The sequence below is a fragment of the Lissotriton helveticus genome, chromosome 9 (assembly GCF_964261635.1).
Source record: "Lissotriton helveticus chromosome 9, aLisHel1.1, whole genome shotgun sequence".
NCBI classification, from domain to species: domain Eukaryota; kingdom Metazoa; phylum Chordata; class Amphibia; order Caudata; family Salamandridae; genus Lissotriton; species Lissotriton helveticus.
This window is the reverse complement of record NC_136070.1, coordinates 273,530,744-273,602,832: the sequence shown is the minus strand read 5'-3', so window position 1 is coordinate 273,602,832 and position 72,089 is coordinate 273,530,744. Positions and strand designations below refer to the sequence as shown.

At 46.6% G+C, this 72,089-nt stretch overlaps 1 long non-coding RNA gene across 1 annotated transcript; it reads left to right on the top strand.

Annotated features, from left to right (window-relative positions):
• Window positions 1-28,952: 28,952 nt before the first annotated feature.
• Window positions 28,953-43,359, top strand: LOC144782719 (uncharacterized). The gene is made up of 3 exons (XR_013601220.1): window positions 28,953-29,043; window positions 39,861-40,131; window positions 40,895-43,359. It is a non-coding gene; the product is annotated as an uncharacterized LOC144782719 (long non-coding RNA).
• Window positions 43,360-72,089: the final 28,730 nt, after the last annotated feature.

The following is a 72,089-nucleotide window of genomic DNA, read 5'->3' as shown; positions in this document are numbered from 1 at the left end:
GTGATGTCCAACTAGTCCAACAGACGTGTGGCAATGGTTGGCATTGTGGGACAGGATAGTTTTCAGGGTGAATGGCAGGCTCAGACAAGGGTGAAGTCATTTGCGCCCCCTCTTAGAGCGGGTAGATGGAGCAACACCACTGCTCTCACCTGCATCCAGCCTCGGACGGCCCCTCCGTCTTGGAGCCAGAGCGGAGACAGCTGTGGGGGCAGGTTGGTCAGGGGCCACCTCCCTGTCCGTGGGCTCAGGTGTGGGTGGCGGTGGTGTTGGGGAGCGGTCCCGCTGGGCACTAGGGGTAGGGGGTGGTGGTGTGGCGTGGGATAGCCAGTCCCTCCACAGAGCAGTTGCTTGGCCCATGATGTCCACAATTTGCCCTATGCGGGTCTAAATGGACTGCAACAGATTGCTGTTCTCTTGTGAGTCTTGGTGGGCCCGATCAGACTGTTCCTGCGCCCGCTGATAGGAGGCATTGACTCTTGTGATGGCTTCCAGGGTTTTGGCGCCAGGATGGGGTGGATGTCCTTCCCCACCTCGACGGACAACTGCACTCCTGGTTGTGTGCTGTGCCCTCACCTGTGTCCTCTCACGTCCACTCTCCCTGCTTGCCTGGGATGTTGATGGTCTATCATCGGCTGATGGATCAGGCAGGGTGGCACAGGCAGGAGTGGTGGTGGTGGTGGAGGTGGTGGTGGTGGTGGTGGCTTCACAGCTCACTATGGCAGGTGATGGTGTGGTGACACAGGCCGAGGTGGTGGAGGCAGTGATGTCCTAGGAGCCTGATGGCCCTGGAAGTCTGCTTGGTCCCGCTTCGTCCTCTGCGTCTGAGCTGGCAATGGGCTCGTCCCCAGAGAGTCCGTGCTGTGAGGGGGGCGACTGGTGCTGCCGGTTGCTGGTTTCGCCAGTCAAGTTGCGATCACCTGAGGGACAAGATTATCATGATCAATGCTGTGGACATGACATGTTTTTGGTAACAACATTACAAATCATTTACCTCTCTCACACACCCCACACACCGCCATCCCTTCCTGTGGACATGGGGGCCTTTTGGGAGTCGTAGTTCTGGTCTCTCACATACCCCACACACCTCTCGCACTCCCCCCCACCGCCATCCCTCCCTGTGGACATGGGGGCCTGTTGGGAGTCGTAGTGCTGGTCTCTCACACCCCCCCGCCACCCTCCCTGTGGACATGGGGGCCTGTTGGGAGTTGTAGTGCTGGTCTCTCACACACCCCACACACCTCTCGCACTCCCCCCCACCGCAATCCCTCCCTGTGGACATGGGGGCCTGTTGGGAGTTGTAGTGCTGGTCTCTCACACACCCCACACACCTCTCGCACTCCTCCCACCGCCATCCCTCCCTGTGGACATGGGGGCCTGTTGGGAGTTGTAGTTCTGGTCTCTCACACACCCCACAAACCTCTCGCACTCCCCCCCCACCGCCATCCCTCCCTGTGGACATGGGGGCCTGTTGGGAGTCGTAGTGCTGGTCTCTCACACACCCCACACACCGCCATCCCTTCTTGTGGACATGGGGGCCTGTTGGGAGTCATAGTGCTGGTCTCTCACACATCCCACACACCGCCATCCCTCCCTGTGGACATGGGGGCCTGTTGGGAGTCGTAGTGCTAGTCTCTCACACACACCCCCCACCGCCATCCCTCCCTGTGGACATGGGGGCCTGTTGGGGGTTGTAGTGCTGGTCTCTCACACACCCCACACACCGCCATCCCTTCCTGAGGACATGGGGGCCTGTTGGGAGTCGTAGTGCTGGTCTCTCACACACACCCCCACCGCCATCCCTCCCTGTAGACATGAGGGCCTGTTGGGGGTTGTAGTGCTGGTCTCTCACACACCCCACACACCGCCATCCCTTCCTGAGGACATGGGGGCCTGTTGGGAGTTGTAGTGCTGGTCTCTCACACACCCCACACACCGCCATCCCTCCCTGTGGACATGGGGGCCAGTTGGGAGTCGTAGTGCTGGTCTCTCACACACACCCCCCTCCGCCATCCCTCCCTGTGGACATGGGGGCCTGTTGGGAGTTGTAGTGCTGGTCTCTCACACACCCCACACACCTCTCCACTCCCCCCCACCGCCATCCCTCCCTGTGGACATGGGGGCCTGTTGGGAGTTGTTGTACTGGCTGCTTTGACAACATGCAAGCCTGGGAACGTAGGAGGCAACATATGTGTTTGGTCATGGTGGGTGCATTTGTGGCCAGGACTTCACATTTGGGTGACTGTGTGGTCCACATGCATGGATTGGGGCCAGGGAGATGTGTGTTGGCAGTTGTGCATGGCAGACCATGGCAGTGTGATCGTGGTCATTTGTTTGTACTTACCAGCCTCTTCTTCCTCCTCGATTCCTTCCAGGCTCTCAGGGTGCAGTATGCCCAGCACCTTCTCCTCCCATTCAGCAAATGGTAAGGGCTTTGGGGGAGTGCCGCCGCCAGTGTTGTGTGCCCGCAGGTGGTTCTTCGCCCTGATGCCTTTCACCCTTGCCTTGAGGTCATGCCACCGCCTCTGGATGTCGTGTTTGGTGCGTGGCACGGTCCCTGACGCATTCACTCTGGTCACTATCCTGTCCCACATGTGGTTTTTGGTTGCCAAGGTTGTCTGCTGGACTAGGTTGCCGAAGAGCTGTTTTCTTTGGTGCCATGGTGTGTGATGTGCAAGGTGTTGGTGTGGTGGGGTGGGATGTGCAGGTGTGTGGTGTGTTGGGATGGTGTTGTTTTGGTTTGTGTGGTGTGTGTGTTTGTGAGCAGGTTGTATGTGTGTTTGTGTGTGTCTGCTGTTCGTGGTAATGTGGCTCTTGCTTGCAGCTATGCTGTGATGCAAAGGACTGTGGTAGTGGGAGGGATTCATTTTATACTCTGTGTGGTGGTGGTGTCCCAATGGTTTTTGGCAATCAGGTGTTCTGTGGGTGTGGTGATTTAGGTGCATTTTTCGGTGCTTGGGGGTGTCATTGGGGTGTGTAGTTTCTGGGGGTGGGTGTTTCAGGTGGTTGGGTGTTCTGTTTAATGTATTTTCTATTTACTTCAGTCGGCCATTTTGTAATCGGTTTGACGGCAGGGATGGTGTTTGTGTGGTCCTTCCGCAGTCATGGTCCGTTCTTGGAGGTTTTGTTTCCGCGGTGGTGGAGGACGGCGGTGAGTTCCGTTGGAATGGCGGCATTATCCTAATCGCGTGGACGGACCCTCCGCAGGTATGGCGGCGGTTGGGCCTATTCCCGCGGTCATGTCCGTCCGCGGCGGTGGGTGTTCTTTTGGTTCCGTCCGCCGCGGACGGTGTTAGATGTGTTCTGTCCGCCGCGGACGGTGTTTGATGTGATCCGTCCGCCGCGGTCGGAGTTTTTTTACATGAATATCCTAATCGTAACCGCGGATTCTCCGCAGTGCGGGCGGGAGTGATTTTGCCGTGACCATGGCGGGCGGTACCCGTTTCCGTCCGCCATCCTAATGAGCCCCTAAGTCCGTCATCTGCGGGGCCTCCAGTGTGCTTGACAGCCTGGAGGAGCGTATCTCCAACTGTTTCTAATGTGTGAATGGATCAGGAAGACCCTGTGAATACCCCAATTCCAATGTAGAATTCCCATGTCCTTACTCCTTCCCTCAAGAGGACATTTTGCGACCTGACCAGGCCACTGCAGTCTCCTGTTGCAGCCGTGGGTCTCAGCCTTAGGTCTGCAGACTGGTACGGGCCAGGGTCTGAGGTTAGTTTGTGTGTAAATAAAGAGTGATGTGATTAACCTTAGTAATTTATTTTTCCGGCAATTAAAATGCGCTCGGGCCCCCGCGGTCCTGTTTAGGTACCTTTGGGCATTATTCTGAATGCGCTGGGAGTTGGAGGAGAATCAGAAGTTGCTCATGCCGAACCTATACATTCCCTTTTAATTTTGACACTCCAGTGTGTGCATGTGTGAGCAATGTGAGCTACTTTCACTTTAGCTGATCTGGGGACGTGACCTGTGGTGGCTTGCTGCAATTCAGATGTAGTTAAATCCATGCTCGTGTTTTTAATCAGCAGATGCCCGCTCAATGAGGGCTTCTGCTGTTCTTGGCTTCCCGTTCCACGGGTGGAAGTGTCAGTTTCAGGATACAGAACACACTCTACTTTCTCAGTGTGCTTCAGTGCGCAGGCCAGATCATGAGGCAGCCTTACACTTTTTTTGTCCCACAGACTAGCTTCTGATTGCATGCACTGCAGCCCTTTGGAATCACTTCTCCTTGTGTTCATCATCTCCTCTTTTGCTAACTCAAGTTTTCATGTTTTAAAAGGCAACATTCTGTTCATGCCCTAATTAACGTTTCTGAATTCATTCAATGCTCAATGAAACCAAGCGGAATATTGGTTTTTGATCCACATAATCTATGTATGGATTTTTAAGTGACATGTTTTTCTTATGGAGAAAAATGTGACCTTTAATTGCAGGTGCCTTTTATAAAAGCTATAGTTAAAAGACCACACCAATTACATTCTTCATTTCTTTGAGACCACCTTTATTGCAAAAGCCCATCTCTAGAGGCAATATGAGTGTACTGTGGTAATATGATAGATTCTGAGTAACAAAATACCTCTCTGCGGGGTTTATTGCAGTGTAATAGAAATTTTACGTTATATCCAGGGCCACTGGAATTATGCGATTGTGCAGCTGCAGCGATTTTAGCATAATTATTGATTTGCCGCGTTTGCCACATAATCTATCATCTGCCCACATAATCTGCAGATTTTAACAAAAACATTTTTTATTTCTAGCTGAAACGGTTAAAAAAGTGCTAAAATGCAGCATCATGCGTTGCTGCGCAGTGGAAGGCCCTTTGCAAAACTGATTATATCTGAATACTGCTATATTTGGGTGTTAAAATGGTACTAATGAGATGCAATCAAAGACCATACAGTGTTATCAAGTTTAAAATTATGAAATAATGAAGTAATACTATTACAAAATGTGCCACATTATGCCACATAATTTGGCCCTCTCCTGTCGCATAATTCCAGTGGCCCTGATTATATCCCTAGTCACTTTTTCATAGCTTCTCATAATAAATGGATTAGGCCTATTGCTTAAAGTAAAACTGATTTGAATCATTTTAGAGAGCTAGCAGGTCAGCTAAAGTCTTTTGAAAACAGTACAGCCTATGTGCCTCAGCCTCTCACTTTCCTGAGGCTTGCCTGGTACTGAGACGAGCTGGACAGCGCTCAGAGTCCGCAAGTCAACTGACTGTAGTGACTGAGTAATTATGGTAATTTATTATCAGGCATCTGAGATTATCAGTGCTGGGCCCTCTCACATCCTGTTTGGGACAGTTGGGGCCCACAGTGCCCTTCTATTTGTGGTGCTTTGCAACAGTTTTAAGATCCTCTCAGAGTTTCTTGTTGCTCAAAAGGATGTTATTTCTGATATTTATATGTTTCCCACGTCTTCATTGCTTGATTTTGCTCTCGAGAAAGTGTCACTCATAGCCTTTGAATGTCACTCATAATTACACTAATATTATGAATATGTCACACATAAGCAATCTGAAACCTTGGCAGCTATGCACTTACACACAAGGAAACTGTGAATGAATCCCTTTATGAGTGCAAAAATTACTTGAATAGGAAACATATTTCTACACTTGTAAAAAGCTATTTACATTAAATGTATGCAAAAAGGGTTGGGTAATCAAACCCTGTATCGGTGTACAGAGCATTTTTCCACATATTGCTTCTCAATCACATTATATAGACTTCCCTGTGTTTTGGACTGCTAACGTGATATTTTTGTCACATGTTGTAGTAGAATGTATTTTCACCTTTTTGGACATTTTTTGAAATGGGGATGCAAGGCTCTTATGAATCTTGATAACATGTTTTTTATTTGATTCATCTTTAGCCAGATGACCTTCATAAGAACTGGAGTGGTATGAGCAAATTTAGAGCTCCTAGTGGTATTCGGAATGATTATTATTTTTTTTTGTTTGGCATGCCATGTAAAGAATGTTTTCACGTTTTATCATTTGCCAAATGATTACCCACAGAAGTTTGGCATACGCTATCTTTATTCTAAAGCTTGCAGTTTCCAGTGGAGATGGTTTGTGGTTGTGTTGGGTATACTGTTGTATTATGCTTCCTCTTGTTTGGCTTCTTTTTGGAAAGGATTTTGAGAGTTCCCATGGCATTATCGGGACCACAGTTGGTGCTGCTGGGTAAGGTTATGTGGGACTACACTTTTGTGAGTTTTGTAAGGGTGGTCTGGTAACAATGTTAGTCACCACTGAGACTATACCAATCGGCACCCATTAAATGTTTGGGGATCAAAAGATCACCATCAAGAGTGTCTGATTCTTTTGTTGGGTCTCTTACTATTTACACGTGTGGAACCCAATATTGTGATTTAAAAGTAGATTAAATTGAGGCTCTGGGTATATATTAAATTATATTTTTGGGGGTGCTGATCCCTTGGGTGGTTTAGGTTGTTATTGTCTTGGTTGTGCTGAACTCACCCATGAACATGTATTCATTTCAGACATCCAGTGAAGGGGAGAACTAAAGGAAAACGTTTGTATTTTGCCAACAGGCACAAACCAAACTTCTCTTATTCTGACAAAGGTCAAGCCAGACATATTTAGGCAAACTGTTGATTCCGATAAATGGAGTAACCTATTTCCAGACATTCGTACTTGACACAAATAGACTGACCAGGCAGAAAGGAAACACTATCTAAGGTGTAAAGGACTACCATGATTTATTGCTGGTCAGATTAACAATATCCAGTGCTCCAAGTCCTGACAAATTCCTTTTACCCTTTTTGGTTGGAGACAATGCAGAAACCTATCAACATATATATGTGGGGAGCCCAAGCTCTAGTCGGCTCTGTGCACAGGCAGCAGGTCTCTGGCTTGAGAGCTCCTGACTGGGTCTGGACCTAGGGGGGGCCCCTTTTATATTTTCTGGAGGGGGGCCCCCTCAAGTTTCGTTACGCCTGTGCATAGAATTGTTGTTCTGTTGTGGTGCCTGGCCAGACAGCCTTGGGTACCAACATCACAGGACTGTACCAGGGACCGGTAAAGTGCTCAATCACGCCTAAGGGCAAGATCTTGGAGACTTTCTCCTTAATGCTGGTTCTCACCCTAACAACCTATACATGTTGTTCTGTACAGGGGAGCAGCCCAAGTGTCAATATCGTGGACCCACAGATGTGTGAGTCCTGGGGTGAGAGAGAACAGGGAGGCAAACTGTCCTAGCAAGTGGTAGCAGTCCTTCTACTGTTCTTGTGTCAGAGTGGAAGAGAGGTTGACACTCTCCACTAACCCATCATCTTCCTGTGCAGAGAGGAGGTCAGGGAGATGTTCACTCTCCTCCTCCCCCTAATCTGTCACAAGAAGCATGCTCACTTTGGACGTATCAAAGTGAGGCTTTAACCAGTTGACATGGAGCATCCTTATGGGTTTTCTAGGGATCTGGAGATCCACCAAGAAGGTGGCCACCACCTTACGCTCCTTGACTTTGTATGGGCCAGTCCATTCAGTCCCTGAGAGCTCTGGGCTCTACTGGTTCCATGACCCACGCCTTCTGGCCAGGTTGAAACTCTCTAGCAGAGTGGTCTTCTGGTTGTACCAGCATTTTATTACTTCCTGTCTGGCCTCGAGATTCCTCCTGGCCTTCTTCCAGAAGCAGTACATCTGTTTGCAGAGGGTCAGCATGTAGCTGACCATGTCCGGGGGGCTGCCTTGGAGCTTTCTCCCACCCCTCCTTTACAATGCTCAGAGGTCACCTAACAGGGTGGCAATAGAGGACTGATTCCTACTCCTTTCTGTGGCACCTCCCTGTAGGTAAAAGAAGGCATAGCAAGAGTACGTGCCACTTACTCCTCATGGGCACAGGTAGGCCCATAATCATGCCCTTCAGAGCCTTGTTGAATCTTTCAACCATGCCATTAGTTTGGGGTGATAGGTTGTGGTCGCACCACACTCATCTCACAAAGACTTTATGTATGCAGACATGACGTTAGTGCCTCTGTCAGACACTATCTCTTTGGGGAACCTAACACAGGTAAATACCCCCATCAGAGCTCTAGTCACCACTTGTGCAGTCACTGTCCGCAGAGGGTTTGCCCCTGGGCAGTGTCTGGCATGGTCCACCAAGACCAGGATAAATCTGTTGCCTAAGGCTGTCTTAGGTTCCAAGGGTCCATTGGTGTCGATGTCCACCCTTTCAAAGTGGGTGCTAATGATGGGAAGTGGGGAGCTTTCTGCCTTTTCCCTGATTTCCCACTGGCCTGGCAGGTGGGACAGGTCCTGCAGAATGTATTTTAGGCTATCTTCATTCTGGACCAATAAAAGTGTGAGAAAAGCCTGGCAATGGTCTTGTCTTGCCCTATATGTCCTATCAGGGGTATTTGATATGCCAAACCCAGTGGGCATGGCAAGTAACACTGGCGGACCGCCAGCACACAGGCTTCCCCAGTACCAGAAACCTTAGGCTCACTCTAAAGGAGATTATTCTCCCAGTAGATTAGTTGATCCCCAAAGAGTTCACCTGCTGCATGGGCTGAGGTCTGTCACCTCAAGCCCTCAAGAGTGCGACACACTCTCTGCACTTTGCAGAACTCCTCCCTGGTGGGCCCACCCTCAACTTGCATGCCAGCAAGCTCAGATAGGTCTCCAAGTGTCGCAATGTTATCCTGGGTCGGCTCAGCAGCCTCCTCTTCAGCGTTCTTATCAACCTCCATTGTGCGAACTTCGGGGGCTGGTTTCTCACACCACCTACCCCTCTCCTTGACAGTTGTCTGGGCCATTGTTCCAGGTTCCATACACCTTTGACTCCCTTCCTGGGCACCCATGGACCATGTGGTCATACAGACTCACTGAGGAAATCCCTAACCTGAGCTCTACCTCCTTTTAGGCAGCGTGCTCTATGTCGATGCTCAACAGACAATCAACAGGCATTGAAGGGCTCATAGCAACATTCAAGGAACATGAAACCCCCCTACACTCAAAAGGAACCAGAGCCACCGGTAGATGGCCCTCTCGATTGTCAGCGATTATGACTTGGTGGAATATGTTTGGTAGGACCTACTCTGCAGACACCAGCTGACACTTGACAGTGGCCATGCTGGATCCTGCGTCTCGCAGAGCCTCTACCCATTGCCCATTAATGATGGCCCACTGCCTATACTTGGAAGTATTTTTAGGCATGTGGGCTTTTGGCGCCATATCTCTATCTCCCAGGAACCTAGGGTCACTGGGACCACCTCCTCCACGAGAGCTACACTCACCAACCCAGTTGTCTGCCCACTGGTGGGAAGCAGTGCCCTCTTGGGACATTTGGAGTCACCCTTGCAGAGGCAGTCTTTTCAGCAGCACAGCAGTTCTTTTTCCTGGCAGAATAGTCATGGGTCCAGAAGTTCACCTAGTTGGTGGTGTCAAGGGTCCAGCACTTGTCCACACTTGTGTCAGGAACCTAGGTTCACGAGTGGCAGTAATTTTACATCAGGTTGACAATAGGCCAAGACGTTTTGCAAAAGGAAAAACGTGGTCGCAAAGAATACGAACATGGAACTCCCAAAAGGCCGCTAGGCTGGAACGGGGGTTCGCAGTCTAGTGTTTCAGGCTGACGTCATCAGCCGAGTTCTGGTGGAGCGCGCGCTGAAGGAGTCCTGCGCACTTCACCTGATAACGTACCGAGATAGGAGTGAGTTTTAGGTTCTCTGAGGAAATAGTGTGAGGAGTCCATAGTTCAGAATTTCTCGTTCGCATTGTATTAAAGAAAGAACTAACGAGTCCGGAGTGTTTTAGGAACGAGTTTGAGTGTAAATACTCGCTCGTCATTTTCTGTCACGCAGTTCTTAAAGACGACCGCGAAGTAAGAAATCGGTTGTCATTGCAGTCCTCAGTTCACATGTGAGATTTCAAACCAGAGAGAGAATGGACTGCACCTCGTAGCTTACCTGAGTCCCTTTCTTAGATACCCCGGTCCTTCCCCGTAGCTTGAAAACAGAAGCGCCAACGTCAAGAGAGAAGGAGTCGTCGTGCAGACGGAGTCCGTCGAGTCTGGAGTCCTAGGAAAGAAGAATGCGATAAGTGAAAAAATAAAAACACATGTTTATGAATTTAGATTAAGTGTTATCCTGAAAAGATACTTACCTTGAAAAGTTGACATAAGAACTTGAACTTGTGAATATATTGGAACAGGAGAGAAGCTGGAAAGTGTGCACCTAAGAGAAAGCAAGATATAAAGATTAAGAACTCAAAGAAAGACCAGTCATATAAGGCAGTAGGCAGCAAATACAGTATGCATTAAAACTAGACAGCTAAGAAGACAAGGAAAACAGAATAAGGAGGAGGAGGAGGAGAGCAGGGCATAAGTGAGTAAGAGAATAGAAGAATTAGCAGTTATAGTCGAGCCTAGTATAGGAACATATTAATAAGGAAAGCACCCCTTTCTATATTTCAGAAGGAAACAATAGAAGTTCTGCCAACTCAGTTATTTAAGAAGCTAAGAAGAGAAGGCAAGGTTCTTGGCAATAAATGGTAGGTGGGAGTTAAGGAGGGAGATTTAGATAGGGTAGAGTAGAAAATAGCGTAAGACATAATTGTGCTTTTCCTTCCAGGGTCCTGGTGAAAGACGGTCTGCAGGTCGGACTACACGAGAGGCCACCCAAGAAAATCTCTTCTCTTGTTGTTTGTTATTTTATCCAATTTCCCCTTCCCTTTCGGGTAATGACTTTGGAGACTAGTGAATACTAGCTCTGGGTGATTGCTCAAGGGGGATTCGGAAAAAAGGCATCTCTGTTCCTGTGCAGCTACAAGACGTATCCTTTATTTAACGAGTCTGACAGAGTGAAGTGCCCAAGTTGCACCTTGCACCCGAACAGAGATGGCAGAGGGAATAAACTTGCAAAATTTAGGAGCAATCCTAGACACAATCCAAAAAGAGTTAAGCGCAGTCAGAGAGGAAAATCAAAACCTTAAGTTAGAGATAGTAAATTCCAGAAAAGAAACAGCAGACTTAGCTCAGAGAATTAGGCAACCTTTTGGTTCAGGTCAGGATATCCAAAACCCTGTAGCAGAAGGTACAAATAGAATGACAACTCAAGTTATCCATTCACTGTCCCCCGTAATTCCTTTGGCTGCCCCAGAGCGATTCGGTGGGGACCCCCAAAAGGCGCAAATATTCCTAACTCAATGTTCATTGCATTACATGTGTCGCCCTTCGATATTCCCTGATGCGCAATCCAAAGTCGCCTTCGCCCTGTCTTACCTTAGCGGAGATGCAGCAGCTTGGTCTCAGCCACTCATAACCAGAAATGATCCGATCCTGAGGAATTACGAGGATTTTAAACAGGAATTTCTGCGAATCTTCGATAGAAGAAGGATTTCTCAAGTGGTAGACAATAAGCTACTGGATCTGAAGCAGGGGAATCGAGACCTAGTTTCGTATCTGGCGCAATTTAACAAATTAGTGGTGGAGACAAATTGGCCGGAGAGTAAGCGAGCAGCAGTGTTCTACCGTGGATTGAAGGACGAATTGAAAGATGCCTTGGCGGGAATACCTAACCGACCCACCGAGATATCAGCATTGGTCGATCTAGTGTTAGAGATAGATTTCCGACAGGGAGAATGAAAAGGAGAAAAGAGAAAGGAGTTCAGGTCAACAATCCCGAGATTTGATCGTGTCAGATCGGAAAATAGTCGAGGAAATGAAGGGGCCTCGGGAGTTGAACCCATGCAAATCGGAACCATACGGGGTCCATTATCAAAAGAAGAGAAAGAAAAAAGGAGAAGTAGTAACCTGTGTATGTATTGTGGAGCTGGAGGTCATTTTGTCAGAAATTGCCCCAAAAAACCCAAGACAAGTTACAAGCCGAAGGAAAACTAGTTGCACCACCTGTTACTGGAGTTGAACAGGTGGGTGCGATCCAAGAAGAAACTCCTGATCAGCATAGAGTGGCTAACACCCTACAGTCAGCGGCTCCTCATTTGAGTTTATCCATGGAAGTGAGGTTCAGAAATTCAACCTTAGCTGGAGTATCCGTGATGATTGACTCTGGAGCCACGGGAAACTTTTGTGATTTAAAATTCACACAAAGGACTGGAATCCAAGCCATTATGAAGAGCAAAAGTGAACCTGTACGAGCTGTAGATGACACAAATCTATCTTCAGGTCCGATTGTAAGTCATACCGAAGTTATGCATCTAATTTCGAACAATGGTCATGAGGAAAAGATTCAATTTAATCTCATCGATGCTCCTCAATTTGAACTGATCCTTGGTCTACCCTGGCTCACCGAGCATAACCCGACGATCAATTGGAGTGACAGGACCATTAGAATGGATTCCGAATATTGTGTCGGAAACTGTTTCGGGAAGAAGGAGAAGATGCAAGAACTCAACCTGGCTCAATCTCTATGCCACAATGGGGGATCGTTGTGCGTGATAAATGCCCCAGAAATTCCAGGAGCGTATGCAGAGTTTCAAGACGTATTCAATGAGACAGAAGCAGAGCGATTACCTCCTCATAGAATCTACGACTGTAAGATCGAATTAAAGCCTGGCGCAACGTTGCCCTGTAGCCGAGTGTACGCGCTAACTGAAAAAGAACACAGTCATTTAAGAGAGTATTTGGACAAATACCTTGCTAATGGATTTATCAGACCTTCGCAATCCCCAGTCTCATCGCCCTTATTCTTCGTACCGAAGAAGGAGGGCGATCTGAGGACTTGCATCGATTATAGAGCCATTAATCGAATCACTAAGAAGAATAGGTACCCATTGCCTCTTATATCTGTGTTATTGGACCAAGTAAAAGGAGCACAGGTATATACAAAACTTGACTTAAGAGGGGCCTATCATTTGGTCAGAATGAGGGAAGGCGATGAGTGGAAGACAGCCTTCAGAACCCGGTTCGGACTATTTGAGTACCAGGTAATGCCCTACGGTCTTTGCAACGCCCCTGCAGCCTTCCAACATTTCATCAATGACGTGCTAAAAGAATACATCGACCACTGCGCTATTGTGTATATAGATGATATACTTATCTATTCAGCGGATCAAGAGAGGCATCAAGATCAAGTCTGAGGAGTCTTACAGAAGTTAAGAGAAAACAAGTTATTTGTCAAGCTGGAAAAGTGCGCCTTCAATGTAACACAAGTGGAGTTTTTGGGCTTCATCATCTCTCCAACTGGCTTACTAATGGACCGGCGGAAAATTGAAGCTGTGACAAACTGGAAATCTCCAGAGAGTGTTAAGGAAGTCCAAAGCTTCATTGGTTTCGCAAATTTTTACCGACGATTTATCAATGAATTTTCTCACAAGATCCTACCACTGACTAAATTATTAAAGAAAGGGATCCGATTTGAATGGACAGAAGAAGCTGAGAAAGCCTTCGGTTTGTTGAAACAAGACTTCACATCGGCTCCAATTCTTCACCATGCAGACCCGATGGAACCATTTTATGTGGAAACTGATGCATCGGATCAGGCAGTAGGAGGCGTACTATCTCAACGGAACAAGCTTACTGGACAGTTACACCCTGTGGCTTACAGATCAAGGAAGTTATCCCCGGCTGAGTGCAATTATACCATCACAGAGAAGGAGTTGTTGGCAATAAAAGACGCCTTCAAGGAATGTAGACACCATCTCATGGGAGCTCAACATCAAGTAACAGTATTTACGGATCACCGAAACTTGAAATTTTTGAAGACTGCCAGAACGTTAACTCCAAGACAGTTGAGATGGTCCCTGTATTTTGCTGACTACGATTTCGTGATTACTTATCGACCAGGGACACAGAACGGAAAGGCGGACGCCTTATCCAGAATTGATACCGAAAACCAAAGGACGCCAGTAGAGGATCAAGCAATTATTCCTGAGGAGAGGAAAATTGGTATGGCTTCTTCGGTGAGTTTGGAAACGAGTATTTCGGAGGTGATGACTCCTGAAGAGATGCAAGCATGGGTTCAAGAAAAAGATGGTAGAAAAATTATTAATCACCTTCCTTACTTTCAAGACCAGTTGTACATCCCGACCAAAGAATTGCAGCAACAAGTTATGCAAGAATGCCATGACGCCAAGTTAGCAGGACATAAAGGAGAAGCAAAAACTAAAGAACTAATAAAGCGTCACTACTGGTGGCCAGTTATGACTAAGGACATTGAAGAATACGTTAAGACTTGTGAGATTTGTGCACAGGGAAAATCTGAACGGCAGGTCCCAAAGGGATTGTTACAGCCTTTACCCACACCACCTTCCCCCTGGCACACAGTCACCTTAGACCTTATAGTGGACTTACCCCTAAGTCAGGGCAATGACACCATATTAGTAGTGGTAGACTCATTCTCCAAGATGGCACATTTTACGGCATTGCAAGGGCTTCCGACTGCTAAACAACTAGCTACACACTTCAGTACTGAAGTAGTAAAGATTCATGGAATTCCGAAAGTGGTGATTTCCGACAGAGGGTCGCAGTTTATTTCACACTTCTGGAAATCCTTTATGGAGAGTTTAGGGACAGAAGTGAGATACTCTACCAGTTACCATCCAGAAACTGATGGTCAGACGGAAAGAGTGAACCAAGAATTGGAGCAATATCTAAGATTATTTCTTTTGAAACAGGATGGAAACTGGTCAGAGTATTTATGGGCAGCAGAGTTTGCTTACAATAATGCCAAGAATGTGTCCACAGGTTTCTCCCCCTTTTACATGAACTATGGCAGACACCCTAATTCCACACTTAGACAAACTGAGGTCACAGTTCCTGCTGTTAAGGACGTAGTATCACACCTAGAACAAATTCACCAAAGGGCAACGGAAAGTCTAAGAGTGGCAAAAGAAAAGTATAAGAATTAAGCAGACAAAAAAAGAAGAGTAGGGCCAGATTTGGAAGAGGGGGACCCTGTTTGGTTAAGCACCAAGAATCTTAGGCTAAAGGGTAATCAGAAATTCCAGCCCCGATTTATTGGACCTTACCCAGTAGAGAAAAAGATAAACCAAGTAACTTACAGACTTAAGTTGCCGTCCAAATTGAAAATTCATCCTGTTTTTCACATTTCACTGTTGAAGAAGGCTCCTGGAAATTTGCGAAGAAATCTACCTCCTAAACCTCTTTATCTAGAAACGGGAACCGAGTATGATGTCAAGGAGATTTTGGACTCAAAGAGTGTCAAAGGAGAATTATTCTATTTAGTGGACTGGAAAGGTTATGGTCCTGACGAACGGTCTTGGGAACATGAGGAAGACATTCATGCTCCAAGATTACTCAAGAGATTTCACCAACAATTCCCTTCGAAGCCAAGAGGGAAGGAATCTACCTTGTTGGGGGGTACTGTCAGGAACCTAGGTTCACGAGTGGCAGTAATTTTACATCAGGTTGACAATAGGCCAAGACGTTTTGCAAAAGGAAAAACGTGGTCGCAAAGAATACGAACATGGAACTCCCAAAAGGCCGCTAGGCTGGAACGGGGGTTCGCAGTCTAGTGTTTCAGGCTGACGTCATCAGCCGAGTTCTGGTGGAGCGCGCGCTGAAGGAGTCCTGCGCACTTCACCTGATAACGTACCGAGATAGGAGTGAGTTTTAGGTTCTCTGAGGAAATAGTGTGAGGAGTCCATAGTTCAGAATTTCTCGTTCGCATTGTAGTCAAGAAAGAACGAACGAGTCCGGAGTGTTTTAGGAACGAGTTTGAGTGTAAATACTCGCTCGTCATTTTCTGTCACGCAGTTCTTAAAGACGACCGCGAAGTAAGAAATCGGTTGTCATTGCAGTCCTCAGTTCACATGTGAGATTTCAAACCAGAGAGAGAATGGACTGCACCTCGTAGCTTACCTGAGTCCCTTTCTTAGATACCCCGGTCCTTCCCCGTAGCTTGAAAACAGAAGCGCCAACGTCAAGAGAGAAGGAGTCGTCGTGCAGACGGAGTCCGTCGAGTCTGGAGTCCTAGGAAAGAAGAATGCGATAAGTGAAAAAATAAAAACACATGTTTATGAATTTAGATTAAGTGTTATCCTGAAAAGATACTTACCTTGAAAAGTTGACATAAGAACTTGAACTTGTGAATATATTGGAACAGGAGAGAAGCTGGAAAGTGTGCACCTAAGAGAAAGCAAGATATAAAGATTAAGAACTCAAAGAAAGACCAGTCATATAAGGCAGTAGGCAGCAAATACAGTATGCATTAAAACTAGACAGCTAAGAAGACAAGGAAAACAGAATAAGGAGGAGGAGGAGGAGAGCAGGGCATAAGTGAGTAAGAGAATAGAAGAATTAGCAGTTATAGTCGAGCCTAGTATAGGAACATATTAATAAGGAAAGCACCCCTTTCTATATTTCAGAAGGAAACAATAGAAGTTCTGCCAACTCAGTTATTTAAGAAGCTAAGAAGAGAAGGCAAGGTTCTTGGCAATAAATGGTAGGTGGGAGTTAAGGAGGGAGATTTAGATAGAGTAGAGTAGAAAATAGCGTAAGACATAATTGTGCTTTTCCTTCCAGGGTCCTGGTGAAAGACGGTCTGCAGGTCGGACTACACGAGAGGCCACCCAAGAAAATCTCTTCTCTTGTTGTTTGTTATTTTATCCAATTTCCCCTTCCCTTTCGGGTAATGACTTTGGAGACTAGTGAATACTAGCTCTGGGTGATTGCTCAAGGGGGATTCGGAAAAAAGGCATCTCTGTTCCTGTGCAGCTACAAGACGTATCCTTTATTTAACGAGTCTGACAACTTGTGCCTTTAAAGTGGAAGAGACTTCAAAGAAAAGCTCCCTGTCCTTCATGCCCTGGCTCCAGACTCACTACAGGGCGGCATGCCGCTCTTTGTGTGGGGACAGCCACAGCCCTTTCAGGTGCAAGTGCCAGCTCCTCACTCTAATCCAGCCCAGCCCAAGAAGGCCCATCAACCAGGTAATGGGCTATTAGGAAGTGCCTGGCATATCAGGCACACTTAAGCTTCCTTTGTGTGTGGCAGTCTAGAGGGAATGCACAAAGCCCAGCTGTCACCCACCCTAGACGTATATTGGAGACAGGCATACGGCACGGAATGGTTTCAGAAAAAGGCCCACTTTCCAAAAGTGGCATTTTTAGACTTGCAACTTAAAATCCAACTTTATTATACATTATGATTTTAAATTATGAGTCCAGGGACACCAAAGTCGAAATATCAATCATGTCCCAATTGGCAATTACACTTACAAAATGTAATAAGGTAATCCCATTTAGCCTATAGGAAAGATAGGTTTTGCAGTAGTGAAAAACGAAATTGGGAATTTTTTCACTATTGGGACATGGGGAGTTTAAAAGTACACTATACCCTGTCCAGTGGGTTATGCAGGGAATACCTTAGGGGTGACTTATATGCAGTGCTTAATTTGTGCCGGTGCTTTTCGGCCACTTTTATTTTAGGGTCGGGTCTACACGCGCTATCAGCTCACTACGTGCACACGGTCTCCCTGGTGAAAAGCTGATAGCGCACGGTAAATCCATACCTGGGTTTCAGTGTTGCCTGGATTTGTGTGTAAAATATGTAAATTTGGATGCCGTTGCCACCCGCCTTATATGGTGGCACACAGAGGGCACCCCCCTCCACCCCCCCCCCCCCCCCCCAGAAACTGCCTGGGTAAGGTCCCTGCCTCAGTTTGACTATTGTTACAAAAAGATGGGTAAACCCATTAGGAAGTCACTGGGACCTGGGTAAGTAGCAGTACAGAAGAAGGGGTCCCAGAACAGAGGGAAAGCACAATAGAAATGACTGATTGTTAAGATAAAGCACAAAAGTAATCAACTTAAGAGTACGTTGTTTTTTAATCACAAAGTACTAACACACATATTTAAGTACAAAGCATGAGTTCATAAGTTCACAAGTTGTAGTGCCCAAAAGGGTAGTGGGGAGGGAAGTGTAAGTGGTAGGAGGTAGTGCAAGGTAAGGAACGTGAAGCAAGTCAAGCGTACTTAATCAAAATAAAACTCTTCAAAACTGGCTTCAGGCGAGAGCCAGACATACGTACAGTAAATGATCATGTAATTCAGATAACCAGACTTCTAGAGTAAGCAGTATAATTTGTGCTAGGGATAGAAGTTGGCAGGAGAGACAGTTGTCTACGTTTCGACTCAGTAGCGGGTACTCTTACGTTTTTTTTGTTTTTTTTTGTAAATCTGTTTATTGGTTTTTCAACACTGAGATCATTGAGAGATACACAAAGAAGAAAAACAAACATACATGTGTTGGAGCTTGAGGCAGCATAGTCATAGATGTAAAAAGGTACAATGAATGCATATTAGAATTCGCTATCATAGGCAACAATAACATAATGACATCAGGGTGAGCACAATGCATGGTGGCACGGCATATTGTCAAGGGGAAAGCATGCACATTGTGGATTAAGCTACAGGAACACACATGGGGTGAGGGCACAGCATGAGCAACAGTGGATATAGTGTAGGCTGACAGTTATTCCTGACAAGTTGCGCTATCCAGTGGGGCATATACTTAGGTAGGAGGCTGAACGGACCGATTTAGAAGAACATTAGTGTGTCAGTAGGTGGCAAGCGACATAGAGCGTCACCTGGCATCAGTGAGATTACGGGCAGTATCTTCCTCCGGGCCATCCTCCTCACCTGTCTGGGCAAGTAGGTAGTCGACTAGGGGGCCCCATATGTCTTTAGGTTGACTTGTGATTGGCAGTAGCTCCGTGAAGGTTACGTGTTGTTCTTGGCTATAGGTCATGTCAGCTAACCATTCCTTGAATTTAGGGGCTCTGCCACGACCCCAACAGCAGGCTACTCGCCGCTTTGCCAAGAGCAGTGCAATATCTAAGAATTTCCTGCAGGATTTAGGGATGTGTAGCGTGTAGCCAAGGAGCATAAGTAATGGGTCGAGAAGTATGGACTCCCCTGTCATAGTCACGAGGGCGTCGTGCACCTGCTGCCAGTAGAGGCGAACAGGAGGACATTCCCAAGCGAGATGTAAGAACCCCGCATGTTCAGCGCGGCAGCGCTCACATCTGTCATTATCAGTCAGTCGAAACTTATGTTTCTTAACCGGGGTGTAGTAAAGTCGCTGTAGGAACTTATAATGTATTATCTTGAGTCTACTGCTACCTGATATTTGGGCCGTGAGGGTACAGCAGTAATGCCATTGTTCATCGCTGAGTTCGATCGCTAAGTCAGTGTCCCAGTGTAGCCGAGCCCTGGTTTCAGACATCGGAATATTCGCCCCGAGTTGTCGATAGAGACCAGAAACTAGGTGTGACCCATCTTGTGAGCATAGCATGAAGTGTAGTGGTTGCGTGTTTTCAGGCTCACTGGGGAAATCAGGTAGGATATCCTTCATCCCTTGGCGTAAGCGCAGATAGTAAAATATATCAAGTGGAGTGCAGACATGGGAGGCAAAGAATAGCTCAGCTGTCTTGAACAGCCCATCTGAGAAGAGGTCACCCCAACATGTGATACGCACACGTTCGCAGAGTAATTGGAAGCCACGTTCCTGTAGAAGTGCGAGGCTAGGATGATATGTCAGTGGCAACCGAGAGGAGTACAGTAGGCGGCAAGATAGTTTCTCAGCTATACGGCGCCAAGCATCCAGAGTGCATGAAACGGAGGTAAGTGGTGTCATTATAGACGATTCTGGGCAATGAAGGAGACCATTGAGTTACCATTTGTTGTCCCCGGTGCCCCTCCACCCCGCTCCCTGCCCAGCCCAACCCCCGTCCCCTCCTGCATCTCCGCTCCTACCCTCCCCACTCGCCACCCCGCTTCCGCCTCCCAGCTGCTCCTCCCTCCCACTAGTAGCTTAGGTTGGTATCGACGAGACGGGGAGCTGTGACTCGACCTGACCTGGTCAGAGCCGCTCGCTCCACCCGCCTCGTGCCTGACCCCCGCCGCCACCGCTGAGCCTTTGGTGTGCCCCTGAGCTGTTGTGCCCCTCAAGGATCTGGTCTTCTTGCGCTGCTGTGCCCCTCAAGGATCGGGTCTTGTGCATCTTTTTATTTTTATTAACTTATTTCTCTGCTGGCCGTTATTGAACTGTTGTGCCTGTTCGTTTGCTCTGCTTTGCTATATTGTCGTGCCCCCTTATTGCTGCCGCCACCGCTGCCCGCTGTAAGTCTGTAGTTTCAGTTTTGTTTCCAGTTACCATTTGTTGTGCCCGGTGCCCCTCCACCCCGCTCCCTGCCGCTGCTCAGCCCAACCCCCGTCCCCTCCTGCATCTCCGCTCCTACCCTCCCCAATCGCCACCCCGCTCCCGCCTCCCAGCTGCTCCTCCCTCGCTCCGCCCCCTCCACTATCCACTTATGACAGTTGCATCTGTGCGCAGCGTTCACGCACAGCGGACGCGCCCTATGCGTGCCAAAGGCGCGCCAAAGGTAAGCCCGTCAACGCCCGTCCGCCCCTGGACCGCGCCCAGCGCCAGACCCCTTGGCCCCTGCAAAAACCACTCCAACCGCCTAACATACGACGCCGCAACCCTCTCTGCACTCAACACCGGCCGTCTCCCCGACTGCCACCGATCCGCCTCAGGACGCACCCATGGACCCTTCACCTGCCAATCCTGCAAATTCGGATGCATGAAGACCCACACTACATCCACAAACGCCAAACAGAGCTCCGACAACAACCACCTGAAGTGCATCCTGCTCAACACCCGATCGGTCCACAGGCACGCCATTGAACTATGGAATCTACTAGACAACACCATGCCGGACATCGCCTTTCTTACAGAAACCTGGATGAACGCCTCATCAGCACCCGACATCGCCATAGCCATCCCGGACGGTTACAAGATCATCCGAAAGGACCGCATCAACCAGACTGGAGGAGGCATCGCCATCGTCCACAAGAAAACCATCCGCATCACGACCAGCTCCGACAACACCCTCACAGCCGCCGAACACCTCCACTTCCAGATACACACCGACCCCAAGACCACACTTAGAGGCACCCTAATCTACAGACCGCCAGGACCCCGCACACAATTCAGCGAAGACATCACTGACTTCATCAGTCCACGCGCCCTCCCCTCCGAGGACTACATTCTCCTAGGGGACCTCAACTTCCACCTGGAAAAGAACAACAACAGCAACACCACCACCCTTCTGGACAACCTCGCCAATCTCGGACTCAAACAACTGGTAAACACCCCCACCCACTACGCCGGACACACGCTAGACCCAATCTTCTCCTCCAGCAAACACGTCTCCTTCAATCACGTCACAGGACTCCACTGGACGGACCACAGCTGCGTCCACTTCAACCTCAGAAAGACCATGACCCACCATCACCCACAACAAGTCCCCCGCAGAAACTGGAACAAACTTACCACCGAGCAGCTCACCACATCACTAAACCAAAACCCTCCTGTCAAATCATCGGACCCAAATCAAGCAGCCATCAATCTCGCACAATGGATCACCCACTGCGCTGACGAATTAGCACCCTTGAAAAAGCAACACAACAAACCAGGTAGCAAAAAAGCCTCCTGGTTCAATGACGACCTCAAGAACTCCAAAAAGAACTGCCGCACCCTCGAGAAAGCCTGGCGAAAAAACCCAACCACAAACAACATGACCGCCCTCAAGGATGACACCCGCAAACACCACCAGATGATCCGATCCACCAAGAAATCAGCATTCTAGGATCGACTCGACAACAACGCCCACAACAGCAAGGAACTCTTCAGCATCGTCAAAGAGCTTACCAATCCAAGCGCCGACACCAACGACATCACTCCCTCTCAAGATCTCTGCGACTCTCTAGCCTCGTTCTTCCACAGAAAAATCGCTGACATACATTACAGCTTCGGCGACCAGCCCACCCCCCTTACCACCGAACTGAAACACCCCACCGCCACCCTTTGCGCCTGGAACCCGATCAGCACTGAAGACACCATCCGCTTGATGAACTCCATTCACTCCGGATCACCAACCGACCCATGCCCCCACCACATATTCAACAAGGCCGACTCCATCATCGCACCCCATCTTCGAGATATCATCAACCGCTCCCTCAACACCGCTACCTTCCCGGAAAGCTGGAAAAATGCCGAACTCAGTGCCCTCCTGAAGAAACCTACAGCAGACCCCACTGAACTCAAGAGCTACCGCCCCATCTCGCTCCTCCCTTTCCCTGCCAAAGTCATAGAGAAGGCCATCAACAGTCAGCTCGCCGCCTTCCTCGAGTCTAACGGCTCCCTCGACCCCTCACAGTCCGGCTTCCGAGCCAAACACAGCACCAAGACCGCCCTCATCGCAGCCACAGACGACATCCGAACACTACTCGACAATGGGGAAACAGCTGCCCTCATCCTCTTGGACCTCTCCGCAGCGTTTGACACGGTCTGTCATAGCACCCTTGTACAAGGCCTCAGCAACGTCGGGATACAAGGAAAAGCACTGGATTGGATCATATCGTTCCTCGCCGGAAGAACCCAGAGAGTCCGCCTCCCCCCTTTCAAATAAGAGGCCACCGAAGTCATCTGCGGCGTACCACAAGGATCATCGCTCAGCCCCACCCTCTTCAACGTCTACATGAGTCCACTCGCTTCCATCACACGCCAACACAACCTCAACATCATCTCCTACGCTGACGACACACAGCTGATCCTCTCCCTCACCAAAGACCCAAACACCGCCAAAACCAACCTACACGAAGGGATGAAAGACGTAGCCGAGTGGATGAAGAACAGCCGCTTAAAACTGAATTCAGACAAGACGGAAGTCCTCATCCTAGGATCATCCTCCTCCGCATGGGACGACTCATGGTGGCCACCGGCCCTAGACAGCACGCCCAAACCAACGGACCATGCTCGCAACCTGGGATTCATTCTAGACTCCTCCCTCTCGATGACCAGACAAGTCAACGCCATATCATCATCATGCTTTAACATCTTACGTATGCTCAAAAAGATCTTCCGATGGATCCCCACCGAAACAAGAAAGATGGTCACCCAAGCACTCGTCACAAGCCGACTGGACTACGGAAACACCCTCTACGCCGGAACCACAGCCAGATTACAGAAAAAACTCCAACGCATTCAGAACTCCTCCGCCCTTCTCATCCTAGACATACCCCGCCACAATCACATATCCGGTCACCTGAGAGACCTTCATTGGCGCCCCGTCAACAAGAGAATAACGTTCCGTCTCCTCACCCACGCACACAAAGCCCTCTACGACCTAGGACCCAAATACCTCAACACGCGCCTGACCTTTTACACCCCCACCCGCCAACTACGATCGTCCAATCAAGCCCTCGCCGCGATTCCACGCATCCGAAGAACCACCATGGGAGGAAGATCTTTCTCTTACTTAGCGGCCAAAACCTGGAACTCTCTCCCCACCCACCTCCGCCTTACACAGAACCACCTCTCCTTCAGAAAACAACTCAAAACTTGGCTATTTGATAAGTAGCGAACCCCCCCCCCCCTCAAGCGCCTTGAGACCCTCCGGGTGAGTAGTGTGCTATACAAATTCTGACTTGACTTGACTTGACTATTGAGTGGGAGGGGATGAACGATCCAGTCCTCCACCGCAAGTTGCGGCATGAAGGGGGTGGGAACCATCCAATGATAAGCATAATGCGCTTGCGCGCTCAGGTAATAAGCCTCGAAATCTGGGACATCGAAGCCTCCTTTGTCGTATGACTGTGTCAGTGCAGACCACTTAAGCCTCGGACCCTTGCCCCCCCAGAACAAGCGACATAATTCTGATTTCAGCGTTTTAAAGAAGAAGGCACCCGGATAGTAAGGTATGTTAAGAAAGAGGTAGAGAAAGCGGGGAAGGACAATCATTTTGATAAGGGACGCTCTGCCAGCCATGGAGAGCGGGAGGGCGATCCAGCGGTCCACCGACGCAGTGAGCTTCGTGATTGCCACGCCGTAATTGGAGCGTAGGGTTTCATCTTTATCACGCGAGATCTGTATCCCGAGGTATCGCAGGTCCGACCTGCACCACTCGAGAGGATAATCGAGGGGAAAATCAGCAACCGCGTCCGTGAGTGGAAAAAATTGCGACTTGGTCCAATTTATGTGCACACCAGACATCCTGCCGAATAGTACAAATTCTCTGAGTAAGGGATTAAGGTTCAAGGCTGGGTATTTGACAAAAAGTGTCATATCATCGGCGTATAATGACACGTCGATCTGGCGCTGGAAGCAGCGTACCGCGCCTTCACGGTGTAGCTGTCGGAGCCTGCACGCAAGAGGCTCAACAGCAATTGCGAATAAAAGTGGGGACAGTGGGCACCCCTGACGGGTACCTCTGGTGATGGCAATGGAATTCGAGAGGCGACCGTTAATGAGGACCCTAGCCATTGGCAGCGTATAGAGCAGCTGAACCCATGAGATAAATAACTTGGGAAATCCCATGCTCGTTAGGACCATGAAGAGGTATGGCCATTCGACCCAGTCGAAGGCCTTAGTGGCGTCGAGGAAAACTGCGGCGGGTACTCTTAAGTTGATTACTTTTGTGCTTTATCTTAACAATCAGTCATTTCTATTGTACTTTCCCTCTGTTCTGGGACCCCTTCTTCTGTACTGCTACATACCCAGGTCCCAGTGACTTCCTTATGGGTTTACCCTTCTTTTTGTAACGTACTTTGAGCAGGCGTGGCCTGCGAGGTTTCCTTCTGTTTGATTAATTCTTACACATAAACATGGTGGAAAGTGAACTTCTCTCCTACACAGAGGATTACATAAACCAACTCTTACTAGATCCAGCCAACATCTTTCTCTCTCCCAACACCCCAGCAATAGATTTCACACGTAATGATAAGGTAGCACATCTGGAACGTTTGGAGAAGAAGCTGATTCGAACCAAACTGCACGGGCATCTGCTCACTAAATATCTTCACTCCAACATCACCCCTGTGGGACTCCAAATCAAAATAGAACCAGCCATTTTTGTGAACGTCCCTAAATTTAGAGAGGTGTTCAGCTTTGTCGCCAACAACTGCTCCCGGCACTGGATGGTGCTGGGAGTAGAGACTGCTGCCGAACAGGTCCAGATCCTCACAAGGGAGATTGCGGCTCTCAAGGCTGAGCTTGCAGGGGACTCTACTCTGGTCAACGCTAAGGAGGCTTTGACACATTTGGATGCCACTTTGAAAGACTTCAAAATCACAACCCAGACCAAAAAACTAGAGAAACTGGCGTGTGACATCCGTTTCTATGATAAAAACAACACCTATCCCTACCTCCAGGAAGACTATTACCATCAAGACAATCAGGGCTGTTTCACAAATCGAGGATGTGGCGGTTTCAGAGGCAGACAGAATTACACTACCTTCTCTGACTCTTCTTACAGCTCCGAGGGTGACACCGAACAAGCTGGCCCTAGTTCGGCCTACAGCTATCAAGAATACAACTACCCACCACAGACCCCTTTTCTAGGAACATGGAGACCACCGAGGGGACGAGGCAACAATTGGTCCAGGGGCCCATCGAGGGGACAACAACCGAACAACATGGAATGGGATGGAGGCAGAGGCAGAGCACAGAAACAGGTCCGCTTTACACTGGAGGAACATGGAGAGAGATCGACCCGCCGGAAGGTTTACAGGTGGTAAGAATTCCACCTACCCCAGTGGTGAATATCTCTGGATATAATCTAAAGGAGAAAGAGATCAGGGTACTCAGCAGAGGACTTTCCTATGTCCTCATGGCTTTGCCCAACCAATTTACCATCAGAACCGAACTCCACAGATTTTTTAGAAAGATCAGACTTCGGTATTTTTTCAGAAACTCAACCTCCCAAACCCGAAAATCCTACACTGGCCTGAGAACTCCTTCCACGTTTGTTCCACCCACCCATACAATGACAAGTAAAATCCTAGCCTATGAGAATGTGGTACGACGGGATGTCCACAAGATTCTGGGTGAACAGAAGTACACCAAATTCAACATTAGTAAGATTGAGAAGACAGCACTGATGGCTTTGAAAGACAACAAAGAGGTGATCATTAAGCCTGCATACAAAGGGGGAGCCATTGTGGTGCAAGATGTCTCTAAATACAAAGAGGAGATTTTCAAACAAATGAATGATGGGGTCAGTTACACGAAACTACCATGTGAACCCTCTAAATAACGCCTGTTTTTGTGATAAAGGAATCCAAAAAAGCCAAGGGACTTTGAGATACAAGGAAACTCCTGTACAACTGGTTCCTTTTAAATGTATATGGCTATTGGATCAGATTGAATTTCAACCAAACTATCATTACTGTTCTCTAAATGGGGTGTTTTTTTATGTGTTATATATTTTTTATGTATCATGTTTTTTTAATATGTTTGTATAATTTTTCTTGACCACGCAGAGTGGACTGTATGTATTGTGGAAACGTTTTTAATACATTGATTGTTTATATCAATTCGGAACCCCTTTCCGAATTTTAAAAGACATTTTTTAAAGAAATTAGATTTCATAATGAATAAAATAATGTAAGCACTTCATTTTAGTGTGTGAATATATGTGGGAATTAGTCTGGCTCCATATGAGCACTGAATGTATGTTGCAATAGTTGAAAGGCTGGTGTGAGGTTAATTATAGGTTTATTCCAGGGATTTCCCTAAGGCACTAACTTAGATCATTACACTACACGCATGACCGATTTTTCTCCAACCTCACTCTCTGAACCTGGGCTGTAACTTCTATCCAGCACAACCCCAGGTACCGACGCGCCTTCACCATCATGTAAGATTGGTACGCGTGATAGGGCCTGAGTTGTTTTATTCATTGTTGGTTGTCCGATATTCATGTATCTATTGCCGTTGTGCTTATCTATTGAGTGTTTTCGCTGACAAACTTTTGCTCCCATCACCTTCCATGATGAGCTTACACTTACCCCTCCTTCTTCCCACCTGGGTCCGTCCCACCATGAGGTCTTTTTATACTTAATAGCGCTTTTTACCACCCTGTGAGTAGGTACGCGCTCCGACATTTGGTGGCTATCTGGGCCTCAATAGTGATGTATCCATGTATAAGTGTGCGGTCGTATTTATTGCCTGTGTGTCCGCATATTGCTTGTGAATTCCTCTTTACCACCCCCTACCTATGGCAACTACATCACTTGGTTCCTTGCTCTTAAGCGCCTTACCACCCTGCGAGGTAGGTATGCACCCTGGGCCTTTGGTGTTGATTGTTTTCTCATTCAGCCCTTACCAGACGGCACGCTCAATTGTAGATGCCGTGACTGTCTTCTGCGACCTTTGTGAGGTCCACATTGCTGCATCAAGGTGCATTTATCTACCCGGCCTTCTGACGTTTTTTGTGATATTGATGATATCCTAATGCACCCCAGTGACTGTAGGATCTTTTTCCAGACATTGTATACATATTACTTTTACCCACTGGAGTCAACATGGATTTAGATTTCTTCTCCAATGGCCATTTTTTCGGCATTTCCATAGTGGGAGAAAACCGTCCCGTGTTAGTCTTTTTTCCCTCTCCTTACGCATAGAGCCTGAGCACTACGTGCACGCGCGCCCGGAGCTGTCAGTTTTGGCTTCTTAAACAGCGTCTGTCTATCGAGTCCCCCGCTCGACTGATAACACAGTCTTGGCTCTGACGGATTGATTCCCTCCTTTCAGCCCCGCTTTGACCGTTGATGCTGTACACACCAAACTATCACTGTTTGGAGTGTAACTCTTGGTCTTATTCATTTTCAGAGACCGCGTTATTTGCCGACCGCTCCCTGGTGGCTCTACAATTCCTATTCTAAATCGATGATATTTAATTTAATTTAATTTAATTTAATTTAATTGTGGGTTTATATAGCGATAGGAATCGACTCCCGGAGGAGTATCTCCACGCTTCGACCGCTGGGGAACCCGTCCTGGCTCACCCTGAGAGATGGTCCCTGATGGGTATCTCTAAGGTGCGACCAAGCATCCCCGGCGGTCTGGGGGGGCCGTTGTGTAGATGAGGCAAGCTGATGCCCAGCGTTGCCGAGTGTGGTTTCTGACTAGAGTAGGCACCGAGGCGAGAATTATCGAGTCCGCTGACCCTGGTCCACGACCCTGCCGCGTCGGGAATCGAACCCTGGTCCCGGGCCGTTCTCTGCTTACGGGTCTGCCGCCTCTAACCAGTGAGCCACACTTCTCCTTTTGCCCACGAACAGTTTTCCTCTGTAAGTTTGAACCCCGCTTTGCTAATGCGTTCCTATTAGATTCATGATTATGTCCTTTAGCCTACTGTGACATCGTGCGCATCATTTTTTACAGATGAGACACTGCCTCCCACCCGAGGACATCAATATGTTTCTCCTTAATACTTCTCTTACGCTTTCCATTGTCTTTATTTTAACTTTGATCCCCTTGAGACCGCCAAGACTGTGTGTTTTTTTTATGTCTCTGCTCTAGGAAGCGTGCCCACCACCCTCCCCCATCCTGAGGAAGACCCCTCTGTAAGGGTCCATTTTCCCTACGCGCTTCGCGGTCGAAACGTAAAGAACTGTCTCTCCTGCCAACTTCTATGCCTAGCACGAATTATACTGCTTATTCTAGAAGTCTGGTTACCTGAATTACATGATCATTTACTGTACCTATGTCTGGCTCTCGCCTGAAGTCAGTTTTGAGGAGTTTTATTTTGATTAAGTACGCTTGACTTGCTTCACGTTCCTTACCTTGCACTACCTCCTACCACTTTCACTTCCCTCCCCACTACCCTTTGGGCACTACGACTTGTGATCTTATGTACTCCTGCTTTGTACTTAAATATGTGTTTTAGTACTTTATGATTAAATAACAACGTACTCTTAAATTGATTACTTTTCTGCTTTATCTTAACAATCAGTCAATTCTATTGTGCTTTCCCTCTGTTCTGGGACCCCTTCTTCAGTTTGACTAACAGCAATCAAAGTGCTAGTGCGCTACCAAAGACTGCTTGAAATGGATTAATAGCCTGGCCCCCTCCCTCCTTGGAGAATTGTCAAGTGTTTACTCCCGAGCCAGACCAATGCAGATTACTGTCTCCACTTTCCGCCCGCCCCAGCACACTGCGCAGCTGCAGCAATAGTCCGTCAACTCAAGAAGCAGGCAGCTTGTCATGCAGAAGCTGGCCTATGATTAAAAGTTTTAATACCGAAAGGCAGTAAGTAATGATTTCATTCTCCTAACATGCACAAGTATGTCTTGTTTAATGTTTGAGGTACATGCCCGGAAAAGTGTTAACTTCTCGTTTCTTGTGCTTTTTTTATGTACCTTTTATAACCTACCCGACAATTATGTTTGCCCGGCTACCGGAGTGAAAATAATGTGTCTGCGTGGTGTTTATACAGTCTTCCAGCTGCGTACCCGCCCTTTCATTTCTTGATGCGCACCGTGTTGTGTTCTTTATTACCGTATTTTGCAGATATTTGAAAAAAGCACGCCTAGCCAAGCATATAAAGAGAAAGTGAAACCAATGGTAATAGGAAATGAGGAAGACGAGTTAAGTTGAAACATGGATGCTGGAGATTGCAGTATTTGTGACACAAGAATTTCAATTACTAAACGATAAACACCGTCATAATTGCTGTTAAGGTTTAAACTATGTCCATAAAAGAATTATTTTTTTTTTATTATTATTATTATTATTAAACAATACCATAATACACACATTTGGTAGACATGAGTGCAATCGAGTATGTAAAAAATGTGTCTTGGAGTTGGTATAATGAAATCGCAGCTCATTACAAGGCAAATTTAATTAATTCTATACACAATAACGTCCACTTTGTGATCAGGACATAGGTTTAAGAATGAAAAAACTCCAGCTTTACAGTGTCAGGTGTAGTATAGTTACCAAGAAAGTGGTTTCCCCAGCAATGGTAACCATGTTAAAAGTGTTCCCCAAACTATTCTCGTGGCTTATTCGCTTAGTTCTGAATTTTGGAAAGGTGGGTAGCTGGGTGGATCACAAATATCTGATCAAATGAGCCTGCGTTTTTCATGATGGCTGCCCACCACTTATGGTGCTCAGAGTCCCTGCTAAGGCGTTCACACAATTCAATACGTGGTCCTTGTACAGAGTATTTGGATGACTTCTTGTAACCTGCGAGACAGGACTCTCACCTTGGATTTTCTTTATTGCATTCTGGGATCTGTAATCTTGGTTTACTTTAATTATACTCATTGTACTAAAACTAGATTACACAGTTCACTAAAACAAAAGCACATGACTGGATTAGTGTTTCCCTTATGATAAAGAGCCGTCAAGTAATACACAACACCATCCCTTGAGATGGATTTTTTAGCAATACCAGTAAAGTACCTTGGTTTCAATGGGTATCGTGGGGGTGATTTTTCCCTGCGATTAAAGCAAACCATCACTTGATCTGCCCATCAACCTTTCCTCCATACAAAACCAGAGCGCACCACGACATGAGCATCATTGCTTTTTTTAACCAGCATTCCACCGGGTTAGAGAGGGCATCAACATTCTTTAGAAAAATTTTATTGGCAAAACAATAAATAACTTTCTGCCTCCATTCTTGTGTATCCGCCCCTTCTTTATTTTGCCTGTCCATCCACTCTTGTCTATATGTCTTTCTTTTCCAGCTCATCTTTCCCCAAATTCCATTTTTTCAACAGTGGCACTCTATTTCCCTCATTTTAGATCCTCTTCCTCTTTCCCCTCTATGTCTCTATCGCTCTCTTTAGCTTGCACCCTTCATAGCACTCCCTCATTATGGCAATTACTTTCTTTTCTTCATGTTTGTCTCTCTCTTTCAGGTTCTGTCTTCTTTTTCTCTAACTCTGTGAGCTAAAAAACGGTGATGGATCAAGCCCTGATCTGTGGACTGGGTAGGAGTGTTCTGCTTAATTCAGACACTCTGTCCATCACCACCCCCTTTTTGAATCGTTTTGGCCACTACGAGTGTGGAAGGGTATGCTCAGACATGAGTCCCTTGCTCACCGCACCATCAGGATTCAAGCAAGCCGGGCCGAAGACGGCTGTAATGCCAGAAACCGGTCCCCGGAAGCTTGGTCCTTTCCAGTAAAAGAATTGGCTTGGTAGTTTGGTCTGCCCTGTTCCCATGATGCACTGGGCCAGACTAATTTGCATGTAGCCAGGTTCTGAACTGGGATGGTGCAGTGAGCTAAAAAACGGTGATGGATCAAGCCCTGATCTGTTGACTGGGTAGGAGTGTTCTGCTTAATTCAGACACTCTGTCCATCATCACCCCCTTTTTGAATCCTTGCAGTGGGTGGTCAGGTGATGCACCTTGCAGTGGGTGGTCAGGTGGTGCACTTTGCTGTGGGTGGTCAGGTGGTGTACTTTGCTGTGGGTGATCAGGTGGTGTACTTTGCTGTGGCTGTTCAGGTGGCACACCTTGCAGTGGGTGGTCAGGTGGCGCACCTTGCAGTGGGTGGTCCGGTGGTGCACCTTGTTATGGGTGGTCAGGTGGTGTACGTTGCTGTGGGTGGTCAGGTGGTGTACTTTGCTGTGGGTGGTCAGGTGGTGTACTTTGCAGTGGGTGGTCAGGTGGCACAGCTTGCAGTGGGTTGTCAGGTGGCGCACCTTGCTGTGGGTTGTCAGGTGGTGTACTTTGCAGTGGGTGGTCAGGTGGCACAGCTTGCAGTGGGTTGTCAGCTGGCGCACCTTGCTGTGGGTGGTCAGGGGGCGTTGTATGCTCAGTCCTCCAGCCTGCACCCTGTGCTTCTCTGGAAAGGCCCCCCGTTTACCAGAGGATCACAGAGCTTGTTGAGGTAGAGCCGTGATCTCGGGTGATGGAAGCCCCCGCCTACAGGGCCTTGAAATCTAACCAATCAGCCTCGGGTGATGTAGAATTATGCGGCGAGGGCGCCCTCTATGTGCCACAAAGGCTGTTTCACCAGAGCTGCAGGATTTGTGCCAGCAGCTGCACAAATCCGATGTAAAAGTCTTATATTAATCCACAGGGCCCCAGTGGGCAGCCACCGGGTTATCTGAAGCACCATATCATTGTACACCATGTCCTGGGATGCTGAGGTCACCTGAGAGGTGACGTCTGATCCCACCTCATAGCAGAAGGAAAGAGGTCAGGGAGAGCCAGCCCCTCCCCCACCTCCCCCACCCCCAGACATTTTCAGCATGATAGACTTCCCTTCCTACAGATTTACGACCCCCCCCATCACCGACACCCTTTCAGGAGGGAGCTAGGCGCTCTTCCAACAAACAGGCACATGTCCTCCACAGCACCTGGGTGTCTACAATTCTATTTTTTTTCACGTTTTATATTTTAAATCAGGATCCAAACTGAGATTCACGTTCTGATGACCTGCATTGTATGCAAAACTACGTATCTGTACAATTTAATGTATTGTTTATCATTTGTTTAAAAGCTATTTAGATTTTAATTGATTTTCTCTGTCCCAGGAAACAAGTCAGCACAATGCTTAAACATATCTTTAAGTCTTGTCTCACAGCATACATAACAAACATATTGATAGTGACACTGATAATCATGTCGTCTTATGTCATGCTCACGTACAGCCATTGTTTGGATCTCTAAGTCTACCTTAATCTGTAAAGCTATAACTACTGCTACGCAAAATTTGTGAAGCGCTCTTATGCCTTCCGGTCAATTTCGCGCTATATAAAACTCCACAAATTAGTGCTCTATATTCTCTTCGAAGACTCTCTCTCTCACTCCCGGTCGGTCTTATACAAAGGAATATGTCCAAGCTGTGATGCAAATACTATACTCAACCAGCCCAGGGAATTTCACTTTTACAATACAATTATTTCGGCATCCAAATAGAGTGGAGTTTATTTAAACACTTGGGCAAATCATTGAACATGTGACTCCGTTTTTTGTCCTGATCTCTCTGTTTTTCTTTGTCGTTGCCTCTCTCTCTGTCACACTTACCTATCTCTTTGTGCCTTTGTCTTTTTATTTTCCATCTCTCTCTCTCCTTCTTATTCGTGCTCTCTCACAGTTTCACGTTATGTGTGTCTCAGTCCCGTCCAAGCCGTGCCCGCTGAATGACGGACGGCTGAGGGTCGTTGGTAGCAATTTCCAACAGTGTGCGCGCGGCGCCCCTGGCACCTCATTACGGCGCACCGGGGTGCCGCGGCGCACAGTTTGGGAACCACAGGGCTAGCTGTTTGCAGTGTGTCGGGAGCGACACTTTGGAGCGTGTTGATGCTGATAATCATTTTACTTTACATTTAACCTTTACTGCACTGTTCCTGCTTTTGGCTGGCTATTACCTGCTTCCTGCCGGTCCAGACTTTTGGCGATGGAACATCAACCAGCAGTCTTTTATTTTGGCGATTACACAGCAGCCAGAAACAGTGCACCTGCGCCAGATGTGTAATGTGTAAATGTAATTGTGGAGTGTAATTATGGACCGGGCTGTTTAACAGGACATGGACATTTTGCGTTTACTTTGCTGGCACTGTGTCTATCTCCTGGGCACCACAGGCTGGGAACAAAGGCGCTTCCAAAGTGTTACCATCAGCGACAGTGGACGAGACAGATGGCTATACCATGCAGCGTGTGTACCGTGCCCGGGAGGCTGGTGTCATCTGGCTGTGGTGAAGGACGCAGCATTTTTCAATTATTTGGTGTCTAAATACAGATCTCCCAGTAGAAGCCGTAGATCCACAAGTGTTGAGTTGGGAGAGCCACGCGCAACAAAAGAAAAGACGCACAGCCGCCAATGGTAAATATCAAGCTCAGCGTGCCACACAGGAAAAAAAATAACATTGCCTTCCTCGCGCTTCTAAGGAGCAACGCAAGCTAATGCAATCAAAACCATAACAGAACACACCCAACATTTCAACAACAATTAGAAGAAGAACAACATGTCAGGGAAGTGGGGTTGGTGAAGTACTTAGATGTTGTACCTCCATTGCAACAGCAGCTACAACAAACAAGCATTTGCAATGCAATAGGTCTCGCATTTGCAAGAGTTTAAGCTAATTGCATTGTAAATGACCATGCCTTTTATTTATCAGTTTTAAAAAACAACATATAAATAAAAGGCATTTACAAATACCAATAGCTCAAACTTTCGCAAATGCGAGACCTATTGCATTGTAAAGGCTGCATCTGCGCCTTACGCAGCCTGCAATCTGCGATGCTGTCACGACCAGTGAAAGTTAGGAGACGGTAAGACTATAGCTATGCACTGCTACAATTAAGACGTTAGTAGTGAACGTGTTATTTAAAAGAAGGGCATAATTATATATTTGTTTTTCCTAACTTTTGCATTACCTTCAAATACAGCTACCCCACTGGCATGCTGATCCATACAACAGCTGACGGTTGCCACATTTATGCAAGGACAGGGTGGGGAGACATTGAGCTCAGCCTTGCAGCATGTCCGAGCGGGGGGGGGGGGGGGGGGGGGGGAGCAGGCACAATTCATGTCAGTGACACGCCCAGAAACCGGAAAGTTGTGCTGCAACTAAATATATTTGCAATTGTTTGGGATTAGTAGACTGAAATGCCACAGTTCAGGGACATAAAAATGCATCACTAGATATGACGCGTTGAAATATAATTTCGTTTGTCGCTTATCCTTTCACCTGACTGTTGGGACCTAGTTAGTGACTGCGCCAAAGTGCCTGAAAGTGAACTCACTGCCTTTCATTTCCTGCCATCTACAGGGCCGGACTGAGAACCAAAACCGGCCCTGACCACGTGCTCGGCCGGCCCCCTGGGGCTGCGACCAAGCTCTTTGGCGGGGCCGGTTTTCGGCCGATTTTGTTACAGGGCCGATTTTGCAGCTATCCTGCAAAAACGGTCCTGTAACAAAAACGGCCCCCAGGGCCAAAAACGGCGCACCGGGGGATTGCCCCGTGGGATTGCCCCGTGCCTGCAACGGCCAGTCCGGGCCTGGCCATCTACAACACAGACAGTAAATCCAAAGCTAAAAGAGGCGTTTGAAAACTGTCAGTGCTGGAAGAGAAGTTTACTAATGCAGTTGCTTTCAGTTGTAGCTGTAAATGGAGAGGGTTGATGAAAAAGAACAGCTTTCAAAGATGCTTTATTTCCGATGTCGTGCACTATCCGATTGCAACATCGGAAATAAAGCATCTTTGAAAGCTGGTCTTTTTCATCAGCCCTCTCCATTTGCAGCATTCTGAAAGCCACTGCATTAGTAAACTTCTCGTCCAGCCCTTGTACTGTGCCGTTTGAGAGGTTAAAGCAGGAGCCTGGGCTACTTCCATGACAACGTGAAGAGGATACTTTAATATATTAATGAAAGAAAGGGGCTTCAGAAGGCGAGGTCAGTGGACACACATAAGGAAACACAGGCAGATGGAGGGGGAGAGGGCATATAAATGGAGAGAGAGCGTGGGGGCAATGACTAGAGAATAATAAGGAGGAAAAAAAGAAAAAAAAATCGCAGAAATGCCAGAGTGAGCCAGGAATGACAGGGAGGAGAGAGGCAGAGTGAAATATGAGCTGCAAAGACAGCCAGCGCTTGGCTTTATACAGACCTGCTAACAAAGCACTCTAAAAAGGAGGGAGTGGGGAAATTGGCTTTGGGGCAGGAAGAGACGGCTGTGAGAGGAGAAGCAAGCATCGTGGTGGTCATCTTGAGGTTTAAAAAATATTTACAGGGCAGTTGCTAAAGCTCTCAGTCACCATGATCATCATTTGGAGCAGAAATCACAGCATGCCTCCTCTTGTCTTTACTCTCAATTCTTACACTGTGGAGATGGGACCAACTTTGATGTTTACTGCATCGTGCAAGGACAATAAACAGTTCAAACATTTTCATTACTCAACATTGCATGTTTTCAGAAAACTTCAATGTTCATGGCCTCAATTTAACTGCAGAGATTTTTTTTAAATCTTAAAATGCTGGTAGAGATTATACTGATTTAAATACCTCAGACTTATTACTGGCTTGAATTGTATTTAGTTTTTTCTGCACCAGAAAAAATCATAAGGCTCTTTGCCCTGGCAGCGAGGCTCGGGTACCCGTGCCCTAGTGGTGCACCCGCTGGGGAGGGGTTCCCTCAGAGGGCACTGCGGCCGTCCCTGGCATGGCCAGGTGTGTAGTGTGGTGGTATGGGTACAGACATGGACACTAGGACCCGGGAAAGGGAGGCGAGTAGATAGTGTTTGGAGATCGAGGGAAGGAGTCATTTGCAGGATTAAAAGCGAGATTCAACTATCATTTCGTGTCCTTGCCGTCTGTGGTTAACAAGGGACATGACAAATGCATAAAGTGGGGGTAAGGATGAGGGTCACCTCGGAGGGCACCCCAAACTCACCTGTCTTTCGATCCCCAAACCAGCTGCGTCGGGCGGCCTTGTTCTCTCCTCTGTGGGCGGCTGGTGCTCCACCATGGCTGCGGAGAGGGGCCGCATTACTTCGGAGGGCACTGCCACCGTCCATGGTCCTGACCCGGGCCCTCTGGCTGTGGGCACAGAGAGGGTCTCTTCGGAGGGCACTGCCGCTGTCCTTGGCACGGCCCCGTGCTCTACTCGCTCTCCTGCCAGGGGCACAGTCTCTTTGGAGGGCTCTGTCGCCGTCCTTGGCCCATGTCATACTCTTGCAGCTGCCGGGGCCGGGTCTTCTGGGAGGGCACCTTTGCCGTATTTTCTGGTACAAGTGCCCTGCTAGTGCTCCTGCCCAGAGCTGGGTCACGCAGAGGGATTTTCCATCGATTCGGTCAAACTTCTGCCACTAGCGCGCAGTTGGATTTTTAGTGTGAGTCCACCGAGGCGCTAGGTTTTGTTTCAAGCCAGTTCCGGCTCTCACATTTTAAAGCGCAGGACCCTCACCCCTCTCGCAGGCCCGCCCCCTTATTTAGTCAGCGCTGTGCAGCTTTTGGACATCCCAGTGCGAACTGCGCGCGCTTAGCCCACGCCTCTGATCTTGTCACAGTGGGTGAGTACTGGGTACTGTCGTCGCTGGACTCACTACCTCTACAGCCGCCGGAAGCGCCGGCACAGCTCTCACCGATTCCCTCGGAGGCGACGGCTCCCTGGACAGCGCCCCTGCTCTCTGGGACACTCTCATCTGCCTTGAGGCGATGCCGCTACTCTCTGGCGATTCACTGCCGCCACTCTCGTTATAGCGCTTCAACAAAACTACACAAGTTTAGAACAACGCTAAAATAAACAAGCATCCCCTGCAACTTTCCCCAGCGAACACGGAAGACAGCGAAACCGAAAGCAGCCCGGGCTGAGAGTGAGAGGGCGGGGGCTGTCCACGCATGCGCGCTCCTTGTTATGGTGAACGAAGTCCGGCAGCTGAAGTCCCGGTGTCAGGAGGGGGCCCGGGTGAAGACCAGCACTGCGGAGGGAGTTCGACACTGACCCACTGGCTGATGAGGGAGAGAGGGACACGGAACGCGCGGAAAGAGCCCAGTGAGTGTGGGGGGGGGCTGTGCACATGTGTGTGTGCGTCTGTGTGTGTGTGTGTTTGTGCGTCTGTCTGTCTGTGTGTGTGTATGTGCGCGCGGTGGCGGGGGGTAGCGGGGTGTGTGTCTCTATGGGTACTTGCGTGTATGTGCGCTCGTGTGTGTGACTCAGTGTGTGTGTCTGCTTACAAGGAGCTAAGGACACAGGAGATGGTGAACGCGCGCGTGACCTGATCCGATTCAGGAAGGTTGCGCGTGCACATCAATTGTCTCCTGTCTCCCTTGACTCCTTGAAAGCAGAAACGATTGCAATAGAGTCTTGCAGCGACGATCGCTTCGCGATCGAGTCGCAGTGCGAGACCTAAAAAGTGATTAACAAAAGAGTGATTCTGAAACTGTATACAAAATGTCCTAAGTAAGGTCACGTAAGAGGGGCAGTCCTTATGAGAGGTGACAACAGTAGAAAAGGAGGGACTAAGAATGGACTACAAAGTAATTAAACAATGAAAAAGAAGCATTTACAAAAGAAAGTCAAAGGAGCAAATTGAAAACATGGGTGGGAAATCGGTGCTGCTTAAAGCCCATATTCCTAGACAACACGTCTCGAAGAGACAGCACAAGAGCTGCCTAGGCGGATGTATGACATCACAACGCATATTTTCACAACGCATGCCATTACGACGCAACTTTTACAACGCATACCATTACAACGCATAGTGCTTTGGGGCGCTGGATAGTCAATAGTTTAATTTACTATTCCAACTCCAGTCCCCGTGGATAGTAGGGAAGGTGTTGGATAGTAAATTAAACCTATTCCCTATCCTAGAGCACCCCCCAGCGCAATGCGTTGTAATGGTTTGCGTTGTAAAAGTTGCGTCGTAATGGCACTGCGTAGTAAAAGTTGCGTTGTAAAGGTTGTCGCCCGCCTACTTTTAATTTTCAAAAAATGCTTGATGGTGGCCAATCAATTTCACCAATGAAGAGTAGAGGCATATCCAGCACTTTCTTTAAGACGTTTTTGTCACATAGTATAAATGTGTGCAATTTGAATATTTAGACATGGTATGCCTCGCATCAGTGAAACAGAAATTAAACAACCAGTAAAAGTAAGTGATTGTCCTGAATGTTTGGTGGAACAGGGTCATACAAACTCAAGGTAGTAGAAGTCCAATCTACCAAATAAAATCCAGGAAGAAGGCATCCGCGTATTTCTAATTGCCTCCCCCCATCCCAGCAAATTGAAAACTACCCATAACATCAATGCAAAGTCATGTCACAAGTAAAAATTGCAAAAAGAACAATTGATGGACAGAATGCAGAACAATGTCATACATTCACCCCAGTACAGAGATCTGGGCCTAAATCCATTGTTTTTTTTGCTCACCATGCCATTCCAGTTTGGACCCAGCCATATGTAAATCAGTCTTGACCTTGTGCCCAATGGGAACAGTCTAACCCGAACTGCCGGGCCAGGTCCTCCCTAGACTGGAAACAAGCATACTAGGACCGGTTTCGGGTTTCAGCCCTCATCAGCCAGGATAGCTTGACTCCAGTGGCATGGAGAGCACGGAACCATGTCTGTTCATACCCGTCTCACTCGGGGTGACAAATGCAAAAAGAACAATTGATGGACAGAATGCAGAACAATGTCATACATTCATCCCAGTACAGATATCTGGGCCTAAATCCATTGTTTTTTTGCTCACCATGCCATTCCAGTTTGGACCCAGCCATATGCAAATCAGTCTTGACCCTGCACCCAATGGGAACAGTCCAGCCCGAACCGCCAGGCCAGGTCCTCCCTGGACTGGAAACAAGCATCCTAGGACCGGTTTCGGGTTTCAGCCCTCATCAGCCAGGATAGCTTGACTCCAGTGGCATGGAGAGCACGGGACCCACGTCTGGGCATACCCGTTCCACTTGAGGTGACAAATGCAAAAAGAACAATTGATGGACAGAATGCAGAACAATGTCATACATTCACCCCAGTACAGAGATCTGGGCCTAAATCCATAGTTTTTTCGCTCACCATGCCATTCCAGTTTGGACCCAGCCATATGCAAATCAGTCTTGACCCTGCGCCCAATGGGAACAGTCTAACCCGAACTGCCAGGCCAGGTCCTACCTGGACTGGAAACAAGCATCCTAGGACCGGTTTCGGGCTTTCAGCCTGGCACACGACCTGCCTTCTGTTGAGGAATTTCTGTTTGTGAGTCCATGTCCCTCAATGCGACTCCCATGACAGAGTTATCTATTTACAGGGCAGGGACATTGAGTGCTGCACAGTCTTGTTCGCCAAGAGTCCACCCCCAGACACAGGTTGATATGTGATGTATGTTTTGCTCTACCCAAAAATGGACTGGAGATGTTTGCAGGCCACATAGGGGTTTCAGTGCTGGCCTCCTGCATGTGTGTGAGATGTGCATGGACTGTGTCCCCCCTCACAACTGCATGCAATCACATCAGCCTATCCCATGCAGGTGTCCCATGTGAGATGTACCCTAGTCTCTGATGGACATATCGTTGAATTTGTAATGACTTTGTATCTGATGGATGTTGGTACATTACACTGTGTCACTGATAATTTCCCCCGCTTGTCTCCCATGCCTGCAGCTCAAGGTACACCAGCGTAAGGCCCTGTGGAGGGCCATTGCAGCCAAGGTGCGAGCTCTGGGGGCCTCTAACCAACGGCGCACCCGCTGCCACAAGAGGTGGGGCAACATCAGCTGGCTGGCGAAGAACGTGGCAGAGATGACCTTGGGGTTGCTTCCTCGCACTAGGCATTTGGCACGGCGCAGTATGACACCACTAATGGCACGCATCTTGTCTGTGACTCAGCTTGAGCTGGATGCACATTTGAAGGAGCATAAGCAGCAAGGCAGGGGTGAGTATATGGGGAGGGTGACTTTGGCTGGGAGTTGCTGCATGTGTACAGAGCCTGTGCCGGCGCTGGCCTATGTGATGTTGGTGGTGTGATGCAGTGGCATGTAAGTGGCTGCTGGGCTGGGTGCCAGTGTCATACATTTGCCCTTCCTGTACTTACAAAGGTAATGCTCCATGTCGTGCATTTCCATTGCAGTCTGAGTTGTGCTCTACAGGTTTCTTCAGCATTGGGGTAGTCTGGGAAATCACATTGGGAGTGTACGGCAGTGTTTCTAATCTGAGTATGCCTTCATCAATGCGTCCATTGCATGCACCCAGATTGTTGAGGCCTAGACATCTGACAACAATGTGTACCAGTCTTTGGGCCCCAAAGTACAACATGGTGGTTGGCATGGGCTCTTCGTCATTGTGGACTGTCATGTTGTAGTCTGTGTCTGTGTTGTCCCCTCCTGTTCCATCCAGATCTGTCAGTGGCAACAAGTGGTGTGCCCCCATCATGTCCCTAGGTGTGCGCAGAGGTAGTAGTGTGTCTGGTTGAGTAGAGCCGCAAGCTGGGTGTTGTGCTGTGTGGCCATCTCATTGCTCAATCATGACTGAAAATCTGGGTTCCACACACTATTTGGGTCTATGTAGTGAGTTGCTGCGATGTGATTGCAGAGGGTGGTGTGCAACATGTGTATTTGGTAATCTTTTGTAATGCATTGCTTGCATAGGTTTGTTGTGTTGCTGCCACTGACCTAACCCTGTATCTCTCCCTCATGCAGAATCTCCTGTGGTCACAGAGGGACAGGAGCCGGACACCAGTGGGGGTGAAAGTAGTACAACAGCTGCACAGGAGCCCAGTGACACAGATGTCACCAGCGCCTCAGAGGGGAACCAGAGTCTGCAGGAGGAATCTCAGCCTGACGCAAAGTACCACATCATCTGATGCCAGCTGGGATGCATCCATGTTGGTGGGCACAGGGAACGGGGACTCTGCATTATCTTCAACCATGCAGCAGCCAGTACCTACCCTGCCAACCACTTTCTCTGGTGCTGCCCGTGTCCGGCTCAGTAAGAGGGGTCGAGTTTCCTTCACACATGGCACCACTGCCCTTGCCCCCCCTGCTGCCATCAGTCAGTGCAGCTTTTGCGCCAGCTGTGTGTAGGCCAGACAGCTCTCCTCAATGCCTTCATTGAACATGACAAAAAATTGGCCCAGGTGGTTGCTTTCATGGAGGGCATACATTCAGACGTGGGTCCTCCACAGTGACCTCTGCCCTTCAACAGGCACATACTCCCAATCCAGCTCCGGGGCCTTTGTCCACCACCCAGGTTGTGGCACCGTCTGATGATAGTGACCACGATCCACAGACCTCATAGTCACAATACAGCACACGGAGCACACAGCATCAACAACCCAAGCGGTCCCGGCTGCAGACACCATCCCCACAGAAGAGCAAAGCCACCCCAGAGCGCAAAGACAAAAGCCCATCAGGCTACACCAAAGCCCAAAAACCAAGGAAGCAGACCTCAAGCTCACATCCCTCAAAAGCATCCCCAGCCAAGGACTCTCCTGTCCCTAAAGAATCTCACAAAGAGAAACATACAGTTTATGTGCCCACCGAGAAGGTGGTGCATGGCAAGTGTACACCTAAGAAGGGCTCCAAGGCAGATTCACCCACCACCTCGACTCCCATTCCAAGCCCAGTGAAGCAGGGGAAGGTTGGCACTAAAATGGTAACACCTAGAAAACAGGGGATGGAGGGGCAAAGGCGAGGCCAGGGGAAGCGTTCCGCTAGATCAAGCACATCCCTAGATGGAGTGCCAGCGTCTGCACCTGATGCAGCTTTGGTGGTGAGTGTGCCTGTTGTGTCCACGCCACCTCTAAATGATCCCAAGTCAGGTAAGCCATTTAGAATCCCCAAGAAGTGGAAAGGCACCCCTCCACAATCTCCCAGCCACACTGTGTCTCACGTCAGCATGACTCCACCTCTTCGTGCCACTACACTACCTGGTCCAAGGAGCCCTCCAGCTTGCCAAGCCACTGATAGCTCTACCTCAGCTGGGTGCTCTCTCCGTGGTCAACTGCTCCTACTGTCCCCGAGACACAGCCAGCTCCCAGTCCACCTGACAGCCAAGTCTGAGTGGTAGTCCCTCTCACTCACCTGTCTCTCACACAGGTGGGCATGTACTGCCCATTGTTACCCCCTGACTGTGTTGCTGATCAGGTAAAGGTACAGTCACACTATTATCTTTGCAGCCTCGCATGTACTCGCTCTGCACTTAGCCCTGGACACTGGCCTTGGTGCTCTTTGCTGTGTTGGACTATTCCCTGTGAAACCTCTCATGTACTCGCTCTGCACTTTTCCCTGGACACTGGCCTTGTTGCTCTTTGCTGTGTTGGACTATTCTCTGTGCAGCCTCTCATGTACTCGCTCTGCTCTTCGCCTGAACACTGGCCTTGTTGCTCTTTGCTGTGTTGGACTATTCCCTGTGCAGCCTCTCATGTACTCGCTCTGCACATGGCCCTGGACACTGGCCTTGTTGCTCTTTGCTGTGTTGGACAATTCCCTGTGCAGCCTCTCATGTACTCGCTCTGCTCTTGGCCCTGGACACTGGCCTTGTTGCTCTTTGCTGTGTTGGACTATTCCCTGTGCAGCCTCTCATGTACTCGCTCTGCACTTCACCCTGGACACTGGCCTTGTTCCTCTTGGCTGTGTTGGACTATTCCCTGTGCAGCCTCTCATGAACTCGTTCTGCACCCTGAACTGGCCACTGGCCTTCCTGTTTTTCCCTTGCCTGTGGAGATTCACATGTACATGCTCTGCACCCTAAACTGGCCACTGGCCTTCCTGTTTTGCCCTTGCCTGTGCAGATTCTCATGTACTCGCTCTGCCCCCTGAACTGGCCACTGGCCTTCCTGTTTTGCCCTTGCCTGTGCAGATTCTCATGGACATGCTCTGCACCCTGTACTGGCCACTGGCCTTCCTGTTTTGCCCTTGCCTGTGCAGATTATCATGTACTCTCTCTGCACCCTGTACTGGCCACTGGCCTTCCTGTTTTGCCCTTGCCTGTGCAGATTCTCATGTACTCGCTCTGCATCCTGAACTGGCCACTGGCCTTCCTGTTTTGCCCTTTCCTGTGCAGAATCTCATGGATATGCTCTGCATTTTGTGCCTTGTTCTTCTCTAATGTTGGTGCCTATCTGTGCAAGATGTGAATAAAGACAGTGACTCCGGTTGTCTGTTTTGTCAGTGTCCTTACTGAATAAAGTTATTTTGGTGTGTGTATATGGTTGACTGTGCCCCATGCTCTGTGTGCCACTTCAACATTGCCAATGTCTTTGCTTGCCTTCTCTTTTTTACAGGGGTGACAGGGACTTCAGTTCTTCCTGATACTTGTGTGGTCTATGATGTCAATTGTACCTGTGATGCAGTTGTCATTTACATGATTTGTTAATGTTAGCTATATTCTTCACATGTCAGGTTGGGGGGCACTGCCAGCACAGAGTGTGATTATGTCCACAGGTTTGCAGGCAGGCGGGCCAGTGTCATCATGTATGTGTGTTCTTCCTTTACGTGTGCCCAGCAGTGTATGTGTGTGGTCATCTTGTGATGGCCAGTCATCCTGGTCCCATGGCCTACCTTAAATCTGTGCTCATGGGTAGTCAAGAAGTGTGCAGTGTGAAGGGGGTGACTCTGTAGTGAGTGTTGATGTGTGTGTGCCCCTGCATTGTCAACTATACACATGTGTCACCCATGAGTTGGGTGCCTGTTGTTTGGATTGTTCAGCCCTGTGGATGTGATTGTATGCACATGTGTGAGTTGAACGTTGTGCACTGTGCAGTGTGTTGGTGTGTCAATGCAGTTCTGTCTGACTCCTACTTGTTGTTTTTGTCACTTGTGAGTATGCAGAGTGTGTGGCTGGCACGTCAGTGTTGTGTTTTGTTGTTCATCTATGTGTCTTGATACTGTTTGTGTAGACTGTGCATACCTGCTGCTCCACACTGCCATTGTGGTTGTGTTTTCTCATGCATTGCTATTACATGGTGCCTTTTTACCTGCAGTATGGCATGTTGGGAGTGGTGTCATGTGATCCCCTATCTGTGCTTCGGATGCCTACCCATTGTGGGTCTGCACTCCCTCTGTTTGTGTATGGTGCACTCCTGCCATGTCCTCTCACTTCACTTAGATGTCAGCTGTCCTCTTGGTTTACATGTGTGTGTGCCTCCTCATCACTTCATTTGTGAAACTGTGCTTTGTGATGCAGTTCTTTGGTCAGGAGCAACGTGCCACTCAGGGTATTTCCCCAATTGTTTATTTGTGATGTTCTTGTGCTGTTTGGTAGTCATGGTTGCTCATCTGCTGTTCAACCGTGTGAGCTGCCCAGTCCTCAGGTCAAGTTGATTCCATCTTTGTATCCCAGACTTGTGCATCTGTTGTTGTTGTGTTAGATGTATGTGTGTTGGCTGTGGTATTGCTTCACTTCCTGGGTGTGGTGTTGTCGTTGTGATGTGCTGATCTGTGTTGTGTAGGTTGATGTTGTGTCACTCATGTCTCTGTGTGACTGTTGTGCTTGGTGTGCACACACTGCTTGTTGTGCGTGCAGTGCTGTGTGTGTTGTCATTGCCTGATGTGCATCCCCTGATGTCCTGCTGTGTTTGTTCTGTGATGTTCTTGCCTATGCATCTGTTGTTTGTTTTATGTGGCTGTGTTGTTCTGTGATGATGCACTTCTTGTGTGTGTTGTGGTCTGTTGTCTGTGCATTGTTCCTGAGTGATGAGGTTGTGCACTCCTGTTGTGTCTGTGCTCCCATTGTCTTTCCACAGTTTGGCTGCACAGGGCATGTCTGTTTTTTGTTGTGGTTCTCTGTGTGTTTCTGTTGGGTTATGTGTTTGTCTGCTGTTTTTATGCAGAAATTTGTTCTGGCATCCCTGTGTGTGTGATGTTTGTGGCTACACCCAGGGTGTGTGTTTATTTGTGTGTATGGACTGGCAAGTATTGCCAGCCTTCAGTGAGTTTGGCACTGGAGTTGTGTGCTGCTGGTGTGAGGGGGGTATGTGTGTACATTCCTCCTGGTGTTTGGCAGCCATGGGGTGTGTCACTGGGCCCTGTGTGTTATGCTGCTGGTGTACTCCTGTGAAGTAGTTGCATGCATGTGTGGCTGTTCACAATTTGACTTCAGGGTCTTCCTTTCTTCCATGTGCCTATACATGGTTTTCCTTGCTGTCTCCCTGTGTTGTTGCACTGTGATGTCTGTGGTTAGACTTCACTGACTGCTGACTGTAGCAGCCATGTGTGGTTTGATGGTCTGGGGTGTTGTTCTGTGTTCCTTGTCTTGCATGTGATGTACACATGCTTGTTGTGTGTCTCCATGGCCTTTCATTTGTGTGCATCCCACTTTGGCTTTCCTATTTGTTGTGCTCCATTGCTGTTGGCATTTGGGGTGTGTATGTGTCTGTGTGTCAGTGTGTGGTATGTATGTGTGACTATGGGCCAAAGTCATATCCATCATTGCCCCCCTGGTACCACCCAAATAGTTTTGATCCCTTGAGTACCTTGGCGGATGTCGATTGACTTCAATTAGAGAGTGATGATGAAAATGCTAACACAGAAATAACTCTCTCCCTCCCTGTTCCCTTGGCCAATAATAGCGATTTGCAGATGTCTCTTAATACTATTAATAAAATCCAGGGCTTAATAAAAGACAGCGAGGAGGATCGGAATATGACTCAAGTCGAATATACAATGGAAAGGAATCAGTCTAGTAAACCCCCTAGTTTAGCAAATAGTCAGTCAGATGGTGGCACCATCCGTCTGATTTCGTGGAATGTAGCAGGCATCTTAAGTAGGCTATCGGACGAGGCATGGATAGAATACATCAAATCCTTTAACATCATCTGTCTCCAAGAAACGTGGAGCAGAGAGGACCTTTTCTTAGATGGTTATAATACCCTGACTGTTGTTGCTGAACCGTCCCCCTCTGGAAGGGCAAAGGGTGGCTTAATGACTTCAATCTCAATATGTAATATGTCATAAAGGATAGAAAAAATATTCTCTTCTCCATGGTACCAACTGATCCTGTGCACTAATTTGACTGTTGTACCCTTGCTTATGATTAATTGGTATTATAACATCTTTGATACTCACACGTCTGTTATCATTGACTCTTTGCAGGTGGAAATTACTAAAGTGACTGAGAAAATCTCACCTTTATGTATTATATGGCTTGGGGATTTTAATTGCACTCTATGCCCATTTAGCGGGAGTCAAGTTTGTGGGCTATCGGACATCGATGAACAACCCCTGGCACATTTTAAGCACACTACGCAGGGAGATGCACTAAATAACATCATTGTGGTAAACAACCTTCGCATACTTGATACCCCGACTGATATGTCAATGGTGCCCATTCCACATTTCAGGGAGCCAGAGGGTCTATGAGTATAATAGACTTCATTTTAATTTCTAGCAGATATGTCCATCTAGTTGATGATTTTAGGGTAGAACCGAATCCTGCCAGCGATCATAACCCCCTCACCTTATTGTTGAGTACAGCAACACCGAGGATAAGGCCTCTAGAACAACCAATTATATATAATCACAACCAAGGGGTTACTATAAAATGGGACAAGATCGATCCCAAAAAGATGGAGGAATGGATCCTTGAAGCTAATTCATTAGAAATAATGACCTGTTTAACGGCCACCTCTGATCCAGAGCAGATAGTGCAAAATTTCGAAGTCCTCTGCAAGAGTGTGGCCACAAATGTATTCAAACCGGCCAACAAAGGTGTTACCAAGGATAAGAAATGGTTTAATGGGGAATGTTCCAAAGCGCAAACAGCGCTGAGGACGGGTCTCCATGTGGTACCCCGGGATAAAGAAATGGTCAGGAATGCAAGACAAATGTACAGAAAGGCAGTTGAGAAGAGAAAAATAGAACTAAAGGAGAAGGCCTGGGACGATTTGAAAAAAGCCAGTGACCTGCGAGATAGTAGGTTGTTCTGGGAGGTCATAAACCGTCCACTTTTTATCAGTGAAGAGAGGTCTATGGTATCGCATATAACCGGGGAGGTTTGGGAGGCTCACTATTCAAAGATATTTAACCCGAAGGGTATTTTATTATTAAAGGACTGTGAGGATGATGTTCTTTTGAATGTTGAGTCCTCGTGGCAGCTTAGCCTATCGCTTTCCCTGGAGGAAGTGGAGGAGGCTTTGAGAAAAGGCATCGCTCTGAAGGCCCCAGGGCCAGATGTCATACCACTGGATCTGTTTAAAAATAACCCTCAATGTTGGGCACCCCTCCTGTTAAATGTTTTTAAAGCGATTATTGTGGGACGTATTCCATCATCTTGGAAAGAGGCGGTAATCGTCCCCATCTTTAAGAAGGGAGATAAAAATCATTCCCGCTGCTATAGACCGATCTCCCTAATAGATGCCTCCTGTAAACTATTGGGGAGAGTAATATTGGCGCGTTTGGAACCATGGGCGGATGCCTCTGGCATCATTGTGGACTCCCAATATGGTTTCAGGAGAGGCAGGGGGACCACAGAACAGTGTCTTAATTTGGCCATGATTATGGGTAAGTAGATGAAGGCCAAGAGTGTCTCAGTCTACTTGGCCTTCATGGACTTATCCAGTGCATTTGATACTGTATGCAGGGGAAAGCTCTGGTCGTTAATGGAGTCTATGGGATTCGAGGAGCCATTGTTCACCCTGTTGCGTAGACTGCATGCTGCAACTTCTGTTGCTGTACGACATGGCCCAGGCGGTGAAAAAGCTGGGGAAATTGCCTCATCTGAAGGCGTCCGCCAGGGCTGCATTATGGCACCTTTCTTGTTTTTAATTTACACAAATGGTCTGGAACAGTTTTTATTACAAAAATGTTTAGATATTCCTAAGATAAACGGCAACTATGTACCGTTACTGTCATACGCGGATGATACCGTGTTGATGACTCTAACAGCTAATAATAGCATGCAGAAATGCCTAGATGCTTTTAATGAATTCATGTTGGGTCTAGATCTTAGGGTCAATTTCAATAAATCTTATGCTATGGCCTGAGGTCCAGGTAGAATTAAGACATGTAAATATACTGTGGACAACATGGTCATTGAAAAAGTCACACATTATAATTATTTAGTAAACCTTTTCAATAGAACATTGAATTGGGATCACTTGATAAAGACTCGGATTCAAAAAATAACTAGATCTATAGAGGCCCTTTTCCGTTTCGCTAGCAAACTGGGGCAAAAACCAATAGGGGATTTGATGACTTTGTATAAATCAAAGTGTCTGTCTGTGGCAATTTACGGGGCAGGGGTATGGGGATGCCATAAAAGTGAACAGATTCAAATCATGGAGAATACATTTTTAAAGCGACTACTATCAATCCCCAATAGTTCTCTAAATATCTTCTGCCACACAGAGGTGGGCTTGCAACCTGTGAAGGACAGAATTTATATGTCCCCTTTGCTCCTCTGGGGAAAAATATGGACCTCTGAGGATTTGTCATTCTCAAAAGAAATTTTAAAGGACTGTATGAGTCGACAAGGCCATGTTGATACCTTGACTACGTTATGTGAAGGAAACTTTCTATAAAATAGGGCTAGAAAGTTTTTATGATAATCCGGCATCTATTACTTTGAACATGAAGAAGGTCATCAAGAATGCATATTGTACTGCTGTAGGATCACATAGGCAAGAATCATTAACATCTAATCAAGTGGTTACATCACAACAACTGTTTTTTTTTGTCTTTTACCACACACATACAATGGCGTTTCTATTTGACCAGATTTCGGTTGAAAATATTGCACTTCTTGGCTGCTTTTCCTAAGCAAGGGGGTTGGTGTGAGAGGCTGCCACCTTGCCCATGTAATAATGTAGCCCAACAATGCACAGTGCACTTTGTACTCTTCTGTTCACTTTACAAAGCCCCAAGAGACCGTTTTATCAAACCCCTTTTGAGGGATATTAGACCTTGTACATATATGGAAGGCTTTGAGTACCTGAGATCATTGTCAACTGCTGCTATATGTAGCTCTATGCTTAGTTTTATTAAATATGCACTTTTGATTAGGAATCGTTATGAATTATGAACCTTTTATTGATTTTACATCTTTTTAACATGATATTTTGTACATTGTGTATTCTATTCTATGATCCTATTGTATGAATATGAAATAATATTAGTGATCTGGAGATGAGAAATGTATTTTAATGCACTGCACTTTAGACTTTTTTCGGTGACCATGGGGGGTCAGTGTGAGAGACTATAACCAGGACTATTTAACGATCTACCACATTAATGTATAGTTTTTTAGTGTTTATTGTCTGTGAATTTTGGAATTGTGATTATGATCTGTAAAATACCATTTGTGATTTGAATGTATGATATTTCACATTTGACAATTTTATTAGTACACTTTTATGATTCTTTTTGAATCGAATAAAGTTATCTGAACTGAACTGTGTTACTATGCAGGGTGTGTGTCCATTTGTATGTTTTTTCTTTGTATGTGTTAACTTGGAGCTTGTACTCATTTTTGTTTCCCTGAGTGTGGTGGTGTTGTGGTGTATGTGTTTCCCTGGCCCTGTGATGCTGTGCTGTGTGTTGTGTGTTTCTGTGCAGCCACTCCTGCTGTGGCTGTCTCCCTGGTTGTTTGTTGTGTGGTGCAGGGTGTGGTTTGACCTGGCTTGTTGCTGTGTGGGGTGCACAGGAGGGGCACATGGCATATGCCTTCATGGGGTGCGCCAATGTGTGGTGGGAGGATGTGTGGCCGTGTGGTGTTTGTGCCCTGCCCATGCCTTTGGCTGGCCCTGCCTTCTGCATTGTGCGCATGTATTCCCTTGTGTTCACTGCAGCGGTGACGTGACCGGGACATTGCTGCATGGTCGCGGAAGATGTGTGTCCAGGTCGCGGAGGGGTGACTTGGTGGCAGGTAAGTCATGTGTGGGTGCCCTTGTGGATGTGTTCCTGTCCCCCGCAGGGTGTTTGATGTGGATTTGGACCCTGTGTCAGCCCATTGTTGCGTGTTGTGTTTGTGTAATTGTGTACCTGCGGCGGTCCATGAGTTGCTGGTGACGTATCAGGTACAGCACCGGAAAGGCTGGGTCCATGGCGGCCGCTGTTGAGCTTCCACCGTCTCTGATTGTGCGGTGTCTCCGCTGTGGTGCGTCTGCTTGTTTGGGGCATCCTAATTTGTGGAAAAGGGCGGACGTCATTCCGCACGGCGGTGAGTCTCCATTGGCCTCCACCACCACGGTGGTGGGCGCACTTTGATGGAGGTGCGCGTCGCTCCACGGCGGACAGGAAATAGTCTATGTTTGGCCATACTAATATGGCGGACGTGAGTACCGCTGCTCGCGGGCGGAAAAATGCATTTTTCCACACCGCCGGCACCGTGTTGGTGCCACCGCCTGACATCCTAATCGACCCCTTAGTATAGAAATTCTTGTGGTAGCTCTGGACAGTACTATAAATACTGGAGACCAGTCTACAGGGAGACTCGGACCGCAACACCAGAGAGAAGGGGGTGACATCCAGTAGCTCTGCCATGTCATCTCCAAATATCTCCCGGAGGGCATGTCACACTCTCTGCAAATGAAATCTTACCAGTGAAGAAGTGTCTTGTTTCTCGGCTTCAATCCCATCCCATTCACGCACACTACCAGCAAGGGAGATGTCTCCTATTTTAGTTATGTTAAGAGCCTTTAGTGCCTTGACCACCTCTCTTTCTCTGCTAATGGGCATCCAATGACACCACTCAATTGGGGTTAGTGGGGAATATAATATGGTGCTTGCCTGTCTCTTAACCAAGTCCTGCCACGCCTGGAACATGGCATTAACTGAGTACAAAATACTGGTACGTCGGTCCGGGGCTTGAAATAACCTGGAAGGCAGCGGAGAGGGGGCGGTAACTATAGTTTCTATCTGCAAGTGTGGGGGTCTAAATGCTGATGAATCCAATGGTATGCTTGCAAGCATTGCACTACTCTATAGTAGAGTTCCAAGTCTGGGGCACCTGGACCACCCAGGGCATAGGGGAAGGTTAAGATTTTCCATTGGACTCGTGGTTGCTTTCTCACCCTTTCCAACTTCGTCAGTGTTGATCTTATGGTTTTGAAGGGACAGCGGGAGGCGAACCCACCATTCCCCATCTTCCTCCAACTTAGTAACTGCTCTACCATAATTCTCCCTGCATACTGTCTCAGGGTCTGAGTGAATTTGAATGCCTAGGTAGCACACCGGATCATTCGTGGCTTGAGTCAGTGGGAATATTATAGATTTAGTCCAGTTAATTTTTAATCCGGAGAACTCCCCAAAGTGGACAACCTCCCTCAGTACAGGAGATAGATTTGTCTCATGGTTTCTAATATACAAGAGAGTATCATCAGCGTAGGATGATATTATTAAGTTGTAATTAGGGAATCAAATTCCCCTCTGTCCATGGTACTCTCTAAGAACACAGGTCAGGGGTTCCGCTCCTATTGCATATAGGAAGGGAGATAGCGGGCAGCCCTGCTGAGTGCCTCTGAATACCTTTATGGGGGCAGTGACTATATCGCCATTTCTTATTCTGGGGGAGGGGAAGGTATGCAGGACAGCAACCAGTTTAAGAAATATCTCACCAATGCCCATTCTTCTCATTACCGAGGCCATAAATGCCCACTCCACAGAGTCAAATGATTTTTCCGTGTCCAAAAAGACTGCAGCAGCCCTTGTCTCTGGATTAGTATGTTGTACCACCCCCAAAAAGTGCATAAATTGTATGTTAGATTATGCCCTGGGACAAAGCCCGCCTGCTCTGCGCAGACCAGCTTTGGTACCAATGGGGCCAGGCGGTTGGCAAGAACCTTGGTGTAAATTTTAGTGTCGACATTTAGCAAGGATAATGACCGTAATGAGTAGCATTCGTTAGATGGTTTGCCAGGTTTCAGGACAGTTACTATCAGGGCTTCCCTCATAGAAGAGAGCATCTCACCAGATTTGCTGATTTCTTCAAAGAGTGTCACCAGATGCAGGACTAGGAGATCTCTGAATTCTTTATAGAAAGCAACTGTAAGGCTGTCCTTCCCAGGGGCACTACCTGAGCGCATACTTTTTAAGGCTTTGTGTATCTCCCAAGGTTCCAGGGGTCTCCTAAGATATTCTCTCTGCTCATTTGCTAACCAGGGTAGCTTAATCTGCCCTAGATATTCTGAGATATTAGCCTCATCCACTGTTGGTTGAGAGCGGTACAATTCTGAATAGTACTGGCTTAATCAGTTTGCAGTGCTTTCTGAGTCGGCCCCGAGTCTGCTCTTAGTTCAATAACTATGGCAGCCTCTCTTCTGTTGTGCAATAGTGTGGCCAAGGTAGCCCCGGGTGGTCTCCCCCAATACGTTCTAGACACCGCATATTTACCCATCTGTTTGACCTCACAATCAGAAGTTTCATGGTATTCCTTCAATGCCCTTTTTAGTTCTTCTGTGTTGTTTGCCTCATCCCCTCGTAAGATTGCTTGCTCTAATTCAGACAATCGCTTTTCTAGGCTATTTAGGTGACATCTAAGAGAACGGTGCCGAGTGCTTCGAAATAGCGATACCTCGAATGTAAACCTTGAAGGTTTCCCACACTGTGGCAAAACGTGATAACGAGCAGATGTTAATTTTGAAAAAATCCTCTATGGTTTCAGTTATGTCGGTTTTAAAAGCGCTGTCTAACAGTGAAAAGAGGGGGAAACGCCATGTGAATGGGGCTGGTTTGTTCTGCTAGCTTAGCATTTCAAGAAGTATCGGTGAATGATATGATAATGAGTGTGGGAGGGTCGTGCATTCCCTAACTGTGGGGTATAAAGTTCTCGCTATGAACCAAGAATCTATTCTTGTGTGCAGGTCATGTGGGGCGGAGTAGTGGGTGAAACCTCCCTTTCCAGGGGAGCGGGTGAGCCAAACGTCTGTCATGTCTAGGTGCATAATAGCATCCTTAATAGTTTTAGTAGAGGCTGAGGGATGTCGGGGTGGGCCCCCAGAGTGGTCAAGTGCTGGGTCCAGGACCAGGACACACTTGAAACGCCCCCCAGAGGAGCGGGAGAGAGGTATTTATTTGCAGACATGCTAGTGGGTTGTGATAGAACTGCGGGTTATCGAAATTTGGCCCTTATACATTGACCACCAACAGGTACAGTCCTTTTCCCCTGCATCTAGAAATAGCATATTGTCCCTCAGAATCCACCTCAACAGGCTCTAGTGTGATACCTGATTTCTGGTTGACCCATGTTAGCACCCCCCTTGTATGTGTCAAAAAAACGGCCGCATGAAAGGAACCTTGTAATCTTCTATGTGCGAGTTTTTTACTATCTGCAGGCAAGCGGGTTTCCTGTAACAGAGCGATGTCTATGGTATGTTGCTGAGGTAGGCAAATACTTGACGTACTTTGCGGTAATCATTAAGATGTTCCTAATAAGAAATCACACTGTGCTACTTCCTCCCTGTGCCATATTTAAGCATTCTGAATAAGTCTGAGCTGAATCGGTCTGTCTCAATCACACCTGAACTGAGAGCTGCTTGTGGCCACTAGCGCAGAATCTGTACAAATAACAATCACTGTGGTTCAGTGCTTTCCCCAACTTGCCATGGTCAAAGTACCAGCCACCCCTTACTCAAAGAAAAATGGCATAACGCCATGTAGTGGAGCACACACAGGGGCGGATGTTGCCTCTCCACCAAACCTCACTCCACAGCAGCAGAGTGGAGTTAAAGCCATCTAAAGCCAAATGTAAAATCCTGCGGCTATTTGCATGTAGTTATGCCTCCTACGCAGGCCAGGAGTCAGTCTCCCCTCCCCCACAAAATTCCACCTAGCTGTGTCTAGTTTTACTAGACACTATGCTTTCCAAAGTAATCAAGGCCCCTATAATCTCTCAAACATTTGAGGAGCAGAGTCTGGAGATCAAAGCACCGAGGCCTTCCAAGGGCCATTGCAACAAGCAGTCATTACGCAGTTTCAATATAAACAACCCCCCCATGTCTGTAGGACCAGACAGCCAGTTTGCTTGACTGGATCTGTTCATCCAACCACTCCTCTTGCAACTGGAGACCGAGGTTCAATGACTCCACAAAAATGTATAGCAGTCAACAGAACACACTCCATCGTAGCGCATCACAACTCAGTTGTCAATTTATGGTATGAAAATCCCCGCCTTGACTCATAGGAAGCTGTTGCCAGACTGATCAGCTAGTCCTGCTCGCTCAGGCCACCCCCAGACGCCCCCGACAGCCGTTCCGAGTCTCCATTCCGCGCCTGAGTTTTGGAATATTCCTTGAGAGCTTTCTGCAGGGATTGAGGTTCCAAAAATATCTTTGAGGTGCCATTCATAGTGACCTTGCCCCTGGCAGAGTGGAGCATAGCATACTCAAGATTTTGGTCTGGCAATTTGGGTTTCAGCAAAATGGTGGAGCCCTCAAAGCGTAAGTCCCCTTTTTCTCTAGTTTTTTTCAGGGCAGCATCCCTGCACTCTATAGTTCAAGAGTTTTTCAAAAACCGGGCGTGGGTGACCTCCCAGGGGAGGCCTGTGGCCCAGAGACCGATGGGCTCGCACACTCACAAACATCGAAGAGAAAGTGTCATGACCCAGCAGGGATATTAAGAAGTTTTCCGTGAATATCTCCATGTTGCCTGTGGCTGTGGACTCGGGAAGCCCAATAATACGTATGTTGCTTCTTCTGGACCTGGCTTCCAGGTTTTTTGTTTTATCCTGCAGCTGAGCAAGGGCCTTGCCAAGTTGTTTTTACGCAACATCAGTCTCAGTGTGAGCCTTCTCAACCTCTGTAATGCGCCGCTCTGCCATATCAAGTCTTTCAGCATGCTTGTCCAGGCGCTCCGACATACAATCCATGCGGAAAGCCAAGGAATCTATTTTACCATCAATTGTGCTCAGGCTCTGCTGCATGGCTGCTAAGATTTGACGCAGGTCTGAAGGGGTATTCTTGGGCATGTCGCTCTGCTCTGTAGAGGACTGGGAGTCCCCCGGCTCACGGGTCCTTGTTTTCCGCTGTTCGAACTGCAGCTTAGGTTGCATCTTGCTTACTTTTCCCATTGTTAGGGGGTCCACAACATCACCCAGCACGTCAAGGGCCACTATGCAGGACACTCCTAGCAAATCGAGCAAGCGCTGGTTAAAGCTGGGGCCAGCCGATTGGACTCAGGCCGCGTCCTCACTATGCGCTGTAGGAATGAGTAATGAGTTGCAGAGAGGGGGAAACAGAGCAACACCCCTCTATTGTGGTACTAGAGCGTGGGCCAGCTCTGTGTACCAGGAGTCATCAGCAAACGCAGCAGAGTCCCATCCAATTGTCCTGCACTATCCAGTATTGTGACTAGCAGTAGGGGACAGTCTTAAGAGAGAGCTGGAAGAAACAATTCCAGGGGCATCAGGCTCCCTCTATTAATCTTCAGCGCGTCTACAATGTCCCATTATCAGCAGTAGGACCCTGGGAGTCCCTCAGTTCACTTTTGTGGGAGCATGAAAGAGGGGTCGCAAGGGCAACTGCAAGGCCAATTTCAAGGTGTAATTTATTAATGTATAGTGTCGAGATTTCACCTGCAAAGCATCAGGGACTCACTGGCCTCCCGGCCGCGCCAGGGCACCGCTCCCCAGGCGCACAGGACGCTGCTCACCTTACAGGTCTGGCGACGAGCTGCAGTAGGAGGGATCGAGGGCAGAGAGAGAAGCCTCGCTCCCCTCACTCGGTGTCTCCGCTCTTGGCGAGTCCAGGGCCCGAGCCACTCTCGGCCCGAGTCGCAGCGCTCACTAGGCCGCGTCCAGCCTCTCCACAGGCCGGGCCCACTTGGCAGGCCCAGCAGTGAATAGGCAGGCGAAGACCGCAGACAAGTCTCCGGGCCCTGGGCAGCACAGGCCCTCCTGTCACCGCTCGTCCCTCCTCCGATAGTGTGACAGGATCAAGACCGCAGCCGCTGGGGCTCCGAGAGCATGGCTCCAATCACGCCTCAGCAGCAGACACCAGCAATGGGTGGGGTGGCCTCCTCCTTCCAACGTGTCTCCATGCACCTCCGCTCCCTCTCTCGCGACAACGGAGGCACGAGAACAGCAGCGCGTTCACACACAGCTGCGGCTAAATTGAGGTTAGAACTCTTGCTGGATGTTCCGATAGTTGGCAGATCCATGCAATGGACAACTTGCGAACGGCAAACTCCGCCCCCTCTGGTGATAAGTGTTAAGTGAAGTTTTACTCACCTGACTTCAAGTAATCTACTCTATGTTTTCTTCCGCGGCATGGCGAGATCGGCGTTTTTCCCACCATTTTAGCTGCTGAGAGGATTTTAAGCGCCAGCTTGTTTGTAGTGCAGTTGCTCCTCCCTTAAACACATACTGCTAAATACTCAGATATGCTATAAGTTCCCCCCATGAGGATTTTTCCTGTCCTTCTCTTCAGCCTTTATTTTCAGCATTTATACGTTGGGATTGCACGTATTACGATATCTTCTCCATTATTGCTGGCTTATCATATGCAGTTATATACAGTCAGTTAATTCATTGGTGGTCATTTCCTCATGTCATCTCACTGCTGGGGGTGCTCTGTTTCATTAGTGATTATTACACCTTCAAAATGGCAGAGGACAGTAATAATTCCTCGAAAACTGGTTCTCTCACAAGCGTTGCTTCTGTTTAACGCAAAGAGAATACTGGCGAAGGTAACAAATGGCTCAAAGAAGACCCAGCCTCTCCTAGGAAATCTACCCCCCACCCACCTATTACTATGGAGGACTTAATGGATGAATGAAAAACGCTGAAACCCTACATGGTGGAAACAACCTCTACTCTTCAAAGTCTTAAAGGCAAATGGTCCTCTCTTGAGTCTAGGGTATTGCACATTGAACTACAAATTGCAGACTCTCGGACATCACCTCAAAAGTAAATAACATGGCCCAGGAAATGGCAAAGACAAACTGAAGATTTAGACTATTGAAACAGGTGTACACAATCTTTGTGTTTATGGTTTTCCGCAGGGGCAGAAGGAGGCGATATGATTGCTATTCTTTAGTTGAGCTCACCAAAGTTTGTGGGTCTTTCCAGCGATTCACCGCTCAACATTCAAAGAGCCTATTGTCTTGGCCCTGGATACTCAACCATCATTTCTAATACTAAACCTAGAGGAATAGCTATTCTTTACCTGCAATATGCAGACTTAATGCAGATTCTAGCAGCTTCCAAGCAACGACAATAGTTGGATTGATCTGGTAACAGGATTTTTCTTTCACAAGCTGTTTCTTCAATCACAGCTGCTCGTCACAGAGAATTCTTTAATTTGGATCCCTCACTGCATGCTATGAACACAAGATATGGTCTTCTTCATCCATGCATTTTCAAGGTTGCCTACAATGACAGAACCACTTCTTTCGACTCTCCTGCACAACTTAAGAAATGTATTCATCTCCACAAGAGAGAATCAATGGACACTGGTGGCTCCTGAAGTTTTAATTATGTGCTGACTTCTTCTAATTCTGTTTTAATCTCAAATGGTTTGTTTTTACTGCACTACTATATTAGTCTTTCACCAGAGTTTTTTTCTATCAGGTCCCTTGTTTGTTGCCATTTGCATCTTTGTATTGTTTGTTACCTGCATGTTGTATAATCTTCCTTTTATGAAATGTCCATCCCAAGCTTCTCCTGAATGGATAAGATCTTTGTTTCTTTTATTTTTTTTTAGGTTTTTTACTGTAGTACCTCACTTACATATCTATTTCCTTCTTTTTATTTCTTCTGTGGTTTCCTTTTCTCTTCACCTTTTCATTTCCAGACTGAGTTTCCCGGTCTATTCATCCCGGTACACAGACATAATATCGACTCCAAAATATAGTTTGGACAGAATATCGAGTTTTAAATATCGTTTGAAGAAAATATCGACAGGACAGAATATCGACAGCCAAAATATCGTTTTTAAGGTAAGTGAAGTAATATCGACTGTAAATAATATCGAAAGTAAAAAATATAGTTTTTTATATAATATGTAATTATTTATAGTGTTTTTATGTTATAATATGTGTGAAAAGTGTCATTTTATGTTATAATTATTTTTAATTAATGATTTTTTTAAAATTATTGTGTAATTTTATTCTGTAGCGGGTTGTGGGTTTATAGGGGAATAGGGTGGGAAGTAATTTAATTATAATTAATTAGATATGTAAATTTATTAATTGGTAGTAATAATTAATTAATTGGTAATTAAATAATATATGTTAATTATTTAAAATGTAATTGGTAATTAATTGAATGTAATTTATTAATTGCTAATTATGTAAATTAAAATAATGTATTTCCTGTAGCGGGTTGTGGGTTTATAGGGGAATAGGGTGGGAAGTAATTTAATTATTATTTATTAAATATGTAAATGTATTAATTGGTAGCAATATTTAATTAACTGGTAATTAAATAATATTTGTTAATTAATTACAATGTAATTGGTAATTATTTTAATTTAATTGATTAATTGCTAATTATGTTAAATTAAAGGGGTATTTTTAGGGTTCAGGGTCAGTTTTTAGTTTTTGGGTAAAGGGGTATTTTTAGGGTTCAGGGTCAGTTTTTAGTTTTTGGGTAAAGGGGTATTTTTAGGGTTCAGGGTCAGTTTTTAGTTTTTGGGTAAAGGGGTATTTTTAGGGTTCAGGGTCAGTTTTTAGTTTTTGGGTAAAGGGGTATTTTTAGGGTTCAGGTTCAGTTTTTAGTTTTTGGGTAAAGGGGTATTTTTAGGGTTCAGGGTCAGTTTTTAGTTTTTGGGTAAAGGGGTATTTTTAGGGTTCAGGGTCAGTTTTGGGTTTTTGGGTAAAGGGGTATTTTTAGGGTTCAGGGTCAGTTTTTAATTTTTGGGTAAAGGGGTATTTTTAGGGTTCAGGGTCAGTTTTTAGTTTTTGGGTAAAGGGGTATTTTTAGGGTTCAGGGTCAGTTTTGGGGTTTTGGGTAAAGGGTTTTTATAGGGTTCAGGGTCAGTTTTGGGGTACAGGAGTACAGGGGTACAGTCAGTGTAAAAATAAAGTAAAATTAAATTTACATTAATTTAATTTAATGAAATTTAATTAAATTAAATTATATTTAAATAATTTTAAATAATTTAAATTAAAATAAATTATTATATACTTACCAATACTTACGTTGTAATGCTAGTGCGTTGTAAAAGTTGTGTTGTAACGTCATATATCCACTGTTGCACTCTTTGCAGTGGGAATAGTAATTTTTACTCTTTTGTATTTGTATGTTAATAATATTGGCTATTATTTAATTAAATTTTGTTACTATATATATATATGTTTTAAGAAATATGATTAAAAACATATAATTTTTTTACTTTCATTAATTATTTAATTATTAAAAGTTAATTTAAGTATTGTTAATTATATTTTAGTAATTAATTTTTTATATTAATGTAATTAAACATTGTTTTTATTAAAGTCGATATTTTTTACAACTATATTTTTGTAAACGATATTTTGTACTCGATATTTTTGTACTTACCTGTTTGTACATACAAACTCGATATTTTGGTTGTAGATATTTTTTCCTCGATATTTTGGGTAGTCGATATTTTGGTAGTCGATATTATTTGAGTGATCCATTCATCCCTCATGCTGCTCCTCTGTGCTTCATTCACTACCTTTTATCTTTATTTCTTTTTTCCTCTATGGCTCTGGTCCTTCCAAACTTTTGCCATCCTCCTCTTGCTTCTCTTCCTATAGGTCTTTTTTGGATTTGTGCCCTTCTTTTCCTTTTTTTTTTATTCCTCTGAGCCCCTTTTCTTTTCCTAGTTCACGTTTCTCTATTCTGTTTGTTTGCATTGGATGGTATACAGGTATGAAGTTATCTTTTTCAATTTTTTAACAGAGGTAACTATTTTCTTTACATAATGTTTAACATTACTCCATGAGAATTGTTTCTTGGCATGTCAAAGGCCTTAGAAGCACCATCAAGAAATAGAGAGTTCTTACTCACCTCTTTAAATCATCTTGTCATGTTGCTATGTTACAAGATACGTATCTCCTCGAAAAGGATATTCACATGTTGAAAAAAAGTTGGATCGGTTCTGTTTAATGTTTGACTGCAGTTCATCTTAAAATGGTGTGGTTATTCTGTTTCATAATTCTCTATCTGTTAACATTTTAAAGCAAAAAACTGATGCAAATGATAGATGGCTTTATCGTCTCACTACCATCAAGGGTTGCCCCTACTCTTTTTGTAATGCTTATGGGCCGACTGGGCTAGACACGGGTTGGCAGGTGGGTCGGGGAGAAGTGGCTTGCCCAATGATATGGGCCCTGACTGTTTGGTCGGCGCTCTGGGAGTTTCCGGTTACTGACTCAACATAAACAAATCTGATGTTATGCCTCTTAACAAATTGTGTCTAAAGGATATTTTTAAAGATAATGGTTTTCTATGGAATTCCTCCAGGGTTAAATGTCTAGAAATTCTATATTCATCGTCCATCAAAGAAACAACCAAGACCAAAATAGAAGCTTTAAAACAAAAAATTACTACCCTTTCTGCCAAAAGGTCCCCTCTTTGCCTTTCATGATGGGGCAGACTAGCACAACTAAAATTATGCTGTTGCCCATTATTACTTTTCATCTACGGATGCTCCCTCTTCGGCACATCATCTTCCGTTCCATAATTTATTATCCAAGTTCCTATGGAACAAGCGACCGTCTAGTATTTCTCTATCCAAACTCAAGAAGCCGAAAATAAAAGGTGGGGGTCAACTTTCCTGCCTTCTCACAATATCATTCAGCTTTTGTCCTCAAGCAGATTTGGTCCCCCCTAGGTGCTTCTACTTCTACTCCTTCTCCTCCCTAGCGTTCTCTCAAAACTTTCCATACTTTATCCCTTTTTTTTTCTTTAATTTGTTCTTATTTCTCAAAAACCTAAGCATTCTTTTAAATCATTCCAGTCACATTACCAAAAAGTTTATTTCCAAGATATATTCTCCCTCAAACAAAGGGGCATATTTACAAGCCCCTATCGCCACCACAGCGTCACTTTTCTCAACGTTGTGGGGGCGATAGGGGCTTCGCCTTATTCACAAGGCAGCGGTATGCCACTTAATGGGGCTTGACGCTGACTTGTGAAAAAGGCACCCTTTCACACTATACTTAGGGGTCGATTCCGATCCGGTAAAATCCCTGTCCGTACGAATCGTATCCGGAGCCGTTTCCGTACGACTCGTACGGACGCCGTACGACCGGACTATTCCGATCCCGATCGGCCGACCCGGACGCGATTCGTACGGTACACATCGATTCATATGGAAAAGCGCACGATCACCTACACACCGTATGGCGCGTACCCCCATGATCGCAGGGGTACGCGCCGTACCCCTGTGATCATGCGGGGTACGTGCCGTACACCCAGCGTACATGGGGTACGTGCCGTACACCCACCGTACATGGGGTACGGTGCGTACCCCATGTACGCTGGGTGTACGGCATGTACCCCGCATGATCACAGGGGTACGGCGCGTACCCCTGCGATCATGGGGGGTACGTGCCGTACCCAGGGGGGGGGCGTTCCGTACCTGTTTCGGCGCAAACTCTGCGTTTACGACTGTTTTCGGCTCCCGTAGGAAAAGGGTCGTACGGCGCGTACCCGACACGAATCGTACTTGCTGGGTCGTAAAAACCAGCCGCGAACCGTAGTGATGTCGCGTACAGCCGGTTCCGAGTGAGACTCGTACGGAAATTTGAGTCGTACGGAGTCCTGTACGACTCGTACGGAGTTTGGCACCTGGTACGGATCGTACTTCGTCGTACGTACGGGACGTCTACGGGTACGATTCGTATGGGGAAAAAACTCTCCGTACGACGATTCGGAGCGCATTTTACCGGATCGGAATCGACCCCTTAGTGTGAAAGGGGCGAGCAATGGGTCTTGTGGTGGGCGTTCAACCGCAAAGCCCATTGTTTTTTATGCTGCCCCATATTTACAAGGGTGGCGTAAATATGGGGCAGCGTCAAACTTAAGAACAGTGAAAACCTGGTCTTACCCTGGCACAATGAGAAGAAATGTTTAATTTCTCCTGGTTTTTCTGTTTCTATGTGTGCTGCATTGTGCAGCACACATAGAAACAGCAAAACGCTATTGGTTGTTTATGTGCAGGAAGGTGTCCCTTTCTGCACATAAACAATCATTAAAGAAATGACTTTGCGCAAAACCTATGTGTGCTGCATTAAGCAGCACACATATAAGTTTCAAAACCCCATTTTAGATTGTTTATGTGAAGGAAGGGACACCTTCCTGCACATAAATAATCAAGCCCCCTCATCGCAGGCATCCTTGCACTATTGTGCAAAGGTGCCTGCATTGGCACTAGGCAGCTAAATTAGCACCAGCGCAGGGGGAAACGCAAGGCTGCACTGTATTCTTGTAAATACGGTGCAGCCCTGCATTTCAGAAGTGCCGGAGGGCGGTGTTAAGCCAAGAAGGCCAACGCCACGCTCCGTCACTTCTTTTGTAAATATGCCCCAAAGTTCGCCAATGTCCCTCTTGGCTAGTCTGAGGTATCACGTCCATTTCTCAAATAATTTCTAATGATGAATTTATCTTCTTTGAGGAGTTGCATAGCAGTTTTCATATTCCTCTTTCTCATAGACACAAAAATTATCTTCTCTTAGACATCCTTAAACAAAATAACAATGATCCCTCTTCCACCTCAGTTCAATCTCTTGGTGATTTTACTTCTCCTCACAACTTCTCCACAGAAGTTAAAGCTGCTTTCCTATATAAACAGCTTTTTGTCATAGTTCCAGACAGGGCCAAAACTGAACTTGCTTGGGAACAGGACGTTCAGCCTACTTTCTCTATTACTTTATGGAACAAATTGTGACAGAAAATACACCACACTTCTCGCTCAGCTGGCACTATTCAAACCATGTTTTTCTTTTACAAAAGACTGTTTCTTACGCCTTCCACTTTATTCAAAATACAATTACTGGACAATAGCAACTGGTGGTCTTGTGGCACCTCTAATGGAGACTTTTTTCATATATTCTTCCTCTGTCCCAAGCTCTCAATTTTCCGGCAGCACGTATGGTGTACACTCTTTCTACTATTCTCTTTTTCATCTCCTTCCACACAGTTTGTCTTTTTCGCGGTGGCTGTTTGGACATATGGTCAAGAGATAAGGCCAAAGGTGTGTTTGCGGATCTTACCCTGGTAGTTGCCTTTCAGGTAATTACCTCCAATTGATTTTTTTTTAACAATGTTTCTTATTCCACATGGTGGAACTTGATATGTTATAATCATAGATTGGATACATCTCACTCATCCACATTACAGTCAGATATTAAGAGACATTTGCTATGGCTTCCTCTGGCTTACTCCCTTTCAAGCCCTTCCACCCCTAATATAAAAAATGTTGAAGTCTCCAAACCTCCTAGAAATTCTTTTTTTGGGGTATACCCTTCAGTTATTTTTTTTCCCACTTCATAGTTTGCTGTATACCTTCATTCTCTCGGCATTCTCCTACTTACTTTTTATGTCTTCATTAGGATCTACATGATATAGTTTATTTCCCACCTTTTTCTTCTCTCCCCCTTTATCTTTATAAAAGACATAAAATTGACAAAATGCGATTAGTTTTAAGTTGCAAAACAGTTCCCTTATTTTTCTTGTGAGATTTGCTTATTTTATACTGGTTCTACAATTGTATTTCATTCATACTTTATTTCTTCTCCATTATTAATGCTATTTTTATATGACATGTCTCACTCATATATATATTTCCATATTTTGCTGTTTTTCACTTTAATCAGTAAAGCATTTTTAAACTTAAAACAAATAACAGCAGCAGGAGGAAAAGCGCATTTCTATATAATTTGCAACTGAAGATGACATCAAGTAAAAGTGGTTTCACTGTAAAATAACACATTACTCTGGAAAAACCATCAGTGACCCTTCACATCAATAATATTTGTATTGTATCTCGGCTGAGCAGTAGACATCATGAAAACCACTATTGTCAACCATCCTGTACTGGTTTTGTTAACAACATGTGTATTGCTTTACAACTTCCATTTACCTTCAATATGAGGGTTGAAACCTATCTGGCAGTTAGAGAGATATCGGGTACAATATTTTGTAGCATCAGGAAGAGAGGATGTTGACCACCCCTGCTTAAATGAATCCCTTTACATGTTTGGCATTGCCGCTTTCCCCAGACAGAGCTGGGATAGGTATTAGCTGATTTATTTACTAACATTTGAATACAAAATAAGAGCGCCAAGATTTGACAATTAGGAACCTGGGTAAATTCATGTATAGGAAGCAATAGTACCCCAAGGACTCATTTAATATATTTTTTTCAGTTCTCAGGAATTCAATTTCTGGATGCAACTTATGTGATACCCACAAGTCGAGACTGGCCTCTATAACAAAAAAGTACTTGATTAGTAGAAAGAATTATGCATGGTGACCATGAAATGACAAAAAGACAGAAATGCTCAATTCCCACTGATCACACTATTGCAAAAACAGAAACAGACTCTGAATACATGTATGTGTATATACAAAATACATACGACTTGGATCAGAATAATGAAGCTGGGTAGAAGATTGTTTTTTTAAATATCCAAAGCTCGGACCTACTCTGCTGCTTGTAATGTTGTTGACGTTTTGATCTCATATATCACATTCAAGGCCATCATCATGAAAAAAGACAGTAAAGGACATGGTTTTGTGGCAGAAAAGGGAGGGGATACTCACCTTTGTGAATGCTAACGCATGCCTGCAAATTATATTTGGTGAAATCCAGAAATTGACTATCAAGTTTAAGAAGACCTACAGCATCTCGATGAATTAATCACAGTATGGAAGTCTGACAATTGTCAACTATTCTAAGGGGTGCACACAGTCACCAATCATTATATGGGGAGCAAGTTGCCCTCAGTCACGTGGTGAAAAAATCACTCTTTGAAGGTTCACTAACACGGTCAAGAGAAGGCGTACCAGGTTGCCACAAGGCCGATACTAGCAGTAAGACGGCAGCCGTCTGGCAGGCGTAAGCCTAGAGTTAATGCATGATTTTCAGGCAGCTTAGGTGAGAATCAGAGCGAGGCCAACACTGGTCACTCATTCAAAGTGGTTCAAACTTAAAATCATGCTCCTACTTGGAGAAGCATCAGATTAAATGAAATCACGTTAGACAGTTCAAGCACATAAAATTGGTGCTCACCTCTGTGCCAATGCAACTGTTCATGATGGGGCTCCAGGAGCCCTGGCACATTAGCCCCTCTGAGTTTTTCATGCCTTCAATTTAGCGCATCTCATGAAACAGGTAATGAATCAATCACTTACCAGTAATCTTCATTAACCTGATTTGTAGTCCTCCTCATCCCAGTCCCAACACATTGAGGCGGGATCACCTTAATGTGTTAGGACTGCGAGGAGGAGGTCGCAGATGAGGGATCCATGCACAATTAAAGCAACTCTAGATGGATGCGAGGGGAAACTGTTCTACTCAGGGCTGGACTGAAACCAAAACCAGCCATGGCAGATTGTGCCTTACCAGCCCTCATACTGCAAAGAACACATGGCACACGTTTAAAGAGAGTTTGCACAAGTTCTATCCCCTAATAATTTTTGTAACCTTTTAAACTTGTTCTCATCTCCTATTAACCCATTTCTTCTATTGTTAACCACAGCCCCCCAACATTTCTCCTTACTCCATCTTAATTCAGTTCCATTTTCCACTTCTCTGTGCATCTCACATTCTCTCATTTCTTTCTCCAGCTTCCCCCTCTCTCACCCTTTCTAGTCCTTCTTCCTTCATATATAAATAAGTCAGGGGTCAGAATTTTTGTTAAGAGGGTGCTACCCAACAACAGCCACGTCACCACTGGTGCCACCCATCTCTAAATGGGATAACTGTCTTTGATGCTGCAAGTGGTCCAGTTTGAAAGGAGGGAAAGGGCTAAAGCGTGTGAAAGAGTTACCTTTTTGGTGTATCCAGGTAATCACACAAATAAAAACAATTGTTTAGGATATGTTGATATACATGCAGTCTCTTGACCAAATCCAACACTGCCATTATGAATCAGTGACATACATTATGCTTCACTAGCATACAAGTAGTTATGATGGTTATGTAGGTTAATGCTTTCACTGCGGCAATTGCTGAGTAACCCAGAAGTCAAAGTAATGATCATCATTTGAGGTTGGTAAAATGATTACCATAATACCACCTGCATACAGCATGCCAAGGTGGGCTTTAGCTATAAACTGTAATATGTGAATATATTGCTTATTAGAATTGCTGAAGGTTATTAAAATGGTTACACAAAAGGTCAGATTTGATCAAGGTGTTCAACTATGTCTTTTTGATATAAACATAGTAGGCATTACATTTACTCCATAGTAGTAGGTGATTATGCACAATTAGCAGGGATCAAACCTACATTTAGGGAGACAGATCAACAGACAAATGAGATAGTGCAGGTGGTTCAGCACCTCGCTGCTGACATTTGCTTGCAATCTGGAAATCTCAGCCACAAATTCCAGTGGGACCATCGACTTCCACAGTGGATAGCTGTTCTCTAAAATTAACATATTATCTTATTAGTTTTCGGACAATATAACATGCATTGCCATTTTGGGACCAAGTCTAAAATGCTCTTATCTTGAGGAGACAGCAGTTAGCTGTTGATCAACCCATCCACTTCCATCTTCTACTCACAGGCCTAATTCTGGAGCATCCTGGGCCTTGAAGCGTAATTTCTTAGTCAAATTGATGAAGATTATTCCCTATTGGTCAAACGATCCTTTTATAACTGATTTGGAGCACAGAAAGGGAGAAAGCATCAACAATGTAATTTAACCCCATGTGATTCCACCGTCAGGACCCGGAATCAATGAATATGAATAAAGGGCTTTATTTAGAATACCAATCAATCCAGTAAATAGCATAACCATATGCAAATTCAGTAAAGGCATTAGTACAATAGTCAAAGTAAAATATCTCAGTTGGTTGAGACGCAATAGAATGAGATTCAGAATTCTAACACCCACAATTATTCAACAGCAAATCAAAGTGAACAGTTGTTCAATAAAAAACCTACCTACTCTATTCTAACATTGGTAAAATATAGGAATATCTGTTGAGGGTCTATAATTCGGGAGCATATAAACTTAAGCTGTCAGAATGATCAGACTTCAGTAGAAGTCCAAAGAAAAAGAAAATAAAGTTCAGCACAAAGCTTCACATTCACAAGAATACGGCAAGCAGAGAGGTTTGTACCTCTCTATGTGTAAAGGGAATCTCTCCTTACTCATACTATGGGAACTCCAATATAAAAGTAACAGGAGATTAAAAAACATATTTCTCCATTCACACCACCAGGAACCAATGAGAGCACCACTTGAGTCCATCTGCAACATAGCTTTGAATAACCAACGCATTGAATTTAAACTGCCATTCTCAGCCTTGAACATCTTGCAATTCTAGTACACGATGAACAGAAAGCTTCTTTCAACCATTTTATTTATTTATTTTGTGTTTTATAGAGCGCGCACTTGACCCGTTAGGGTATCAAAGTGCTTTACAAGAATCATGGGATTGTACAAAAAGACTTAGAATCACAAGAGTAAAAAATCAATTAGAAGGTGGCATGGTGCAGAATACATAAGAGATAGGACACCTATTTACAGATTACATGTACAATTACTCAAGATAAGACCACAGGTTTCTTGGTGGGGTGACTAGGAAATCCGAAGTGAGGCAATAGCGAGGCGTATATCAGGGTCATAGTGGTGGCCATTTTCAGGTCGAGAGTATCAAGGAATGGTTTCAATTTCCTTAGGTAGCTCAGGTGGAATCTGGCTGATTTGGCCATCTAGTTGATGTGGTCCTGCATTGTTGGACTTAGCCCTTCTGGTAGGTTCACCCTTGAACTTTTTGTCTTTTAATGTTACATAATTATAGTGATTTCTGGTCTTTGCGTACTTTGACACTGTGTCCCAGTGTAAAGTGCGTGCGCTCTCTGAGTGCGTATGTGAGATTGGTCTGCCCTCCCATAGGAATGCATGGGGGATATGTGTGTCCATGGTAGTTCCTGATGTGTGGGGAGTGCAGGGTCGAGTTTGGTATGTGCGGACTTGTAAGATTGAATGCTGCGCGATGATGTGCGTGGATTTATTGTGTCTAGTGTGGAAGGGCCAGTTCTAGAAGTTGGCATGTCTGTGCAGTGAATGTGAATTGACTGTCTGGCTTGTGATTGGCTGGAGCTGGCTGGTGTGCCTGGCTCCAGGAGTCAGGATGGGTCTGGCCCGGTGGTGAATGGAGAGATCTGCATGTTGATGGCAGGGAGGAGTGCACATGGGACCTGAATAGGGCTGGGTTTTCCCTTCACAATGCTGGCTCCGCCCCCTGTGGTGCGTCTGATGTCCCTAGCCTGTCCTGTGAATAGGGAGAGGGGCTTAGCAAAACAAAGTGCTCCAGAACCAGTTGCACCTGGTTCGCCCCTTGCCTGCACCTTTGGAGACAAAGGAAATGTGTGTATAAAAAGAGGCTGTGACCTCATGTAAAATGTTCTTGTTTCCTGACTTGAATCTACCAGGGGTGTGCTGCTTCTGGGGCCCAGGGGAAGGCTTGCCACCATGGACCCTGCCCAGCCCCTGGATGCCCTGGATGCTGGAGGATTTCTTTGGGACCCTTCTGCCCTGCCCAGCCCCTGGATACCTGAGGGACTTTACTTTGTTGGGAGCTGTTGGCTCCATCCTTAAATGCTCCAGGACCTTGGGACCCTTTTTTTCTTTGCCCTTAAAGTCTCCAGGACCTCTCTGTCTCCTTTAGCGCCTAGGAAGCGCTTTGTTTTGAGCGGTTCTGCCCGTGGCGGTGTGGGGTTAATTGCGGGTGCCCACCCGCTGATTCCGCCTATTTTTAGCATGCAGGTGCCTACCCTGCATTATGCCCGTGTGTCCCGATATTTGAATTGTGTCGGGGGCCCACCCCGATGTTTGTGCCTGTTTCCGAAGGTGCCCCCCCTCCTTTATTCACCACCGCAGCCACGGAAGAGAGGAAGTCAGGCACCGTAGTGCCTGACGGTGGGCGGGACTTCCGGTTTGCAAAGGAAGTACCGCCCGCAACCACGCTGGGATTGGCCAAAGTCCAGCACCTGCTAGGAGGAGAAGAAAAGGCGGCCGAGTCATGGCCTCCGTAGCCCGGGGCTCCCGTGAGTTAGGGAGAGCCCCGGGGCCGCCAGCGGAAAGCAGCACCAGTGTTGTGGGGCTCCCAGGTGCTGGAGGGAGCCCCGGCCGAGGAGTCCACCCGGAGCCGTAAGGGTTCCGCCTTCCAAAGTCCCGGTCCCGAGATGGGGGACCGGGTGAAGCGTGGTGCATGCCCCCACCTCCCCCGGAGAAGCAGCCGCTGAATTGAGCTGCCTGGGAGGAGGGCGGGGGGAGCACCAAAGTGAGGCACCACACGCTGGATTCCCCTTGTTTTTCAAGCAGTCCCTGCTTGATAGTGGGGTTGCTCAGCGATGGGGGCATTTATTTCTTTAAGGAGCCAGAGTGCTCCAATGCACACAGTTGATTCAGAGCCCAGATGGCTCCCACGAGGCCCCAGTATCTCTTGAGCCTAGATGGCTCCACCCTGGGGCACATTTGTTTTACGAGCCTAGAGGGCTCCCAAAAATGCACATACTTTGATTCAAAGCCTAGAGGGCCCCCACGTTTTGGCGCAATGTTCTAAGGGCCAGTGAGGGCCCCTGCCGCAGTTTGATTTCACAGCTGCCCAGCAAGTATTGGGCAGCTGCACCGTTTAGGTCTTTCTTTCTAGGGACATGTCTTTGGACTCAGGAGTGAGTCGCACTCCTTCGCCCCTACTTTGGCTTTCCACAGCTGCGCAGCACTTAGTGCCAGCTGCAGCGTTTAGGCCCTGTTCTTGTCCTCAGCTGCCCAGCAAGTAGTGGGCAGCTGCAACGTTTAGGTTCTGGCGCAACCTGGACTTTGATGTGAGTTATGTGCTAAATGTAATTTATGTGCTAATGCTTTCGGGTGCTAGGAAATGTACTGTGTGTAGGATGTGTTGCGCACCCTGTTCTGATACCTCTAGATATGATGTATGCATAGGAGGTTGTTTTGCCTGTTTAGGTTTATGTTAGGGAGATTGTTCTTCCCTGTGTGATTTCCGCCCCTAGTGTAAGGTTTTACTTAGGTGGTGAGGGTCTAATGTAGTTAGAATGATGAGGTACTGTGTATGATGGATTTCAAGGCACAGACTGTTGCAAGTGCAGTGATTTTCAGTGTTTACTCACTGTACGTTCTATGACCTAGTTTTACCTGTATGTTTTAGTTCACCTTTGCTTTGTGATGATCCTGACAGTGGTCCATGTGGCCCTGTCAGGTGTACATAATCCCTTGTAAATATTACCCGTGCCAGTTGGCACAATGTATATGGTGTGATTGCTATCTGATGTGTTTTGATAATACAAAGGCTATTTTTGATATAACCTTGTGTGGAGTTCCTTTTGTGGGGAGCCTGGGATGTTGTTGCTGGTGGGTGTGTGCGCAAATGCTTTACACATTGCCTCCGGGATAAGCCTGACTGCTTGTGCCAAGCTACCAAGGGGGTGAGCAGGGGTTATCTTTGCCGTGTAACTCCCTTGCCCTGACTAGAGTGGTGGTTTCTGTCTGGCTTTGGCGCAAGCCTCAGCCAACCAAAAATCCCATTTCTAACATGCATGTTTAAGTTGCTGTCCAGGGTGATTCCCAGGGATTTGGCTGAGTCCACGATGGTCGGTGGGCAATTTAAGGCTGAGATAGGCTCGATCAATTTTTGCATCTCAGGGTTGGTTTTAGGAGGGGAAATTAGGAGAAATTCTGTTTTCTTTGCGTTGAGTTTGAGTTCATTGGAGGCGAGCCATTGGACAGTCAGTTTCAGGGCTTCGTTCAGGGAGAGGATCTCGTCGAGAGATGAGGTTTTGATGTAGATCTGAGTGTCGCCAGCATACATATGGTAGGAGATGTTGGCAGTGCGTTGCACTTCGGCAAGGGGTTCAAGGTAAACGTTAAAGAGGGTGGGGGACAGGGTTGATCCTTGGGGGACTCCATCCATGACCGGGGAGGGAGCAGATAGGTTGGCGTTGATTAGGAATGTCTGTGATCGGTTGTGGAGGAAGGACTTAAACGATTCTAGAATAGAGCCTTCCAATCCCATCCTAAATTTGAGGCGTTCGAGTAGTTTTTTATGGTTCACCGTGTCAAAGGACGAGGATAGATCTGGGAGGATTAGGAGAAATGTTTTGCATTGGGCAAGGGCTTGGAGGGCATCATCAACGATGTGGAGCATGGTGGTTTCAGTGCTGTGCCCAGGTCTAAATCCGGATTGGAAGTCACCGACTAGCTGAAAGTTGGTCATGTGATGACTTGGCTGCTGTTGCACACAGTTCTCCAGCACTTTGGCTAAAAGGAGGATGTTGGAGATGGGTCTGAAGTTGTCGGGGGAAGCAGGATCTAGTGACGGCTTTTTCAAAATTGGGAGGACTTGGCCGGCTTTCAGAGAGTCAGGCATTGGTCCCTGTTGGAGAAAGGCGTCAATTATTGCAGTCCAGCTAGGAATCATGGATTGTTCAACGGTGGATAGGCAGTTAGAGGGGAGCGAGTCATAAAAATGGTTGTTCGGGTTTAAGGTAGATAGTATTTTAGAGATGGAGTCTTTCTCATAGACTTCGAAGTCGGTCCAGTGAGCTTGATTTTTAGGTGAAATCTGAGGAAGCAGGTCCGGAAGGAGTTGAGAGTATGTGACGGGACTGAATTCGTTTCCTAAGGCTATGGTTTTGTCAGCGAAGAAGGAGGAGAATTCCTCGTAGGCTATTAGGGACTTCGGGGGTTTCTTTCGATGTTTTGGCCAATTTATTAGATTGGTGTTTGGCCAGTTTGAAAAGCTTGCGGGGTCTGTTCTTGGCCTTCCCTAGTTCAGATCTGAAGAATTCTTTT